This window comes from Heterodontus francisci, chromosome 8 (assembly GCF_036365525.1).
Source record: "Heterodontus francisci isolate sHetFra1 chromosome 8, sHetFra1.hap1, whole genome shotgun sequence".
Lineage (NCBI taxonomy): Eukaryota > Metazoa > Chordata > Chondrichthyes > Heterodontiformes > Heterodontidae > Heterodontus > Heterodontus francisci.
Window position 1 is genome coordinate 68,608,120 of NC_090378.1, and position 72,089 is coordinate 68,680,208.

At 43.2% G+C, this 72,089-nt stretch overlaps 1 protein-coding gene across 2 annotated transcripts; it reads right to left on the reverse strand.

Moving 5' to 3' along the window:
- Positions 1 to 3,948: 3,948 nt before the first annotated feature.
- On the reverse strand, positions 3,949 to 40,201 carry dynlt5 (dynein light chain Tctex-type family member 5). 2 transcript variants are annotated; one of them, XM_068036450.1, is made up of 5 exons: positions 40,129 to 40,201; positions 35,361 to 35,485; positions 10,206 to 10,297; positions 8,503 to 8,627; positions 3,949 to 6,073 (listed from the first exon to the last, which is right to left on the reverse strand). In XM_068036450.1, exons 2-5 carry the CDS (start codon positions 35,471 to 35,473, stop codon positions 5,870 to 5,872), a joined length of 534 nt encoding a protein of 177 aa, XP_067892551.1. In that variant the 5' UTR covers positions 35,474 to 35,485; positions 40,129 to 40,201; the 3' UTR covers positions 3,949 to 5,869. The 2 variants fall into 2 exon arrangements, with proteins under 2 accessions (XP_067892551.1, XP_067892550.1); XM_068036449.1 differs by lacking the exon at positions 40,129 to 40,201 and adding an exon at positions 35,890 to 36,023.
- Between the last annotated feature and the right edge of the window lie 31,888 nt (positions 40,202 to 72,089).

Here is a 72,089-nt window from a genome sequence, read left to right on the forward strand (position 1 = left end):
ACATCTATTGCAGGAATCCTACCCATAATTAGACAGCTAGAGGAGCGAGGCGTGCTGGTTAAAACACACAGTACCTCAAACAGCCCTGTGTGGCCAGTACGGAAGCCAAACGGGACCTGGCGGCTTACTGTCGACTATAGAAAAGCAAACCAGTGTATTCATCAAAAGGCCCCTCTTGTAGCTGACCCCTGTACGGTATTTAATGCCCTGAAGCCAGAACACAAATGGTTCTCTGTTATCGATATGGCCAACGGATTTTGGTCGGTGTCACTGGCACCCGAAGTCCAACCGTGGTTCGCCTTTACTGTACAACAGCAACAGTACACCTGGACTCGCCTGCCACAGGGTTTCCACAACAGCCCCATGGTATTTCATATGGCCCTACAAAACCATTTGAGGGAGTTACCTTCCATGTACTCCACGGTCATTCAGTACGTGGACAACTTCCTGTTAGCCTCTGAGACAGAAGAACAGCACGAACAAGATCTGCGTACCCTGCTGGACCACCTTCATCAGAGAGGACACAAAGCCAGTATCGACAAAGCGCAGATAGCAGGAGAGGTCGTGTACCTGGGACAAAAGATTTCGAAAGGAAAAAGAGAACTCACCCAGGACAGGACCGCCGCCATTCGAGCTGCCAAACTGCCCACCACTATCCAGGAGCTTAGGTCCTTTTTGGGTTTGTGCAACTTCAACAGAAACTGGATCGACTCCTGCACACAGCTGGCTCAACCATTAACTGATCTCTTGAAGGGAAAGTGGGTCTCTAAAGAATCAGTTACCCTAACCAAAGAACAACAAGAAGCTTTCGAAAACTTAAAGAGGGCTGTGTGCTCAGCGGCAGCCCTGGGAATCCCCGACAACAGGAAACCGTTTACCCTGTTTATACACGAAAAAGAGGGATATATGACTGCCATACTGACACAGGAGCACGGGGACAAACAGAGACCTATTGGATACTATTCGAAAAGACTAGACACTGTCGCCCTAGGATGGGGCAGTTGTTTAAGAGCCATGAAAGCTACATGTCAAGCAGTAATGGCTACTGCAGGTCTGGTATTAGATCAAAAGTTAATCGTTAAGTGTCCGCACACAGTCCACACTTTGCTATCCATAAACAGAGTATCCCACGTGACAGCAGCCAGATGGACCCGATGGACAACAGTCCTAGAGGCTCCCAATCTCCACATCGTCCAGGCCAGCCTGGTAAATCCGGCGACTATGCTCCCGTGGCCTGAAGAGAAGGAGGAAGAAGAACATGAAGTTGTGGAAGTGGGATGCCTGCCTTCAGGGACATTGGCCCAACAAGCCGAACTGCGAGCCCTGTCGGAAGCATGTCGAATAGCAGAGGGGAAGACAGCTAATATTTACACAGACTCACGGTATGCTTTTGGAGTCGCTCACGAATTTGGTCAGCTGTGGCGCAAAAGAGGATTTCTCACTGCTGCTGGTACACCTATTCGAAAAGGGAAAGAGGTCCAAGACTTACTGGAGGTGATGCAATTGCCACAAAAGGTATCCATTTTGAAATGTAAAGCCCATACGAAAGACAACACCATAGAGGCAAAGGGAAATGCCCTAGCCGACAAGGCAGCCGCTTCGCAGGGTGATCCCCTGGACGCACGGACGCAAATATGTAAACTGAATGCGTCCCATCTGGCACGAGACCTACAAGTGATGCAGAGCGAATGTTCCAAAGAGGAAAAATGGACCTGGATAGAAGCAGGGATGAAGATATGTGACGATGGCATATGGAGGCAAAGGGACACTGAGAAACCCGTCGCACCACAGGCGCTGATGCCCTTTTTAGCAGAACAAATTCACTCCTGGGGACACTTGTCCCCGCAACGGTTCCAGAAAAGCTGGTGGGGTCGAGGGTTCAAAAAACACGCACAGCTGGTGGCTGACCGCTGTGTGGTCTGTCAGAAAAACAATCCAGGACCCACTACGATAATGCCTCAACTGAAAGCCCCTGCTCCAGCCGGCCCATTCCAGTGCTTATAAGTTGACTATATCACTCTTCCACCTTGTCAGGGGTACACTGGCATTTTAGTCATCGTCGATAAATTTTCTAGATGGGTAGAGGCCGTCCCAGCTAGAAGAGCCACGGCCAATCACACCGCTAATGTCCTGTGTAAGGATTACATCCCCACATGGGGAGTACCGATCAGTATTGACTCTGACCAAGAAACTCATTTCACAGGCGCGGTCTGTCAGGAAGTCAGTCGACTACTGAACATTACATGGGATTTTCACTATCCTCATCATCCCCAGTCATCAGGCCAAGTGGAACAAATGAATCAGACGCTAAAGCAGCGACTATCCAAGTATCACCAGGAAGGAATAAAGTGGCCTCAGGCATTGCCGATAGTTCTGTGTAGTAGCAGAGCGACCCCGAACAGAACTACAGGCTTGAGCCCGTTTGAAGTAATAACAGGAAGACCCATGTCTTTACCAGGAACAATTGATCTACGTAAAGCTGATTGTCACTTGATGAGGGACGCCTTACTAGAATATTGCCAGAACTTAACAAATGCTGTCAGTTCTGCTTCCTCGCAGGTATCGGCAGCTTGGGGTGACCCACCAGGAGGAGGGTACGACATCGTCCCGGGAGTCTGGATCTACGTGAAGAAAATACACAAAGAACCTTTGGGCGCCAAGTGGGAGGGGCCTTTCCAAGTACTACTGACCACCCAGTCAGCAGTTAAAGTCGAAAGAAAGAAAGCCTGGATACACGCCTCTCACGTAAAACGAGCAACCCGTGATTGAACACCGAATTATTAATTGCTGATATGTTTAGAATTTGTATTATCTTCTTTGCATGTATTTTAAGTAGTTGCTCACTTTTGACTTGTAACTGTTGTTGTAAACAAGTAACTGAAGCCCCTGCAAAACTTATGCCTTTACAGAGCTCCCGCGGGCCCTTCTTGTGGCACAAGCAGGCAATGTATTGAGTGTGATCCCTCCGGGTGTTGAATGCTGTTTCTAGACAAGTAGAGACCATTAAAGGCACCTAGGAGGGATCAAGGGAATGATTCTTAAAAGTGTTTGAAGAATCAAAGGGGGGACTGTGGGGACAGAATAATATGGGGACATTTAAGGTGAAATAATTAATCAATCATGTACTACTAACAAACTAACCTCGGAGCTGCAGAGACAGCTCATCAGAATTGACTTCATAGTTTCAGGGCTGCACAGACAGCTTATCAGTAGAAGTAGACTAACAAGCAAAAACTAACAGGACAGCTGCAAGCTGCTTCATAGTAGCCTATTGTATATCAATCAACCTAACGGTCCAAGGAGATAGGGGGGATGAGAAACTGCTAGAGGGGAAGGTGACAAGGCAGTACCCCAATCAGGCCATGACACCAAGAAACTGCAGAATTTGTAACCCAATTGGGAACATAAAGGGGGTGTCACTGATTTGTATGAAGAACTATAAGAAAGGCTGGATTTCCCTGCTCAGGTGGGAGAGGAGAGAAGAGCCCAGGTGTTGTTGTTGTTTGCTTTACTGATGATGTAACCAAGAAGTACTGCAATAAAGTTTCTTAAAGCTACAGTCAGACTTCGTCTCTCTTTGTGTAAGTAATGGGATCCAACAGGAATATTTAGAGACTTTTTGAAAAAGTAGTTTGCCCATCTCCTGTCTCCTCACAGCACCATGTCCTGCCCAAGAAAATTGACAACTGCTCCTAATTTCCCTTTGAAGCTGCCTGATAAAAGCAAGGACAGTAGTATAAGAAGGGGTTACTCAGCTACTAGTCACAACAACTTGTCTTAATTCAGACCCTCAACAGTTGTGGGACCAGTCATACAGCATACATGGAAGAGTTCTACCAATCTCAACCACTTTCCTCTTTCTTCGAAAAACCTTTGGAATGAAACAATTAATCTTCTCAAAATATGTACCTAGAAATCAACAGAGAAAAATAATATTTTATTGCCTGAGATTCTGACAGCACTTCATGATGTGCAATTTATGTGCTCAACACGAAGAATATTAAAATAAAACCATATTTTCAGCTAAAAATCCAGACTTCAATATTTCGACTTGATTTTTCATATTCGTTACAGTACAAACAGGGCAATTAGAGATGGACAATAAATGCTGATCTTGCCAGCAACACTCATATCCCATGAATGAATAAAAACATTTTTCCTCTCTTTTACATCCATTGTTAATAAATGAGGCATGTTAGGGTTGGCATGATATAGAAAAGAGGGAATGGTAGGAAAACATTTGGAAGCTATTTAAAAAGTTTTCTTGATGGCTCAGTAGGGAAATGCATTGTGGAACTGAATCCAGGAAGGCCCTGCGTTCCATCCCTTGTCTGTGCTTAGTTAGCTGACCTCAGCCAGAGCAGCAGGGAATATAGTAATGGTCTCAGCCAAGGAAGAAAACAAAGTCAGGCCTCACAATCCTGAATGACCCTGTTGGGAAAAGTGTACTTGTGAAACTCAGGTAAGCAAATAATTGGGCTCAGCTTTAATGCCACCAAACCTGGTCACCTTGGCAAGGTACTGGAGGAAGGTCAGTACCCAAGGAACTGCATTCAAGTAACATATAGCGCCATCAGAAGATATGGAAGAAAATAGAAAAATAAAAGGGCTTCTAAATAGTCCTCTCTGTTTCTGTAAAGGATTGAAAAGGCAAGCTTGATACTCAATTTCTTCTACAGCCATTCCATTATTATCTTCAATGGCTTAATCAGGTAATTACATGCAACGAAAGCTTAGAAACACATTAATGCCTGTTTAGACACACTGCTGAAATCTTTCTAAATGCACATTTTAAATTCTTGTTGAACTAGTTCAAGGATTTATTGCCCTTTTGAATTATTAAGGCATAAAAAAAATTAATTTGAGGCTGACATCACACATTATATTTAGCATGGGGTTTTCAAAGTTCTTCTGCAGATAGGTGGATCTTATAGTATCACTTGCACGAACATTTCTCTCAAGACTCACAATTCCAACCAATGCCTTTCTTGATAGATGCTTTCAGAAAAGCCCTTCATCAGTGTGTTAGCAATCAGATCTGTGCCTGTGATCCCTTACACTATGAACTCTTGATTTTAATCATACTGCCAAATTCAGGTCAGGCATGTCCACACAAGAAAAGAAAAAAAAATCAAATAAGGGGCCAACAGTTGTGGGATGAAGTCCCACTCCTGGATTTGAACATAAAAATCAAGGCTAAAACTCCAGTGAAGTATAGAGGGAGTGCTACACTGTTGGATGTACCATCTTTCAGATGAGACATTCAAATGAGGCCCTACCTGCCCTCTCAGATGGATGTAAAAGAACCCATAGCACTATTTTGAAGAAGAGCAGAGGAGTTTTCCCTGGTGTTTTGGCCAATATTTATCCCTCAAACAACATCACAAGGAACAAGTTATCTGGTCATTATCACATTGCTGTTGTGCGAGTTTGCTGTGCACAGGTTTGTTGCTGAATTTCCTACAACAGTGGCTACATTTCAATAAAAAGAACTTCATTGGTCATGAAAGGTGCTATATAAATGCAAGTCTTTCTTTACTAATTAGGATTGTTTGGTTGCTTTTATGGAAGCTGGGATAACCCTGCCTCCCAATGATTTCCTCTTGCCTTCCTTTGCTAGCAAGAAAAGAGAACAAGACTAAATCCCAGCTCGGTTAACAGCATAGAGAGAGAGAGAGGACAAGAACGTAGCAAGTCTGCTGAGGCCTACCAATGAGGAGCAGTCAGATTACAAATTGCCGCAGACCATGTTGAGCACCACTGATATCAAATAGCAGAAACAATTTTTTTCCCCTTAAATGACCTTGGAATATAAGCTTTATATTCAGTACTATTTTTACAATTTTGCACTATATTGTACAGGTACACTTCACTCAAAGTACACTGCAAAAACATTAGCAACAGCAAAGAGAGATCGGTTACAGAAAGAAAAAGAAGAAAACGTGTCCGTGTTGGAGTTCCAGAGACAACGGCTGCCGATGCGGATGCTCTGTTCATTCAGCTGTCCAATATGGATTAAAACAATTATCTTGTATCGTGGAATCATGAGATCCTTTACTCGAGCTTTTATAACCTAAAAATGATAAGTATTAATTTACAATAATTCATTAAATATACACACCACCTGCTGCCCTCCACAGGTAATAATCCCCTTCCCAGCAATAGAGGATCAGCCTGTCCCATGGTGGGCATATTATCAATTCCTATAAACTCCAATTCCATATGTACACATATTTTTATTAAGGATATGTGAGCCCAATGGTCTATCCTCCCTCCCATCATGCATCTTCCAAACCAAGGTAGCACATGACATATCTTTCTCCAAGGTTTTTCCAGTGCTGCTATTAAGTGGAGTGCCAGAAGATTTTAATTTTCAATGAGATTAGTCCCGTTGTGGCTCTTGATTTTGACTACTATCCTACGGAGCAACACACGGGTTCTGTTTGGCTCTTCCCCTAAAGACACAGACCGAGATCTCCAGAAATCAGACAAATGAAATATTAAACCCATTTATTACTCTTCTGTAAAAGTTCTGATGAAAGGTCACAGACTTGAAACATTAACTCTGTTTCTCTCACCACAGATGCGGCTAGACCTGCTGAGCATTTCCAGCACTTTCTGTTTTTGTTACTACTCTTCCATGATGCTTCAACATACTAAACATTCCCATCAATAAAGCCTTCTTGTTCCTTTAAACTCCAAAATATGCTGTTTCTTATTGTGTTGAAATCAAGACTCATCATTGCTCTTCCCACTCCCAATTCTTTCTTTTCTGGAACTCAAAGCTGTGCAACTCCTGAGTTTTCCTTTTCCAATACATGGAAAAGGCTTTCAAAACCCGAGTTTTCTATAATGTAACCACGGATGATGAATTATTCTCTCTTATCTTTCTCGACCATAGTGGTGTCATTTGCCATGGGCCTATGCCCCCATTCTAGTCAACTCAATTTATAAAAGCTGAACAATTTTGAACCAGTAAACATTAAAGGTGTTCTATGAGAAACATTAATATTCTGCTCCTCTTCTGCCTGTTCAGTGGCTTTGAGAAAGCAGGACAGGGGAGGAAGGGGGTTAATTATTTCAATAAATTACAGTTTTAATACTTCACTGATAGAAATAATAAATTGTTTCAAATTTTCTGAATCTCAATATATTTTAATACAGAAATATGGGAACATTGGACCAAAATCTCATCATTGGAGGTCATCTTAATTTTTCCTGGATTTTTTTTTTCTCTCAACTCCAGCAAAAACTTACTATAGCTCTATTGCATCTCCTAGAAGACAATGTATGTTAATTTTCTCCCAGGCATGTAAAGATCCTCTAGCAACAAATGATGCTCACTTTGGATAATCAGAAGGAACAAATCCATTTTCTGATTTTCTCTTCCCATGGGAAGATGCAATGACGTGCAGCTCCACCAGCCCCACCCCACCCTTCCCCCTGCAGGAAGAGATATCAAATGCCACTTTGTCAATTTAATGCCAATTGGTGCTGAAGTTTGGGCAATGTTGTACTGTTGGTTGAAACTATTCCAAATTCATTTTACCGGGGACCCTTACAGGAGACTTTCATCTCATCTGTGTGGGCTGGATTGAAATCTAGGTCTCAGATGTGAACAGATGGTGCACAAACTGAGCCACCGAGCTCCTCCAACATAAAATTTTTTTAAAAAACTTCCGTTTTAGTTGCAGAAAATTGCCTATGTACAGTCATGAAAGAATGGGCATTCAGAGTCTGAGTGATTTGAAGCTGCAGAGAACCATCCATAGGATATTGGAAATATTGACAAAAAAAACTGAAAGCCCTTTGAGCCCGAAAAGATGAAAAACAACATTATTAAGGTAGTGTATTTCTGGTTCCAGTTACTAGTATAGTTTGTATATGAGCTTTTAGGGTTTATTACCAAAGTTTAAAATGATTCATTTTGATTACTGACAAGGGAGAATAGCTGGAACACAAGAACCATTAGCAACAGAAAGTGATCTTTAAGTTCAATAAATCTGTTCATTTTTCACAGATCAATTCTGCCTACCTTCCTTCTCATCATATATTTTCATTTAGTTGCATCCTGAACCCATCCATAAGATTTACTTTTATTTTCCCCAGGACCTTGATCCATAATTTATTATTGTTTTACTCATGGCTTTCTAATTTTGATACTTTATCCACACTATGCATAAATATTTGTAACTTTTCCTCAACGTAAAGACTTCTCATACTCAGAAACATCTTTGTTGTTTGCCTCAGTTTCCATTCAAGAACAATAATATCCAGCCTGTAATATAGTAAGCAGAAACCGCAGTTATCCAGATGGTGTCTGACTAATACAGAACATGCACTTCCATACTTTCACAAGCAAGCAAATGCAATTTTTCTAATGTAATAGTATATCATGCTTCACAGTGATGTCTGTTTTCTCGACATTTGGCAAAGATGGAGGATGGAGAAAAGTGAGGGGGAGAAGTTAGGCAGAGAAGCGGAGCTTTAAATTCCACTTACTTCAGAGATGGTCTTAGTCATCTGCCTGCAGAGTTCAGGCTCATATTTCTCCTCCTGCAAGTAGCTTGTCAGGACATCTTTGAGAATATTGTTCACAGTGGCCCCTGGGAAAAGCTTTGTAGGATCTGGAAACAGGTATAATCACTTTAATGTAATGAACAAACTAGATTTGTAACTAACATTAAGAATATTGTTGATTTTAAAGTATAAAGATGAAGAAAGGTCCAGGGAACAAAAACTTGTTCAAAGCATCCCTACATCATCTATGTGAAATAAAAGTTATAACAAAACTACAAAAGTACTATCTGATCTCCCATGTAGAATTTGGGACAGAACTCAGATCTGTTTTTTCTTCAGTTACATCCTTACCAATGTTAAATACCAAGGCAATCTGAGAATTCCAGGCTATCAACATTGCGAGAACCAATCCAGGCAGGGGTGTGGCGAAAGAGAAGAGTTAATAAATTTAAAGGTGAGTATCCCTAAATAGATTACAGTCATTAAAAAACAAAGATTCCTTTAAGTCTAAAAAGGTGTTAAAAATAAAATCTACCCAATTTACTTAAAAGTGCAAAGCCTTTTCAGGGAGTTGAACAGATCTTAATATATGAAGTCACATGAAAACATAGCAAGCTGTGTTTTTCAATTTAGCAAAGGCTAGAACCAAATGTCATCAATTGTGGATTATATTTCTGAAACAAGCAGAAGGAGAAATTAGACTTTCTTTTCAAATTTTTCTGGAGTACTTGAAACCTATGGTTTTCCTCATGCTGTGTCAAGGTGCCACAGTAAAATTCCTCCACCTCTCTATTGAGGCAGGTACCTTATTTGCACTGGGAAATGAGTGGCAACCAGAATTTTGGACAGTTGTCAGTAGGTGGGCAGAAGCTCCACTTTGCACCCATGCTCCCTCCAGGAAACTTGGGGCCAAGATCACTGCATGAACAGGACAACTCTCTTAGCTAAGCCAATGTGGAAAAAGAAAATGTCAAGGCTAACAATGGCGCATAGCTTCATAGAATTGTAGGAGATGGATTTATGCTTATACTTACAAATATAGAATTTTAATAAATTTTAATATAGTGCCTTTAACAACCAGGTGCAGCTGAAGGTATCTGAAACAAGGACAGATGGCTCAGAAAATAATTGTTGGGAGTTAAAAGGTATTAATACATTTCCCATATTTCATGCATTCTTCAAGAACTCTGGCTCAAAAGTTAACTCCACACTTAAACTTCAAAGAGAGTGCTCCTGTTGGCAACAGTCCCTTAGAGAGAATTTTCTGACCAAAGAAGCAAAATCACCAGACCTTTTGGTCGATATTCTATTTGGACATGGAGGCCGGACTTAACTGTCATGAACTTTTGTGGTTATATGTGGTGTATGAACTTATACAGGACTGGCAGGGCGACTACTTTTAACGTGTAAAAATTTTGAATTAGAATTACTGAATTACTGTTGAAGAAATTCTATGCAGTTTGGTTCGACAGTCATCACTCAATCTTTGCCACAATGCATAACTAACAGTTGGTAGATGTCACAATCTCGTAGGAATGAGTTGAAATTATGAAATCCTATTTAACATACATACACCCATTATGAAACAGCATGGTTTCCATCAAATCTGTCCAGTTTTTAAACACTTACTGCTTTTTGTATGATTATTTATGAAAAGCTCAAAAAGTTGACAAGCCTCAACTCACGTAACTGATACGTGTTTTCCATTTGTAGTGCGGGACGTGGAATGTCATCATGATGGCCTGGATCATCCATATAGGACACTGTACTCATGGAACTGCATAAATAAAGATAATGAGTGGGAAGGAAGGAAATGTTATTATAAAAAAGATTTAAGTTAACTTTTCCAGTTTAAATTATGCTGCTCAAAATCAAACCATGAACGTATTTTGAATTCTTTGGCCAATATAACAAAAATCATTACGAGGTCAAGAATGCACTACAGGCACTCAGGCTCTGGTGTAGAGGCAATGAAAGCTCAGAACTGAAGGTGCTAGAATCTTGCACGCAAACTGTACACAGGGCTCATTTACACACTGGTCGCTCAGCGCCCATTGCAAATGCAAGCTGCAAGGGCCGTGTAGAAGTAGTACATTTTTTCCGCCGGGTAGTCTGACCCTTCCATTAGGGCTGTCCAGGTCACTTCTTCCTCTGGGCTTTGGTTTTAGAAGGTGCATGTGCCGTGGGTGCTGCTTCTGCCATTGTCCTCCCCATACCCATTCCTTAAGAAAACATGCAGTCAAAGCACTAGCATGAATAATCTCATCCCTGCAAACTTGGCACTAACCCAGTACATCACGAGAAATGCAAGGAGAATAATAAATATTCAACTGAACAGATCATTACCATGGAAGGAGAGCTTATTTATTTACTGAGAAGCAATGGTCTCAGCACTGTTGTTTCAGAATTGCTTAATTGGCCCCATGTATCTGGAAATACTGTACTTCAGATCAGAGGTGGAAGCATGCAAAGTAATTGTGATGGGCACAGGCTCCCTACTGCAACAGGAAGTATTTCTGTATTCGATCATGGTCATGTGAAACTGGTGTTACGACCAGGTGAGAAAGGGGTCTAGGGGTTCCTTCTCAGCCTTTGCCTGGTTCGACTGTAACAGGGTTTAATTTTTAAAACACCGTGTTTTTAGTTCCCCCTCAGTGAATCCTTGTTCATTGCTCTCCAATTGTAAGGCAGAGAAATCAACCAGACAGGTTTTCTTAGGTTTAAACAAGAACGGTGTAAGTTTATTAACCTTAAAACTCTAATTCGGTAAAAACTACTACAAATACGTGACACAACTACGCTAGCATGCATACGCGACAAACACACAGAAAAGGGGTAAGAATAAAGGGGAAACTTTGAAGCAATAGTTGGGGTTCAATGTGGAGTCTTTGATTACAGTTAAATCTTGCCATTTTGTTGGCGCCCAGTGCACGCATTCAAACTTGTTTCGATGCTGGACTCTTCTCTCGAGATTTAAGTAGCTTCAGTGGATTTGGAAATTTGTGAGAGAGAGAGGGGGCCAGGAGAGAGACCTTCCTTCTCTGTTGTCTTCAAAGCAGTCTCTGTCTTCAAACTGTCCTGTGAGCACAATTCAAAAATCCTGGACCAGCAGATTAGTCATGTGACTAGTTGTTTTTTTAAACAAACTCTCCTGCATTTTTGTGGATTCCTTTCATCTTCGCAGACACCCGCAGTGGGGGTGGTGGCGAACGGAATGCTGGTTTGTCCCACATTCAATGTCTGGTGATCAAAATCCATTTGGGTTAATTGGATCAGGTCGCAGTTCAATTGTCTTTTCCTAGGCAACTGTCTCTTAAAATGCAAATTTTTCCAGCCACTGTTGATCTCTTTAAACAAGTCATCTCTTCAGTCCAGCAACAGTTTAAAATTCATGTTTCATATTACAAAATTAATATGCCTCATTCGTGGCAGGTGGGATCTTCATGGAACTCCAGCGGAATCAAATGTGATTTTTTTGAAGCACATTTCATGAAAAGGGACTAGGGAGAGGAGTAGGTACAGGAAAACACACTTGCATCTCTCTCATTCATTCAGAAATCCTAAAAATTGTTACATCCTGTCTTTTCTTGGTAGCAGTGCTGCTTTAAACTGTCCTTTTTGGCATCCCAATAAACATGTGATTTTTGGGGAAGTTTTTCAGTTTGCATATTTCCATGACTGTCTAGGGTGTCTTTGTTCCTGTTGAAGTCTGCAGGGGGAGGGTTAGATTTAATTATCCCTCAGTTAGAATTCAGCTCAGGAGAGTCAGAAGTGGGTGGATCCATTCTGAACTCACTTTCAGTGCTTTGATGAGTTATGCAAGGGCTTTTCACCTTAGCGGATGTTTGGTTTCCTTTTCTCTTGACTGTGGGGGGAGGGGAATTCCTTGATAATCATCCCTTTGTCCTCTGGGCCACTCCTGCTTGCAGGTATTGCCCAGATTCTACTGCACTCCCCTGTGGCACTTCCAACTGGGTGAGGCATCACCCTCACAGTTTCTCTGCCCTCTTGAAGACTTTCTTTGTCACTGCAGCTTCCTGTAATTGCTGTTAGCAACTCTGGTGGGGTGTTTCTAGTGTCTGCATTTACATAGGAGGATGTGGGGTCGAACGTTTCAAACATTTTGGGGTTGGCTGACCGGAGCAATAGGGGTTTCCATTTGGGAATCCTCCAGGAAATCTTTTCACCTGCCCTCTTTGTCCCTTTCTCCCCTTTCCTCTCAAACTTTTTGCCAGCCTTGTGCCTGCCTGTCCCCTTTTGTTCTTGGCAGGGGTCCCTTACAATTCACCATCCCTCTGCTGGAGGGTCCTCCAAACACCGATACAGGACTTATGGGTGCAGATTTCACTGTTGGTTGGGGTTTCCCCTCAACCTGGCACATGTGGCATCTCCTACAATGCTCCACCACATCTTTGTGGTGTTTTGGTCAGTCAAACCGCTGTCTATGTGGGCATTGGTTTTTCATATACTGACATGTACAGCCACTGTAATCTCATGGGCCATTCTTAATATTTTGTTCTGGTACCTCTGCAGCACCACTCACTGGTGAACCACTGTCCACTCCTTGCTCTCAGGTCACAAGGAGAATTCCACATCCTCATCAGTATCTCATTCTTTAAATAGTAGCAATCAGAAACTCCCTCTGCTTCAATTTCAGACTGGGCAGACTGTGATAACTCTCTCAGTACTGGGTCAGCTTGCTGAGCCTCAGCAAAGGAAGATTCATTTAATTCATTCACTGTGTCTTCCAACTTTCCAAAGAAAGTCTCAGATAGACAGACCTCATTGTTATCTGCCTGCAGTGCCAATTCAGTCTCCTCTGGGGTAGCAGGTTTGATCATGGCCCCATTCACTACACATTCAGGGAAACTGCAGGGGACCGTCTCCTGCCACTGCCCTGTCTTTTTAACCACCTGCGGTCTCTCTTTCACTACTGGGGAAGCCAGAATCTCCGCCCCCACCAGATCATTACCTATGAGCAAACTAGGGACAATCCCTACAGTCACCGCTCCCAAAACTAGGTCACACTCCGGGTGCACCCAGTGTACAGGTACAGGCATGCACTGCCCTCCAATATCATTCACCACCATTCTAGCATTTACTGCACTCTCTGGGCAGGGGGGGGTGGGGGGTGGAGAGAAAGGTCAGGCCTTTTCTCAGTAAAAGGGATCTAGTGGCCCTTGTTTCCCTGAGGATTACTATTGGCTTGCTTGCCCCATTTGGCGGGTATGGGTTACTCTCCCTTCAGACACAAAATATTGATAACCTTCAAGAACCCTTTTAAATTTTCCTGGACTCGCAGTAGTCTGCTTTCTGGATCTTACAACTGCTGCAGTTAAAGCCACAACTTGTTCTGCTGTGCTTTCCAGCAGGGTTCCTTCTCCTTCACCGAGTGGGTGTGCCCTGATTAACCATGCAGGCTTTCCCCGTAGTTTCCAGCAGTCAGCTCTTAGATGACCTGCTTTATTACAATGGAAGCACACAGGTCTCGGGGTCTCACGCATAGAACCTTCCTTTTTGGCTGGAGGAGGGCCCCCTGCTTTTCCTTCTCTCACAGGACTGCTTGGGCTTCTATCATCTTCCTACCCTTTGTCCTTTTCAGATTTGTGGGAGTGACTAGGAAAGGTTTTCCCCTGGGGAACCGACTTATAGATAAGAGCAAACTTATCTACCAGAACTGCGGCTTGTCGGGCTCTATGAACTTTTTATTCCTCTACATGTGTCTTTATGGAGAGTGGGAGAGAGATTTTTTAAATTCCTCGAGCAAAATTACCTGAGAATTTCATAGCTGGGCTGTACTTTAACAGCCCTTAGCCACAGGTCAAAAGCCAGCTGCTTATTTCTCTCAAACTCCAGATGAGTTTGATTAGCTTGCTTTTTGAAGGTTCTAAACATTTGGCGATAGGCTTCCGGTACAAACTCATATGCCCCGGTGATAGCATTTTTTGTCAGTTCATAATTGGATGAACTCTCATCTGGCAACAAGTAATAAACCTCATGGGCTTTTCCTGTTAGCTTGCGTTGTAGCAGGAGAGTCCAAGCCTCAGCTGGCCACTTTAACTGCGTTGTAAGTTTTTCAAAAGATACATAAACTTCTTCCATGCATCCCTCATTGAATTTTGGAATTAATTGGGAAAATTTTAACAATTCTGTACCCAGCCCTGAATTACGATCCTTCATATTGGCCATGCTTTCACTAGGGTTACTCTGTCACCACCCCCACCGCCCCCCGCATTTATCTCAAGCCGCCTCAGTACTCTCTCTTCCTCTCTCTCCTTTCTTGCTTTCTCTCTTTTCTTTTTCTTCATGTTCCTTCTGAAAGGTTATTTCTTTCTCTCTCGTCTCTCTTTTTCTCTCTCCTGTTTCTCTCTTTCCCTGTCCTCTAATTCAAGTTTTCTCTGTTTCAATTGTTTCTTTGCTAGCCTACCCTGTCGGAGTCTATTTCTAACCCTGTTTCTGCTTCTTTAGATTCAAGGGAAAAATGGTTGGCCACTAGTCTTAGGAGTTCAGACTTTCTAGCCTTCTCATGGACAGTGATCCCACACTGCTCAGCCATTTTACTCACTCTTCCATAGACAGTGCTTTTAACTTATCCCAAATTACTTCATCCCGAGTTGGGGAGTTACTGACTTCAGTCACAGACATGTTAGTATTCAAGCACACACAACCACAAGAAAACCTGTATTGAAATATTTTCTCTTTTTGATTGGGATCAATTTGAATTTCCACTTCCAATTTCTCATTTGTCTGTGGGTCAAATCTGGTTGCCAGCCCCCAAATTTGTGTTCTGATCAGGTGAGAAAGGGGTCTAGGGTTTCCCTCTTAGCCTTTGCCTGGTTCGACCATAACAGGGTTTAATTTTTAAAACACTGTTTTTAGCTCTCCCTCAGTGAATCCTTGTTCACTGCTCCCCAATTGCAAGGCAAAGAAATCAACCAGACAGGTTTTCTTAGATTTAAACAAGAAAGGTGTAAGTTTATTAACCTTAGAACTCTAATTTGGATAAAACTGCTACGAATACACAACACGACCATGCTAGCATGCATACGCAATAAACACACACATAGAAAGAGACAGAAAAGGGGTAAGAAAAAGAGGGAAAAGTTTGAAGCAATAGCTGGGGTTCATTTACTGTCCTTTGAGTTCGATGTAGAGTCTTTGATTGCAGTTAATCCTTGCCGTTTCGTTGGGGCCCAGTGCACGTTTTCAAACTTGTTTTGATGTAGGAGTCTTGTCTCTTGAGGTTTAAGTGGCTTCAGTTGGCAATTTGAGAGAGGGGGCCAGGGAGAGAGACCTTCCTTCTCTGTTGTCTTCAAAGCAGTCTCTGTACTCAAGCTGTCTTGTGAGCACAATTCAAAAGCCCTGGGCCAGCAGGCTAGTCTTGTGACCAGTTTTTTTTTTTAACCAAACTCTCCTGCATTTTTGTGGATTCCTTTCATCTTAGCAGCCACCTACAGTGGTGATGGTGGAGGGGGGGGGGGGGGGGGCAGGGATGGAATGCTGGTATGTTCCACATTCAATGTCTGGTGATCAAAATTCATTTGGGTTAATTGGATCAGGCAGCAGTTCCATTGTCTTTTCCTAGGAAACTGTCACTTAGAATGTAAATTTTCTAGCCACTGCTGATCTCTTTAAACAAGTCATCTCTTCAGTCCAGCAACAATTTCAAATTGTTTCATATGACAAAATTAATGGGCCTCATTCGTGGCAGGTGGGATCTTCATGACACTGGAGAGAGGTCAAGGTACTGGAAATTCAATAGCGTTTCTTTTGTTTTGACCTGAGGGACTACGTGTGAGCAGAAATACACACAAACAATGTTCCCTCTAAGGTCTGCATGTATGCAACCAAGCAGCAATCGTGAAGGTACCATGCAGGCTGCTTACATGATGTCCCTTTTAAGATACTGCATGCGTACATCTGCAAAAATTTTATTGGAATAAGCAGGCTGCACACAAAGAAAATTTACAGGGATCGTAGCACACAAGATGAAACGAAGGGAGCTGCAAAAGAAACACCTCCCCTCTGTTTACATCACTGCCTATAAAGCTGCTTTCTGTAATTACAACCATTAAATGGGCATCATGCAGATGGAAATTCCAAAAAGTTGTTTCATGCCTTATCCAGTAAACATCTCGCCAGCAATTTTTAATTTTTATGCCAGGTCTTTTGTTGAACTGTGTGGTCCCTTTAAGATTGACGTGCAGCTGTACATGTGCAGAGCTTAAAAGTGAAAGTTTGTTGTTTGAAGCCTGTTTATTGCACTGTGCAACCATGCATTTGCACAGCTTAGAGAGAACATTGCTCTCCAGACAAAGATAGAGCAACTATCTGCATCTACATCTATTTGGATGATTGAAATAACAGAGCTGAAGTTCCACTGCGCTGGGAATATTACTGGATGACAACTATGGGACCCAGTTATGCTGGATTTCCATTCTATCTCGAGAGTTTAGAAAATTCCATTTGAAGTGCGGTTGGACACCTCTTGCATCTGCCACTTTCAATGCAAGAGGTGGGCCAAGTGGGGTCACTTCATCCATTAGAATATTCTCCAGTTCCACCTCCATTTCCCCCACCACAATGTACCTGTGCGTACTTGATGCATTCTAGTGGAAGTGGGAGACTGAAATGTGTAAAGGTTAGTTTCCCTGTGGCAATCAATTGAAAAATGTTGGGAAAGTGGCAAATTCAAAATGAGAGTTTTTAAAAAAAACCTTAACATTTTTGGCTGCAATCACTAGCGCTCCTACTCTGTAAAATGGTGGTGGATTTAAGGCAGATGGCCTCAAAAAATGGTATTTCCAGCTACCTAAATAAGCCAATTAACTTGACCTTAGGGTATGGAATGGGGTTCTGGAGTGTATCTATGGGCTGGGCAGAGGTTCACAGACCTGTTACACCAACAGCCAACCACAGGAACGTCTAGCCAATTCATATTGTAATTATCGGCCTGTTGAGAAAGAACTGGGGATCCTTCAAAAAGGAGCCGGCCTCCACGTGAAAGGAACTGCTAGCCATGTCTTGGCAGCAGCCTTAGTTCATCTGCATTTCCATGTAATTGTGGTGAGATGGAACTCCATAGGCACAGGACACTGTGCTTATATAAAAGGTTGACAGAGGATTCCATTTAAAGATCCTGAAAAGGGACTGATTCAAGAGTTTTGTTATTTTCAAGACCAATAGGAAATTGTGTGCAAATTTGGCATTATTCTGCTACATTTATGTTTGCTGCTTTATAAATCTATTTCCTTTAATTAGTAGTCTAACCCGAACCAAATGGTCTCACAGGCTATATTTTTCCATCTGTCAAAGAGGATGGGAGTATATGGTGGATGGCTCCAGCCAAAAAGATAACAGTGAATTCAGCAACATGCTATCCCATGCACTCTATATGCAAGGCTAGAAGTTTCAGATCATGCAAGATGCAGGTTGCCTACAAATGCTGCCTTTTGCAGTGAACACCATCAAAGCGTTGAGGTAGAGACTGAATGGGTATGTTACAGAATAGCAATTACAAGATTTTAAAGAATTGGCTAAGAATGAGAGCATTGGATGGGTATGATGGTGTTATTTTTTTTTTTATTTAGAGATACCGCGCTGAAACAGGCCCTTCGGCGAGTCTGTGCCGACCAACAACCACCCATTTATACTAATCCTACATTAACCCCATATTCCCTACCACATCCCCACCATTCTCCGACCACCTACCTACACTAGGGGCAATTTACAATGGCCAATTTACCTATCAACCTGCAAGTCTTTGGCTGTGGGAGGAAACCGGAGCACCCGGCAGAAACCCGGTCACAGTGAGAACTTGCAAACTCCGCATAGGCAGTATCTTGTATTACCTGATTTAGGCATGTGTGGGGTGGGTGGATGAAGCGGATAGAAGATCAGACAGATTATTTGTCTATTTCAATCATGCTGTTCTGGAAAATGCCAAGCAGAAGGAATGTGCAAAAATAAGTGATCTTCCAGCAAATGATTTCTGAGCAATACTGGCAGATAACTGACAGCAAATTGTTTCTCGCTTCCAGATAGCATGCACTAAAACCACAGTTTGGGGGTCTGATATTTAACCAAACTAGACTGGATAATAAACCAGCAAAGTGTTGAAATTGAAATTAAAATATTGAATCAAAGAGCTTTGAAATGACTAGTAAAGGATATTTGTCTTAAATGACAGATGGGAAGGCTGATCGAAAATAGATGACAAGTCAAGGGCTCAAGATAATCATAAAAAGTATCAAGTGCAAACAATCATCAGGCATCAGGAACACTTTAGTATAAAAATGTAGTTTGTAAATGTTGTTAACCCAAACCAGATCCATCCAGTTCAAGTTTATGGCTATATCACCCTGACCAATGCCAGGCACATCATTTAATAATAGTGACTGTTAAATCCAAGAAGCATTGCAAAGCCAGAGAGATACAATTCAATAGTGCGACCACTTACAACCAGAAAAAAGCTCGCAAAATCTATTTAAATATCCTGTACCAACAAAAATACAATCGAATCAAGAAAGTGAACTGTTTTCAGTGAGATCACCCATAGAAAATGGTGTTATTGATTAAAAACAACATAACAACACGTTACATATTAAATTCATCCCTGGTTGAGAATGCCACAGTTACTGCTTGGGAGGTGAAACCATGGAAAAATTCTGTGAACAACTTTTACTAAAATGGGGGAGGACTAATATCAATTTAACAAAATGATAAACAGTCTAGTCTTTTTATTTAGTATTTTAAAAAGTAATTTATTTCCAGTGCCCTTGTGTTTTTCCCATGTCTATGGCTGAGAGGGTTGGCTAGCACTGAAACTACTTGAAGGCACTTGTCAATCCCACTCTGAAATTGACTAAAAATTTCTCTTTCGTGCTGCATGAAAAAGCAGTGGGCATTCATTTGAGCATTAACACATGATGAGGACTGAGATTGACAATTAGGAATAGGGGACCAAGATAAATGTTAACCCCAATTCAATCACTCCATGGCACTTTTATTGGTGCTTCAATGTGCTTTGTCAGCATGCTGACCCTACTTTTCAGTGAAAAGTGACAATTTTGCGAAGTTGTTACGCATGTCTATTTCTCCACAAAGGGAGAAAAAAAAAAACATAAGAACCATGAATTTTAGGCTATCCCATGCTTCCCAACACCTGTTTATTGAGCATCTTTGACAGGATTCATGGAATGCCCTCAATAGTCAAAAATATTTTTTTTTCTTTTAGGAGGAAGAGAAGGAAGACAAAATCTAACTTTACTTTCCACCCAGGGAAAAACATAATTAATATTTCATGTTAGTTTGTGATGAAATCATAAATGGAGTCAAAGATTTGTGAATTGGAGTCTATTGGAACAGAGTTCTATTTATTCCAATCTTCAATCTTGTACGAAATTCTTCAAAAATATACTGATTCACTATCTTGAGTCTTCCTCAATTTAGGACTGTGAGATTCATTTAGCAATTGGCGATTCTTACACGATGTTCCTGTATTCCGAGGTAATGGTGCGAAAGGTAGATCATTGAAATAGACATGCTAGGCTCAGTGAAATATCCTCCCAGATCAAAATTGCAAGATTCTACTGATTGCAATGGTTCAGGAAGCATCTACAAATTGTGTTCATTTTCTCAGGCGCACAGACTTGTGAGCACATTTTATCTCATCAAAAAATCTTTAGTAAGAAACTGATTAGCATATACAAATATAACTATTAAATCATTCACCATAGTTATTTTCAGTAATTTTAAAATCAAGTTACTCACAGGTGGAAAACTGGACCATTATTAAAAATGCTATTTTGATGCTAAATGTAATCACCTCTAAGTCTGCCAAATGATGTTTCACCTCCCGAAGGACGTGGATGAGCTTTCCGGACGTCGATGGTGGGCACTGAGGAAATGGCTTATTACCTGCACCAGATTCCACCCCCCCTCCCCCCCCCTTTACCCCCCTTCCACCCCCCTCCCCTTCCCTGCTCCACCCTCTCAGCTCACCCCCTCACAACCCCGTCCCAGCCCGCCCCCCCCTCGCACCATCTTCACCCCGCACCCCCTTCCCCTGCACCCCCCCCTCCTCCCTCTACCCCTCCCCCTTGCATCCCCTCCTCCCACCGGCACCATCCTACACCTGTGTAGGGGCCCCAACAACCCCACTGCCTTGTGGGCGTCTCGGGAGAGACCAAGGCTAAGGGAGTAAACCCTAACAGAAAATCCGGAGCGGAACCCCGTAGGCGGTCATGTGTCACCTTTGGCATGTTTCCGGCAGTTCCTGCAGCCATACTGGTGCCAAACGTCGTGTCCTGCACTCCTTTGGACCCCACCAGAAAGGCCGAGAGGGGGGTTTTGACGACTGGGCAACTCTCAACCTCCATAAATTTGCCCAGGCATGCGCCATGGAGAGGTCACTCCATAGTTGCCTCACAGCGACTGAAACAACACGGAAGGCAGCAGTTACGGGTTATAAGTCCAGATAAATTGGCGTAGAAACTGGGCGCCACGGGTTGCCTTTGTCGGTGGGAGAGGTCATTGCACCTCACTGGACAGCTACCGCCCGCCTCAAACCGGGCAGCCCCCGGTCAATAAGGTTCTGTCCCGCCACAGTCTGCCTGCTTCAATGGGTGCTTGGAGCTCAGGGTCATTGCCCGAAAGGTGGACTGATACACCGCACCAAACAACATGAAAAAAGGAAAGAAGGTACCAGCCCTTCGCTTTGCAAGCTGGAACGTCAGAACTATGTGTCCTGGCCTGTCGGAAGACCTTACACAAATCAACGATTCTCGGAAGACCGCCATCATTAACAACGAGCTCAGTAGACTCAATGTGGACATTGCAGCACTTCAGGAGACTCGCCTCCCCGCGAGTGGCTCTCTAGCAGAGCAAGACTACACCTTCTTCTGGCAGGGCAGGGATCCTGAAGAACCAAGACAGCATGGAGTGGGCTTCGCCATCAGAAACTCCTTGCTCAGCATGATAGAGCCTCCCTCAAATGGCTCGGAACGCATACTGTCCATCCGACTGCTCACCACCTCTGGTCCAGTACACCTACTCAGCATCTATGCTCCAACACTCTGTTCCGCACCTGAAGCTAAAGACCAGTTCTATGAACAACTCCATAACATCATTAGCAGCATCCCCAACACCGAACACCTATTCCTGCTGGGGGACTTTAATGCCAGGGTTGGGGCCGACCATGACTCATGGCCCTCCTGCCTTGGGCGCTATGGCGTTGGAAGGATGAATGAGAACGGGCAGAGACTGCTTGAGTTGTGTACCTATCATAACCTCTGCATCACCAACTCGTTCTTTCACACTAAACCCTGTCACCAGGTTTCATGGAGGCACCCAAGATCACGTCGTTGGCACCAGCTAGACCTCATTGTCACAAGGCGAGCCGCCTTAAACAGTGTTCAAATCACACGCAGCTTCCACAGTGCGGACTGCGACACCGACCACTCCCTGGTGTGCAGCAAGGTTAGACTCAGACCAAAGAAGTTGCATCATTCCAAGCAGAAGGGCCACCCGCGCATCAACACGAGCAGAATTTCTCACCCACAGCTGTTACAAAAATTTCTAAATTCACTTGTAACAGCCCTTCAAAACACTCCCACAGGGGATGCTGAGACCAAGTGGGCCCACATCAGAGACGCCATCTATGAGTCAGCTTTGACCACCTACGGCAAAAGTGCGAAGAGAAATGCAGACTGGTTTCAATCTCATAATGAAGAGCTGGAACCTGTCATAGCCGCTAAGCGCATTGCACTTTTGAACTACAAGAAAGCCCCCAGCGATTTAACATCCGCAGCACTTAAAGCAGCCAGAAGTACTGCACAAAGAACAGCTAGGCGTTGCGCAAACGACTACTGGCAACACCTATGCAGTCATATTCAGCTGGCCTCAGACACCGGAAACATCAGAGGAATGTATGATGGCATGAAGAGAGCTCTTGGGCCAACCATCAAGAAGATCACCCCCCTCAAATCTAAATCGGGGGACATAATCACTGACCAACGCAAACAGATGGACCGCTGGGTTGAGCACTACCTAGAACTGTACTCCAGGGAGAATGCTGTCACTGAGACTGCCCTCAATGCAGCCCAGCCTCTACCAGTCATGGATGAGCTGGACATACAGCCAACCAAATCGGAACTCAGTGATGCCATTGATTCCCTAACCAGCGGAAAAGCCCCTGGGAAGGACAGCATTACCCCTGAAATAATCAAGAGTGCCAAGCCTGCTATACTCTCAGCACTACATGAACTGCTATGCCTGTGCTGGGACGAGGGAGCAGTACCCCAGGACATGCGCGATGCCAACATCATCACCCTCTATAAAAACAAAGGTGACTGCAACAACTACCGTGGAATCTCCCTGCTCAGCATAGTGGGGAAAGTCTTTGCTCGAGTCGCTCTGAACAGGCTCCAGAAGCTGGCCGAGCGCGTCTACCCTGAGGCACAGTGTGGCTTTCGTGCAGAGAGATCGACTATTGACATGCTGTTCTCCCTTCGTCAGATACAGGAGAAATGCCGTGAACATCAGATGCCCCTCTACATTGCTTTCATTGATCTCACCAAAGCCTTTGACCTCGTCAGCAGACGTGGTCTCTTCAGACTACTAGAAAAGATCGGATGTCCACCAAAGCTACTAAGTATCATCACCTCATTCCATGACAATATGAAAGGCACAATTCAACATGGTGGCTCCTCATCAGAGCCCTTTCCTATCCTGAGTGGTGTGAAACAGGGCTGTGTTCTCGCACCCACACTTTTTGGGATTTTCTTCTCCCTGCTGCTTTCACATGCGTTCAAATCCTCTGAAGAAGGAATTTTCCTCCACACAAGATCAGGGGGCAGGTTGTTCAACCTTGCCCGTCTAAGAGCGAAGTCCAAAGTACGGAAAGTCCTCATCAGAGAACTCCTCTTTGCTGACGATGCTGCTTTAACATCTCACACTGAAGAATGCCTGCAGAGTCTCATCGACAGGTTTGCGTCTGCCTGCAATGAATTTGGCCTAACCATCAGCCTCAAGAAAACGAACATCATGGGGCAGGATGTCAGAAATGCTCCATCCATCAATATTGGCGACCACGCTCTGGAAGTGGTTCTAGAGTTCACCTACCTAGGCTCAACTATCACCAGTAACCTGTCTCTAGATGCAGAAATCAACAAGCGCATGGGTAAGGCTTCCACTGCTATGTCCAGACTGGCCAAGAGAGTGTGGGAAAATGGCGCACTGACACGGAACACAAAAGTCCGAGTGTATCAGGCCTGTGTCCTCAGTACCTTGCTCTACGGCAGCGAGGCCTGGACAACGTATGCCAGCCAAGAGCGACGTCTCAATTCATTCCATCTTCGCTGCCTTCGGAGAATACTTGGCATCAGGTGGCAGGACTATATCTCCAACACAGAAGTCCTTGAAGCGGCCAACATCCCCAGCTTATACACACTACTGAGTCAGCGGCGCTTGAGATGGCTTGGCCATGTGAGCCGCATGGAAGATGGCAGGATCCCCAAAGACACATTGTACAGCGAGCTCGCCACTGGTATCAGACCCACCGGCCGTCCATGTCTCCGTTATAAAGACGTCTGCAAACGCGACATGAAATCGTGTGACATTGATCACAAGTCGTGGGAGTCAGTTGCCAGCATTCGCCAGAGCTGGCGGGCAGCCATAAAGACAGGGCTAAATTGTGGCGAGTCGAAGAGACTTAGTAGTTGGCAGGAAAAAAGACAGAGGCGCAAGGGGAGAGCCAACTGTGCAACAGCCCCAACAAACAAATTTCTCTGCAGCACCTGTGGAAGAGCCTGTTACTCCAGAATTGGCCTTTATAGCCACTCCAGGCGCTGCTTCACAAACCACTGACCACCTCCAGGCGCGTATCCATTGTCTCTCGAGATAAGGAGGCCCAAAAGAAAGAATATTTTGATGCTAAACCCATTTTCAGTTCAATTAATAAAACCATACCAGATTACACTCTTAAGCACATTAAAGAATACTTTTTAATGGAAAAAAATAGAAACAATTACATTCTATTACGCTGCTCGATTGTACAGGTTGATTCAAGATTTAAAGCACATTTTGGCACAATTTTCCTATTGCATGCAAAGCAGAAACTCTAATGCCAGACATTCATTTTTTTGTATAAACTTTCTTTGCACACTGGTTACTAGTTGATACCTTTTCAGGCCTTGGGGAGAGGGGAGTCTGATCTCTTGCAGTGATTCTTGAAATTTGTATCCTTGCTCATTTTTTTAAACCATTGAGGCAATTTTCTTGTATTTTTTTTTAATTCTTTGCAGCTTCTGAAATGGTGCCCATGCATTTCACCAGCACTTCACCAATCACTTGTTCAGTGATGCTCAGTTTGGGTTCCACCAGGGCCACTCAGTTCCTGACCTCATTACAGTCTTGGTTCAAACATGGACAAAAGAGCTGAACTCCAGAGGTGAGGTGAGAGTGACTGCCCTTGACATCAAAGCAGCATTTGACTGAGCATGGCACCAAGGAGCCCGAGCAAAACTTGAGTCAATGGGAATCGGGGGAAAACTCTCTGCTGATTGGAGTCATACGTAGCCGAAAGGAAGGTGATTGTGGTTGTTGGTGGTCAATCATCTCAGTCCCAGGACAACACTGCAGGAGGTCAAACCATCTTCAGCTGCTTCATTAATGACCTTCCTTAAATCATAAGGTCAGAAGTGGGGATGTTCACTCATGATTGTGCAATGTTCAGCACCAAACAAGAGAGAATCTAACCATCTTCCCTTGACATTCAATGGCATTACCATCGCTGAATCCCCACTGCAAACATCCTGGGGGTCACCATTGACCAGAAACTGAACTGAACCAGCCACATAAATGCAGTGGCTATAAGTGCAGGTCAGAAGCTAGGAAATCTGCGGTGAGTAACTCCATCTCCTGTCTCCCCAGTGCCTGTCCACCATCTACAAGGCACAAGTCAGGAGTGCGATGGAATACTCTGCACTTGCCTGGATGGGTGCAGCTCCAACAACACTCAAGAAGCTCAACACCATCCAGGACAAAGCAGCCCGCTTGATTGGCACCCCATCCACCACCTTCAACGTTCAGTCCCTCCACCACTGACACACAGTGGCAGCAATGTGTACCATCTACAAGATGCACTGCAGCAACTCACCAAGGCTCCTTCCCCAGCACCTTCCAAACCCCCTAGAAGGACAAGGGCAGCAGATGCATGGGAACACCACCACCTGCAAGTTCCCTCCAAGCCACACACCATCCTGACTTGGAACTATATCACTGTTACTTCACTGTCGCTGGGTCAAAATCCTGGAACTCCCTTCCTAAGAGCACTGTTGGTGTACCAACACCCCAAGGACTGCAGCAGTTCAAGAACGCAGCTCACCACCACCTTCTCAAGGGCAATTCGGGATGGGCAATAAATGCTGGCCTCGCCAGCGACACCCACATCCCCTAAACGAACAAAAAAAAACTTATTGGGAAAATAATGGACTACAGCATTTCAAAAAAGAATCAGCTTGCCACTCTACCAAAGTAACAGCAGGGAAACATCAACGGGTTATTTACAGCCTGAGTATATCTTATGAAGATGAAAAGGCAAGGATCTCACAAGCTTTTGGTAACGAGCTTCTCAATGTACAAGAGAGATGTTATGCAACCACAGTCCTGGGACACATCTGAGGCAGAAAGATCTGCGCAAGCGTTCAGGCCTTCTCCTGGAAAGATGCTTTAGATGTCACCAGTAGCCAGATGGATTTTGGTGGGGTAGGGGGAGAGGGTAAGGAGTTTGAGAAAAACATTCCAGTGAATGGGACTTAGATGTCTGAAGGCATAGCTGGTAGAGGTTAAAGAGGGGGAGAAGCCATGGAAGGCTAGAAGTGTTACATTTGAGGAACTGGGGGACAAAAGCCGAATGTATGTCATTGGGAATGTTATGGAGAAAGGGAAGCCAGCAGGACACCATTTGGAATAATCGAGTTTAGATGTGACAAAAAAATGTCAGGGTTTCAGCAGCTATTAGGCTGAGGCAGGGTTGGAAGTGGGCAATGTTAGAGGTGGAAGTAGATGGTTTTTTGTCATGGAAAAGAAATGCGATCCGAACAGGATGCTGAAGTTGTGAACAGTTTGGTTCAATCCGAGATGGTGGCCAGGGTGCGTGATAAAGACACTGATTTTCACTGAAGTTCGGTGAGGAGGGAGGGAGGAGCTCCTTTCATTTCCTACCTGTCCTCAGTGTACTTAATAAACTCTCTATTGTGACAGAAACTACACCGGCCAAATGGAAACATATTAATTTCGTCGTATGGAACACTATTTGAACTTTTACTGGACATTGAACATAACTTGTTTAAAAAGACCACAGAGCTGAACAGCTGAAAACATGGCTGCACATTTGCATTCTGAGAGACAATTGCATAGAGAGGCAATGGGAGTGCTCCCTTGTTCAATTAGAGAGATGGGTTTTGTCAGTAGTGATGATAAAAAGACATTGAGAGCCATTGTCTGTGTAAGAGCCAGCACTCCACCACCAACACCACCCCCCCCCCACCCCACCCGACCCCCACTGAGTATGACTGGAGAACTGTTGAAATCAACAAACCTTGCAGGCGATGCTGATTCAAACAGAGAGCTGGTCACATGACTAACCTGCTGGCCAACCTGGAAGCTGTTTGAATTGTACCTCACAGAAAGGTTTGGGGCAGACCGCAACTGAAGTTCAAGAAGAAAGCACCACTCCCTCCCTGTCTCTCTCTCTCAGGCAAAGTTCCAGGGACTCATGAAAGCAGCTTAAGCCTCAAGACAGAGGACTTCTTCAGCCTCTGGTACCAGCAAAACAACTTTGAAAGTGTGCAAATGGACTCCAACGAGAATTGCAAGACTTAACTTCAATCAAAGACTTTACAGCAAAACTAAAAACAGTAACTGAATTCCATCGGCTACTCCAAACCCTCCCCCTTTAATTCTTTCTCCTCCTCTGTATCTATTTGCGTGTGTGCGCTTATCTTGTATGCATGCTAGCGTGGCTGCGTCGTGTAATTTTAGTCATTTTAACTGAGTTAGAATGCTAAGGCTAATAAACTTACCTCTTTCGTGTTTAAACCTAAGAAAGCCTGCCTGGTTGGTTCATTTACAATTACAATTAGAGAGCAGTAGGTAAGGACCCACTGAGGTGAAGCTAAAAACACTGCGTTTTAAAAGTTAAACCCAGTTATGGCCACACCCACACCAGGAAAAGGGCAAGAGGGGAGCCTGAGACCCCTTACTCACCAGGTCGCAACACTATCTTGATTAAGAAGCCAGGTTTTGTATCTTGTGGGTCAAAAGCTAGTCAACATCCCACCTAAACACACAAAAATCTTACAAATGTCAGGCAGTAGCAGCAATGAATAAACTGCTGGCTGTCCATATGGTGTCACCTCTTCTTCCCTCCAACTACCATGATTAGCAAATCAGAGCACAGCAACCCATTTAATGGACTGGCTATTGAAAGCCAAACAAGTGAAGTGAAGCAAAGAGGAAGGGTGAGGGTTGGCCCTGTTGCATGGAGTGAGTCATCTTGTGGGATAAAAATTGACTTTCTGGTGCAGAACTTATCTGCAAATGCTGTGTCAAATGTACACCTTTCATCTGGAGCATTGCTCAGGTACCCCAGAAACATTAAGAGGAGGTTCCTTCATTTTCTAGTCCCCATAAGCAGCTTAGTGCACAGGAGGAGCTTTGGGGTTGTAATTTGTCCTACACTCCACCAGATATTTGTTCCTTTGAAGTCAATGGAACTGAATTTCTGGAAAAGTGTACAACAGGTTACTGATTTGCTGTTGTCTGTTTTCCACTGCCAACGAAGAGTAATGTCACCACCACCACCCCCCGCCCCCACCCACCCTTGTTTCTGAGCATCACAAGTGCTTCAGTGATGCATTATAACATGGTATGTGAACTCGGCACTGAGCAAAGTTCAGGCTTTAGTGTCTCAAGGTGGGAAGTTGATGGCCATGTGTTCCTAAACTGAACATGTTGTTACACTTTCTTTCTCACCCACCTTTTTCTAGCATATATTTACTATGGTGCTCCTTTGTGACTCAGAACACGTGTCTAGCCAAAACCCAATCTTTGGACAACAAAATCACCAACTGAAGATAGAGCCCACGGTGATACCCAAATGCAAAAAGCTAAGCAATAGTTAAAGACTGTTTCTAAAAAACACAGAATCATCAGATCAGTCATGAATGGGAGAAAACTGGCTCTGGAATCTAAATCGGAAGAATAAAGTTGAACCCATGAGTCTCTGGATTACAGTTCAATATATTATTGCTGTAGTTACAAAGCCAGTGCAAGAAGAAATCCTTCAGCAATGCCATTGAAGGTCCACTCCTTTTGGAGAACGTGAAGGTTATTTGAGTTTAAAATCAGATTATTGATGCAATTTTACATTCATGTAAAAGTGTTGTGTGTGTGTGTCTGCGTGCCTGTGTCTTGGCATGTCAGTACTTCACACTGGGCTCTTAAAAAATACACAATTTACTTCCCACATCCGAGAGTATGGACAGATTGGCAAACAGCCTTTAAATTTCTGCTAGCTAGGTTTTCAGATCTCAGCCAAACACACTGATCAATAAAATAACAGAAAATACGGGAAAAATTCAGCAGGTCTGGCAGCATCTGTGGACAGAGAGAGAGCGAGATAGAGGAGAAAAAGTGTTAACATTTCAGGTCGATGACCTTTCATCCAGCTCTTGGCTTGGCTAGCAGGGAAAGATGGAGAAAGGGCACATGGCAGTGGGATTCTTCTCAAGACACTCCCACATCTCATCCTTTGCCACCATACCCACACCCAGCTCCCCAGACAGAGCCACCTCTTGCTTCAATGATCGAGTCTGTCCTTGCACAGGTGCAGGTAGGGCCCTCACAGACTCCAAAGCCCAGAAGGCATCTGCCACGGTAATTTTATCCATCAGAGCAGGGGAACACACAGCCTGTCTCCGGGTCAGCTGAAGTCACAGTGGTTGCACCACATAGGAGCAAGAGGAAGCGGATGAGAAAGATTTAATAGTTGCACATGGTGAATCACTTGGGTGTGTATGTCAATGTTAATGGCATTATACTGATGTTTATTTCAATATTTCATTTGAACTCCTCGTTCTCTTGGCCTCTACTTTGTTGCATCTCCCATTTACCCTGGACAGTAACCTCCAAGTGAATGGAATGATCAACTTTTATGAGGAGGAAAGGATGTGAATGTAATGGTTGGCTTGTTGACTGTTGGAATGAGGTGAATCTTGGGGGGTTGTGGGGAGGCAGATGGCGTCCCGCACACACATTAAGTAAAACATGCCTGGATGAGTCCGTTGTGGGACTGTCTGGCAGCCAGGTGTGCAACTACAGGCACCATAGCCACATCTGGCTCCTTCTCTTCCTCGGAAGAGGATGCCGGCTGTTCTGCACCATCTTCTTCCTGCAGCTCCAATCCTCTATGCAGCGCAACGTTGTGAAGGGCACAGCAGACCACAACCATTCTGGAGATCCACGATGGGGCATACTGAAGGCTGCCTCCAGATCTGTCAAGGCACCTGAAGTGTATCTTGGGCAATCCAATGGCTTGTTCTATTATTGCTCTTGTGGCTCATATTGTATCTTTAGTCTGGTTCACTGGTAGGATTCCTTACAGGAGTCATTGGGCAGGTCTGCAGAGGGTAGCCCTAGTCTCCCAGGAGCTGGCCGCTGAGGCTGGTGTGGAGGAGAGAAAACCTACTGGAGATATGATTGCCAAGAATGAATGAATCATGGCAGCACCCTGGATATCTAACACAGACATGCATGATCACTTTCCGGTGGTCACAAACTAACTGGACCTTGAAAGAACGGAATTGATGAAGACTCAATTGCATTCAATGACTCCCTGCACCGACAGGAACACAGCCACTGGCCTCATCTGCAGCAATGTGCACATAACTGGTGGCCTTGGAAAACAAGGCATCAGTGACCTGGGAGATGCACTGATGGGCAACAGATTGGGAGATCCAGGAGATGTCAGCACAGATCCCTGGAAGGAGCCAGTGGTGAAGAAATTCAGAGCTGTGGTGACCTTGATGGCCACAAGCAATGCGTGCCCATCTGTTCCTCTTGGAAGGAGATCTTGTTCCAGGAAGCTACAGATGTCTGCAGTGACCTGCTGCTAAAGTCTGAGCCTCATGAGCTGCTGTTGATTAAACTCACCCTCTGTCTGTAGACGCTGTGCTGGGCTATCGTCTCCTTTGAGCTGCAGCTGTCGGTCCATCCCTCTGCCCTTTGGAGTGGCATGAGGCTGCAGAGAAGGCAGCTGCTGTTGGTACTGTTGCTGCTGCTGGTGTGGTTCCCAGTGCTGCTGGTGTGCCAGCTCATCAGAGGCCCATGTTACAGCTGCATAAATTGCTCCCATGCTGTAGTGAAGGCTGACAGCAAGAAGGTTGAGATGAAGGTGAGTAAACTCCAAGGCACTTGAAAATAACTCAAAAAAGTTGAAAGTGACACGCAAAGTAGTGATTTCAGGCTCTCAGAACTAATGCTGCAAGCACAAGGCTTTCACTGTGGCCGACGACTAGTTTAGCGATTTCAGTCTTAAAAGTATTTCCCAGCACGCCAATTTCATTAACCAATCACTCCCTGCTGTGCACTCGCCTCGGTGATCCTGGCGAGATGGAGAGAGCTCCGAGAACCCATGCACTGACTGTTAAAGCCAAGTAGGGTTAAATTCAAAGTTATTTACCTGTTTGAATATTGTAATGAATTTGCTGGTGCCCCGCTTGTCTGCAAACTCGCCATGGGCGGGATCATGTTGGGTTCCCAACACCCCATCACTTTTTGGGGATTTAACCCAATGTCTGCACCTAAGCCTGCTTCTCCTCTGCCCAGAATCACACATTGAACTCCCAAGTAGCAAATAGTTATATTCTTCAAATTCTACTTTAATTTCATCATACGCCTAAAAATAAATTGTAAAAAAAAAATTCAGATAAACTAGGGTAGTGGTAACCAGTGTAAAAAAGAACTGATTTTGCTACACTGACTTTTTATTTTAAAAAAAGAGTGCCATCGTAATAAACTATTCTAACATTTGTAGGGTTCACTGGGATTACTTTAGGAGTTATTTAATTTCCACAAATTTTCTGATAGGGATGAAACTGTCATAAGGATCCACTAATCCACAAAGATAGGTATTGCATTTGAAGTTTACACATGGTCAATGTAGTTCTTTTTAAACTTCGATCTCAGTAAAGTTCAAAATTGGATGTGTGAAATTTTTGTACTACAATATGCTGAACATTGTAGTTAGAGACTTCGTCCTACCAAACTTGGGTTGTGTCTGGGGAAGTATTTCAAGCTGTATACACTACAGTTAAGTTGGGGCGGCGCAGTGGTTAGCACTGCAGCCTCACAGCTCTAGGGACCCGGGTTCGATTCTGGGTACTGCCTGTGCAGAGTTTGCAAGTTCTCGCTGTGACCGTGTGGGTTTTTGCCGGGTGCTCTGGTTTCCTCCCACAGCCAAAGACTTGCAGGTTGATAGGTAAATTGGCCATTGTAATTTGCCCCTTGTGTAGGTAGATGATAGGGAATATGGGATTACTGCAGGGTTAGTATAAATGGGTGGTTGTTGGTCGGCACAGACTCGGTGGGCCGAAGGGCCTGTTTCAGTGCTGTATCTCTAAATAAATAAATTGCCATAAATATATGTCATAGTGCATTCAGTAGTCAGATTGAATGTTGGGAAAGGGCTAATGCAAATTAAACGGTGGAGGCTTATACAAAGAAAACATTCCTTACAAGGGATAGAACAAAAATTAGTCCATTGTATTCCAAAATGTTTCCCAAAGATCTGATCAAAATCAAAGAAGGAGCTCAAAGTACAGATTTTTGTTTAATGCCTGCAAATGCCATAAAAGGTACACTTTACATCTAAAAGTAAAATAGAAGCTCCACCCCCACCATAGCACAGTAGGTAAATACTCATGTGGAACTGTGCTGTGCCTGGTTGTACCAGAACTGATTCCTGATCTATGCTGTTACATCAGCTCAACTGACATTCCTACCCCATCACTAATTTTCAAACTCGCAGAACTATCTTTCACTCACAATTTTCAAAAAAATCTTTGTAAAAAATCTGTGCCAAAGGACGAAAGGGATGATAGGAAATTATAGGCCAAATAATCTCGCCTTCATGATGGCTCATATTTACTCTTAGCCTTCCTAATCCCCCTTTTTGCTTCCCCTCAATACTGTTTACATTTCTTATAGTTTTCTTCTGTATTATCTTCCCTTCAGTATTTATCATTTGCCTTTAAAAAACATTTCTAATTTATTTATCCATGGAACACAATCCATTGATATATTCCCTTTAATCTTACTCAAATGGTTTAACCTGTACCTTATCAATCTGATATTTAACTACCGAGCACTACTGGCACAGTACTTGATCTAACATTTTTCACAACCAATTAATCTGGGTTAGGCCCCATAACCTCAATTAAATTAGATAATAGGCAGTCCCAAATCTCTAACTTTGACTTCTTGTTTTCTTCATCTGGTTTCAACATGAATCTATTTATGTTATGGTTACCTTCAGGCGGATCACTTACTGCACTGTTACCATAAACCATACCGAACACTGTGTCTTCACCTTTTGGACATGCAGCATAGTGATTAAGGAAGTAGTCCCGGATATGTTCTAGGAATCCACTTACCCATCCCACATTACCCATCATTTTGACCAGAAATAATGGTCACATCCCAATCATTCTTTTAAAAAATTGCATTTATATAGTGCCTTTCATGACCTTAAAAAAACCCAAAGAACTAATGAGCTACTTTTGAAGTGTGGTCATTATTGCAAAATAGGGAAATGCAGCTGTCAATGTGCGCACAGCAAGATCCCACAAATAGCAATGAGATAAATGACCAGAAAATCTGGTTTTGTTGATTGAGGGATAAATGTTTACCAGAACATTGAGAGAACTTGCCTGCGCTTCTTCAAACAGTGCCAGGGGATCTTTCTTATGTCTACCTGACGGGGAAAGACAGTGCCTCAGACAGTATGCAACTCCTTTATTACTGTGTTGTAGTGTCATTCGAGATTGTGTACTCAAGTCTCAGATGTGGATTTGAGGATATAATGTAGGATATTTAAAGTCCCATAAATTTTGTCATTAATCCTGAACCCTCTTTGAATTGCTTTCAAATCTCATGTTCAATGTCTTTCCCACAGTTTGGTGGTCTACAGTGTACTCCTAATATAATAGATTGTTTCTTACTTCTTAACTAACCCAGATAACCTCTATCTTAGGACTATCATCATTAAAATCTTTCCTTTCTATACTTTCATCTTTTTATTCCCTCTTCTCTGTCTCTTGAAAATTTTATAGCTAGAGCTACTTAGATCCCAGTCTCGCCCACAGTTGATACTGAGTTACTGTCATGGCTGTGTCATCATGTCACCTGGGGGTACTCAGTCAGTTGAGGAACAAAAATTGTTTGCAAAATGGTTTTCTAAATTTTTGAGTAAATTGATTTCCTCAGCTTTTTTCCCATATTGGCAAATGTACAGAATCTTGTAGTTATGGAGCTCCAATCTGTTGCAGTTGAAAACACTTTGAACATTTTTGTGCAGTTACTTGATTTGGTCAAGTTCTGCTTTGCTTTATTGATAGATTTTGATTGCACTTCGTAGCCACTCAGCTGTAAATTGATGAATATGAAATGAGAGAATTAAGTAGTATGATGCCAAAATTGGACCAAATGAACAACTGCGATGTTGAAGCCTGACACAGAAAATGCATGTGATTGCACTATTTTTATATTATTGATAAAGCAAGAATGCAGTCATTGTTCCTTAGCCTTATTTTTTCACATAGTAAGCACCCTCTGAGATACCTGAAAAATCCCAAAAGTTCTACCTTTTGCCACCTCATCCCAATGCATTCACAACCAAAGACCACTGTCTCACATCAACCCTTTTCTCTATTTCTAAGCTCCAACTCACCACTCCCTGTAATCCTGGAGCCCCTAATCAGTATCGCCTAGCCAAAGAATCTGATACTCTGACAGCCCATACTTTCCATTTTACTGCTTGAATATCCATCATCATCCTTCCAACACTCCAAACCATCCAATCCCCAATGCTCAGCGTGACTATATGACTCCTGCCCAACTGCTGCGACATTTTCCTATCATTTTGCTGTGTATCCTGGGCTTTATGAGTAAGTAAGAATTAAAAAACGACAACATAACTAAACAAATCTAATAACTGAACACTGATAATTGTGTAATTCAAACCCCAAAATAGAAAAAAATTGTGGGAGTATTAATAAATTTGATTTATTCAATCAGTAACATTATCAAGGTCACTGATTTACCTTGTATAAAACAGCTCATCCTCCTATTCACCATTAGCAGCACCATGGGAGATTGGCTTCCATTAGCACAATGGTCCATCTACTTTCCTGTGCCCTTCCTGTCTGTCACACTCCAAGTGTTACATTGAAATTTCTGTGTCACACTTCAAAGAAAAATATAAAAGTAACAAAGGAATTCTCTAGGAACGGTACAAAGGTATCCAGTGTTTATTTAACAGGAATTAGATAGTCTTAACAGAACACACAGGTATACGTTTGCACAATAATAAAATCTGAACAGTTTGATGACTTTCCTGGTGACAGATTTCAGGATAATTTATTGTCAAATGTTGACGGCATGCTATTTGCCAAGGTGTATGATCCAAGGGAGTCCTAAATAAGGGTGGGGAAAAAGGGAGAAAATACCTTAAAAAGTCACTACTCAGCATCAACAAATGTTTTAAACAGATGACTCACTCCTTTTGCTTTCTCACGTTTTCCTTTGTTTTAACATCATAGCTGCTCAGCGATGAGAAGCTGCCTGTCTTTTTCAGTAAGCGAGCTGCTTTGTCTTTTGCAATGTCAGACATGATAATGTTCACCTACAAGCACAAAGACATGCTAAGTATTACATATCAAAGAAAATTAATTGTTTTGAGACAGACAACAGTTCAGAAGCCCAAAAATTGTGCTGAAACTACGTTGCTAAATTTAGCCCAATTAAAGCGGTCAAAATAAATAGGGTGACAAAACATATAGTAAGAGCTACAAAAAGGAAATATGAAAAGAAACTTGCACAAATTTTTTTATAATTATATTAGGCAAAAAAGGGTGATCAGGAGCATTGTGAGTCCCTTGAAACCTGATAATGATGATATTGTCAATAAAAATAAGAGATGAAGGACATGTTGAATAATTACTTTGCATCAGTATTTACAGCAGAAGAGGAGATCAGCATGCCAGAAATTCTAAGAAAACTAAGATTGAATCAGGGACAGGAACTCACCAAAATTAATGTAAGCAAAATAACAGTCATGAAGAAAATAATGGAACTGTAGCATGGCAAATCTCCAGAATAGGATGGTTTCCATCCCAGGTTTAAAAGGAAGTAGATGAGAATATTGTAGCTGCCTTAACTGTAATCTTTCAAAGTTCTTAAGACTGGGGAACTGTTCCTTTAGATTGAAAAATTGTGCATGTTACTCCACTATTTAAGGAAGGGGACAGAGGGAAACTAGGGAATTAAAGACCAGTTAGCCTAACAATTATTGTCAGGAAAATACTGAGGTCTATCATTAAGGAGAGCATGACTGAACACCTTGAAAATTTTCAGATGATCACAGAGAACTAGCATGGATTTTTAAAGCGCAAGTCATGCCTGATGAACCCAATTGAATGTTTTGAAGTGGTAACTAAAGCTAACTAAAGTAACTAAAGTAAACAGGGGAATGTCTATGGATATTTGTTATGATCTCCGTGGAGACCACCAACAAACCAAAAGAATCGAATCCACTAACTGACCCCAATTTAGGAAACACAAAACAGACAAAATTTCACTTTTATACATTGTACTTTAACACTCAAACCAAAACATAAATTAAAACACAAACTGTTAACTCATGGTCCATATATATTTTAAAGGTTACATGTTAATTAGCAGATGCATCAAAGATAGTCTTATGGGTTCTCTGAACAGTTGTATCAGCAAGGTGGCATCGAACAGTCCCACAGAACAACAAAATCAGGATCTTTCTCAGATGGCTTTTCAAATTCTGTCCTCCAGGTTGTAGATACAGAAGTAATGAGTTTCTGTTACTGGCAAGCAATGCAATTTTCCCTTCAACTGTTTGGTTGTGTTGCCTTGGTCTTGGCCTTGCCCACTACCGTCCTGATGGCGTGGTTCCACTTTTCAGCCACTGAAGATAACTGCCTTAAGCCATCCACCAATGGTCATCCCTCAGTCCAGACCCCTCTGCCTGCAATCAAACTGCTTCAACCAGCTGCTTTGCAGTCTGAATTCTATTCCAAGCAGCCTCTCTAGAAGCCCAAAATTTCCAGCTCTCAGTCTGTCTATTTAAAACAATCTGGCTGATTTTTCCATCCACTGCAGAGTTCTTCACAACTCCTGAAAAGCCGCCTTTTTGAAAAAAACACATACAGCCTTATATCTGGCTCCCACCTTCTCCAAAAGCCTTCTGCTCAAACTGAAACCTAAGCCACCTGTCACATATCCTTGGTAAAAAAAGACACAAATGTTTGTTTTTTTCTCAGTCACAGGCCTGTTTGTTTGTCTAACCTGGGCTTGACTCCCCAAAAACCTAAATGCCTCCACATTCAATTTCAAATCAGGGACTGTCTCAAAAAAACAAACACAAACTGTATAGAACTCAGTCTGCACACAAAGACCGCATTACAATGTTATTTATATGGGCTTCCAGAGGGCTTTTGATAAAGTCCCTCATGAGGAAGTTAAAGTTCATGGATTTGAAGACAATAATTGACCTGGTTAGGAAACTGGTTGAGTGCCAGGAGACAGAGAATAGGGATAAATGGGCAAGTACTCTAATAAGCTGGATGTGACTAGTGATGTCCCTCAAGGTTCTGTATTGGGGCTTCAACTATTTAATATATTCATTCACAACTTCGGTGATAGGGTAGAAACCCCCGATCCAAATTTGCCAATGACACAAAGGTAGGCAGCATTGTAAGCAATGAAGATGGAAGCATACAATTGCAAAGAGATATTGATAGATTAAGTGGATGGGCAAAACTGCGGCAATTGGATTTCAACAAAGGCAAATGTGGGGTCACAAGGATGGAATAGGGTACTTTCTAAATAGTGAAAAGGTAGAAACAGTGAAGCTCCAAAGAGACTTGGAGGTCCAGGTACATAGATCATTAAAATGTCATGAAGAACTGAAAATAATGAAAAGAGCTAATGGAATACTGTCCTTTCTATCTAGAGGACTAGAATACAACAGGGTATAAGTCATGTTACAGCTATAGAAAATCCTGGTTAGATCACACCTAGAATACTGTGAGCAGTTCTGGCCACCACACTTCAGGGAGCATATACTGGCCTTGGCAGCATAGATTTACCAGAATTAAACCTGGATTCCAAGGGTTAAATTATAAGTAGAGATTACATAAACTAGGTTTTGTTACATAAACTAGGGTTGTATTCCCTGGAATTTAGAAGGTTAAGAGGTGATTTGATGGAAGTTTTCAAGATATTAAGGGGGACTAATAGTTTCTCTGTATCTAAACTATTTTCACTGGTTGGGGAGACTGGGACCAGGGGGCATAATCTAAAAATTAGAGCCAGATCTTTCAGGAGTGAAGTTAGCAAACACTTCTACACACAAAAGATGGTAAAAGTTTGTAACTCTCTTCCACAAACAGCAATTGATCCTAAATCAATTATTAATGTTAAATCTGAGACGGATAGATTTTTATTAACCAAAGGTATTAAAGGATATGGGACAAAGGCAGGTATATGGAGTTAGATCATAGATCAGCCATGATCTCACTAAACAGCTGAACAGGCTCAAGGAGCTAAAAGGCCTACTCCTGTTCCAATATTCCTAAACCACAATCACCAACTGTTGATGCTGGCAGCAACCCACAAGTAAATTTGCTGTATTTGCTAAACCTGGTTGCTGAGCAGACCCAGTTAGCTTCAATAAATCTGGCAAGTTTACTCTTGTGAATGGAGTTGGCTGCACAAGATCCACATGGCAGCTGTAGTTCTCCTGTACCTTGTCCAACTTTAATAATTGTACACTTTCTAGAAGTGGGCCACTGTATGGCAATTCGAAACAGTAACCTTATCTGATTTCCCATCTCCTCCCACCCAGGGATGTTGAGGCAAATTGTGGAGCCTAGTGTTATCCTGGCTGATATTAACTAATTCAGCACGAATGAGAAAGCAAACCTGAGATTCTGCTGATTCATGTACTATATCATTGCAGGTGTCATTGGAGAGGAATTTTCAATGTGAATTATCTCCCTACTTCTTGAATGTACCAAAGCTACAACCTTCCATACCTGATCAGAGAAAACCAACTTTGACCTACAATTTCTCAAAAGCCCATAATTTTGTGCTACAAATTAGCAGAGTTCCTTAATTGATATCAAACCCAAAATATCCATAGTGCAGCAGTCCGAGACTACATAGAGATTCGAAAAATAAGAAAACTTAAGGGGAGAAAAAAAATCTTGATATGGCCGCCAAATAGTGATTTTTATATAGAAGCAAACAGTTTATATAAAACAAAGTTCAATGTGTAATTGGACAATTCTTACATATTTTCTGTTATTGACTTTGCATCAATTCTCCAGTTTCTCGCTGTATTGAGTACAACTCAGAATCCTTGGATGAGACAAGGCACAAATCCATTACAACAGACCGATTTTCTGGGTCAGTCAGAAATATCAACCAATAGGTAAGCAGGGTTAGATTTTTCCCAGAATCAAATGCACCCTTAGGTGGTTCATAGTCAATGTTTCAGCTTGAGAGTAAGTCTCAAGGTCCAGCAATGGATTCTTGTGATTGAAAAGGCAACAACATAAACAGGGCTCAACAGTTCCTTTTCTCATATGAGATAATTTCCTCCTGCCTCCACTAAAAAAAGGTGTCATCAAGGAAGCACAAGAAATGTAACAAGAAATCAAACCAATGATCCAATGATACAAGTTACAACCGCGTAAAACGTTCGGAAAACAATATAAAATGGGTTGCCAAATTCTAAAGAGATGGCGCTTCTTTAAAAGAGGGATTACATTTATTTAAACATGTGCTATCAAATTTAAACATTAGTAAGAATAATGTAAATAGCACGGCCGTGTTTTGAAACTTTTAAATTAACAAATTACAAAGCTTCTAAGTGGTTAAGATTCACTCAGGAGCAATGGTTGAGTTAACCATTACAAATGTTGGGACCGTCAACTTTAGCCAGTGGTAAGTAGAGCAGCGCAAAAAGGACAGGTTGCAAAGATACATAAAATGAAACTGTGGGCTGAATGTAACTCTGGCCGTGCACATTTCTGATTAAAATTAATTGTAGTTCCATCGCGTTAAACTTATGCTCAATTTCTACAATTACTTCGCGTCCAGTTTTTCCGCTCTTGTTGCTAGGGGCAGGTATATGACATTATTATTTAAGCTGTCGCCAGTTTTAGTTCCCCTAAAAAGGAAAACTATTAGATTTAAACGTAACTTTTGTCACCAGAAGAATTAACTTACAAAAGATTACGAATAACCTGAAACAACTGTTTATTTGTCCAACACTTTCCCTGGCAACGCGTTGGGATCTCAATTACCGGAAACAAAAGCTAACCAACCAGACTCTCATTATTCAACCAATCCCGGCCCCTCTAAATCGAGGTTAGTGTGGAAAAACCAATAGAGTTTGCACCCTCCCCACCTAGTCTCACTATTTAACCAATCCTGGCCGTTTTAAACTGGTCTATTCCTCCACATTAACCAATGCGATTCTCACTGTTTTAACCTTTCTTCAATCCTGGTCTCCGCCTATTGAATTTATATGGCAGGTCCTCAGCATCTAAACTAGCCTCATAGATTGCAAACTGACATCAAGATTAGAAAGACAGTGTAGGTAGAAGGGGGGTTTCAATACCACACCTAGAGTACAGGAGCGGGAGATTTACGCTAGAATTAGCTGATTTAGATGTTCGTTTTCCTAAAGCCAATGTAAAAAGCCTGTTCAGGTATCGATCTGGTTTGTGGGGTTGCTTGCCTCATCCAATGCCTACATTCGCTTTCGATCGATTGCCCTTCATATCACCGATCTATAAGGCTGCTGAACGGGTAAGATCAAGGAAGTTTACAAACAGAACGTGATCATTAACCCACCAACTGGTTCCTTCTATTACAGACTTTGTTGAACCTATTTCATCTCCTGTGAATAAGTTCTGTAAAATTTCTCACGAACTTTTGGAGTTCAAATGAATAAATACTACAGAACATCTAGAAAACCTTAACAATACTCGATTTTTACTAGTTACCGTTAGTGACATTAAACTTCAGCAGCAAGGGCAATTAGGGATGGGCAAAAATTTTTGGTCTTGCCAGCAATGCCTACATTCCATGGAAGAATTAAAAAAAAACCCTCAGGAATCCTTTTATTTATACAATCAGAAATCTTACATATAGCACATATTATATGCTTCCTTTAACATTTTTGTGTACTAATTCTGTGTCACTCTTAAAACAAAGAACAGTACAGCACAGGAACAGGCCATTCGGCCCTCCAAGCCTGTGCCGATCTTGATGCCTGTCTAAACTAAAACCTTCTGCACTTCCGGGGTCCATATCCGTCTATTCCCATCCTATTCGTGTATTTGTTAAGATGCCTCTTAAACGTCGCTATCGTACCTGCTTCCACCACCTCCCCCGGCAGCAAGTTCCAGGCACTCGCCACCCTCTGTGTAAAGAACTTGCCTCGCACATCCCCTCTAAACTTTGCCCCTCGCACCTTAAACCTATGTCCCCTAGTAACTGACTCTTCCACCCTGGGAAAAAGCTTCTGACTATCCACTCTGTCCATGCCACTCATAACTTTGTAAACCTCTATCATGTATCCCCTCCACCTCCATCGTTCCAGTGAAAACAATCCGAGTTTATCCAACCTCTCCTCATAGCTAATACTCTCCAGACCAGGAAACATCCTGATAAACCTCTTCTGTACCCTCTCCAAAGCCTCCACATCCTTCTGGTAGTGTGGCGACCAGAATTGCATGCAATATTCCAAGTGTGGCTTAACTAAGGTTCTGTACAGCTGCAGCATGACTTGCCAATTTTTATACCCTATTCCCCGACCGATGAAGGCAAGCATGCCGTATGCCTTCTTGACTACCTTATCCACCTGCGTTGCCACTTTCAGTGACCTGTTGACCTGTACGCCCAGATCTCTCTGCCTGTCAATATTCCTAAGGGTTCTGCCATTTACTGTATACTTCCCATCTGTATGAGATCTTCCAAAATGCATTACCTCACATTTGTCCGGATTAAACTCCATCTGCCATTTCTCTGCCCAAGTCTCCAACCAATCTATATCCTGCTGTATCCTCTGACAATCCTCATCACTGTCCGCAACTCCACCAACCTTTGTGTCGTCCGCAAACTTACTAATCAGACCAGCTACATTTTCCTCCAAATCATTTATATATACTACAAACAGCAAAGGTCCCAGCACTGATCCCTGCGGAACACCACAGTCACTCTTAATCATAGATAAACTTATTCTAACGCACCTGCTCCTTCCCCCATGATTGACCTCCAATCCTGAATTCACTTTCTCACCTTTAGCAATAATCTACCTACCAGTAAGTGCCTTGCGACGTTTTACAACGTACAAGCTGTTGTATATAAAAAAAATAATTAGACTGTCCTAAGCTATGCCTGAATGTAGAAAAGGTTAACATTTTTAAACTGACAATTAGGATTATTGACACTTTCTACCACTTGCACTTTGGCTCCAATTCAGATAGTTGCAGGGCAATTTTAAAATTCAGTGTTTCAGCTTCTGTCCAACAATGCATGGATCTTACAATCTACAAATTCATAATTGAACTTTCAACCTGAACAAAACCACAGTTGTTATCTGCAGTCTTACCTGTAACTGTTCTGATCATTCATTATAAGAAATTACACCTTCTATCCTCAAAAAATAAATTTGTATTCTATTTTACAGGGTGTAATGTTCCTGTCCTTAGAAAACAATTCATCCTCTGATTAACTCTGAACATTGTTATGGTACATATGAAACATAACATGTACTAGTAATATATTGAAGGGCTGATTTTGGGAGGCTCTGCCAGTGGTAAGGAGGCCTTGCAACTTTGGACAACTAAACATTGGTTTCAAGTTATTTATAATTTCTTGTAAATTACCCGGTAGCAAAACTTACATTTAAGTCCAATAGTTTCCTTTTTGGGGGAACTAATACTGCAGACAGTTTAAATATTAGTAATTGATTTCATATACCTGCCCTTGGCAACAAGGGTGGAAAAACTGGAAATGAAATAATTGTATAATTGAGCAGAAGCCAGTAAATGCAGGTTCAATAATCTGCAAAGTGCTTTGGCTACACTTGTTACTAGTCAGTGATTGGATTCATAGCCCCTTCCACATGTACCTGAAAATGTCAGAGGAGACTGTTTCTACTACCTCCATTTCACAAGGCAGGCTGCTGCAGAGCTCTTACCCCCACCCCCACTCACTCCCACATATTGCCTTTGTTATTTCCCCCTACCCCACTAACCTTGCTTCATCAGAAAAACTCAAATTGATTTTGATTACCTGTGTTGCACATCACAGGGGATCAAGCGTCATTATTAATAAAAACAGAAAATATGGGAAATACTCAGCCGATCAGACAGAATCTTTGGGGGAAAAAAACAAAATTAATGTTTCAGGTTGATGATCTTTCATCAGAACCGAAAAAGTTAGAGATGTAACTGGTTTCAAGTAAGTAGAGAGGGAGGGGAAATGGGAGGGGAGGTAAGAACAAAATGGAAGGTCTATGAAAGGATGGAAGGCAGGAGATATTAATGACAAAAGGGATGTTGATGCAAGGCAAAAGGAGATGATAATGGGTACTGCCTGTGTGGAGTTTGCAAGTTCTCCCTGTGTCTGCGTGGGTTTTCTCCGGGTACTCCAGTTTCCTCCCACTAGCCAAAAGACTTGCAGGTTGGTAGGTAAATTGGCCATTATAAATATACCCTAGTATAGGTAGGTGGTATGGAAATATAGGGACAAGTGGGGATGTGGTAGGAATATGGGATTAGTGTAGGATTAGTATAAATGGGTGGTTGATGGTCGGCACAGACTCGGTGGGCCGAAGGGCCTGTTTCAGTGCTGTATCTCTAAACTAAAGTAAAGAAGCAAAAGATAGGTCTCGAGTAAGTGGAAATGGGAAATAGCAGAATCATCACCAACAGCTGCCGTCTGTAAAAATGGGGGTAGAGGTTATGTTCTGAAATTGTTGAACTCAGCATTGTGTCCGGAGTACATAATTGAAAAATGAGGTGCTGTTCTGCGAGCTTCTTTAGAGCAGTGTAAGAGGCTAAGGTTATAGTGGGACTGGGGCGGAGAATTAAAATGGCAAGTGACTGGAAATTCAGGGTCACGGTTGTGGACTGAATGAAGGTGTTCCACCAGTAGTCACCCAATTTGAATTTGGTCTCCCCATTGTATAGGAGACTGCATAGTAAGCATGCATATGATAAATTGAAAAAAGTACAAGTGTACTGCTGTTGCACCTGGAAGGAGGAAGACTATTAAAATTGATGCATGGATGGTATCCAAGGGAATCTTAAGGAATGTATACATTTCATTAAAAATTCCTATGGACATTCTCATGTTACAATGTCAGCATGTACTCGTTTACTTATAACTATTCCCTATGGTGTCAGTTGGTGGGACTCAAATAAGATTTCCAATGTTAATATTACCAGTAATCTGTAAATCTTCCCTATAACAGCAGAAATCATTTTGTGTTTAGTATGTAATTGCAGGCTCTGGTCACTGGGTGGTAATGTGCACAAGTTTCTCAGCCTTTCAACTGGATCTGCCAATTCCAACTACCATTTCTTTTTTATTTATTTCTGCAAGTAAATTTGATTTAAATATCGCTTATGTTTTTCAATTTGTTAAATCTCATTTGCTAATTTTAATCCTTTTAAGCCACTTCTCTCTAATCTTTCTGCAATGTTCTCCCTCCTCAGCCTCGAACCTGATTTCTTCCCCTGTTACCACTGTTCCTATGTTATCCCATCGCTGCCCACAGCCTCTCCTGGTCTTGCTTCCCTTTGGAACAGTACTAATGTCAGTCAGAGTGGAGCGTTCGGTCTCCTAGGTAACCTGAGATAAACGGAACTGCAATTCTTATTCCTTAAAACATAAAGATTTGAAGGCATCGTTTCTAATGCTGGGTTCGCAATGAGTGAACCAATCAATGATGAGAGGCCTGTCCCTGCAACTGCACTGATTGAACGGCTGCCAATGACTGACCTTGCCCGCCACTCCCCTGTTTGGGCTAATTGAATAACCTGCTAAAAAAAAGGCCTATTGTGGATCTACTGTGAATGAGTCATTTATGAGAAGCCAGTCAAGCCTCTCCCTTTGCTGGCTAGACAAGTCTCTTGTTCCATTAATGGCCCATTAGGCACTCCTCATTACCTAAACTTCTTGACATGCTCCAATCATAAACAAGAATCTTAAACTTAAATAAAGCCAATTATGTAGGCATGAGGGGAGAACTGGCTGAAGTAAATTGGGTAAATAAACGAAAAGGTATGGCAGTAAATGAACAGTGGGAAACATTTAAAGAAACAATTCAAAATGTTCAACAAAAATACATTCCTTTGAAAAACAGAAACTCAGCAAGAGAGATCCATCCGTGGCTCACTCAGGAAGTTGAGGATAGTATTAGATTAAAAGAAAAGGTTTACAATGTTGCAAAAAAGAGTAGCAAGTCGGAGGATTGGGAGTGTTTGAGAAACCATCAAAAGGCCACCAAAAAGTTGATTAAATAAGGAAAAAATAGAATTCGAGAGTAAACTAGCCAGTAATATAAAAACAGATTGTAAGGGCTTTTATAGGAAGAGAGTAGCTAAAGTAAACATTGGTCCCTTAGAAGCAGAGACAGGAGAAATTATCATGGGAAATGAGGAAATGGCAGAGGCATTGAACAAATATTTTGTCTGTCTTCACAGTAGAAGACACAGGTTCCATACCAGAAATACAGTAACCTAGGGGATAAAAGCATGAGGAAATTAAGGAAATACATATCAGCAGAGAAAAAGTATTGGAGAAACTTAAGGAACTAAAATCTGACCAATCACCAGGACCTGGTGGCGTACACCCTAGGGTTCTAAAAGAGAAAGCTGCAGAGATAGTGGATGCGCTAACAATGATTTTTCAAAATTCCTTAGATTTGAGAATGATCCCATCAGATTGGAAGTTGGCAAATGCCACACCGCTTTTCAAGAAAGGAAGGAGAGAGAAAACGGAACTTCAGGCCAGTTAGCCTAACATCAGTCATTGGGAAAATGCTGGAATCTATTATTAAGGAAGTCTTAACAATGCACTTAGAAAAGCACAGTATGATTAGAACAAGTCAACATGGTTTTACTAAAGGGAAATCCTGTTTGACAAATTTATTAGAGTTTTTGAGGATGTAACTAGAAGTGTAGATAAAGGGGAACCAGTAGATGCAGTATACCTGGATTTCTAAAAGGCATTCGATAAGGTGCCACAAAAAGGTTAGTAGGCAAGATAAGGGCTCATGGAATTCGGGGTAATATATTAGCATGGATAGATTATTGGTTAATGGACAGGAAGCAATGAATGGGCATAAACGGGACATTTTCAAGTTGGCCGGCAGTGAATAGCAGAGTGCCGGAAGGATCAGTGCTGGGACCTCAGCTATTTACAATCTACATTAATGACTTAGATTTTGCTGCAGATACAAAGGTAGGTCGAAAGATAAGCTGTGGGGAGGACACAGAGTGGCTGCAAAGAGATATAGACAGGTTATGTGAGTGGGTAACAAGATGACAGATGGAGTATAATGTAGGGAAGTGTGAAGTTATTCACTTTGGTCATAAGAATAGAAAAGCAGAATATTTTTTAAAAGATGTGAAACTTGTAAGTTTCAATGTTCAAAGAGACTTGGGTGTGCTTGTACAAGGAATGCAGAAAGTTAGTATACAGGTACAGCAAGCAATTAGGAAGCCAAATGGCATGTTGGCCTTTATCGCAAGGGGATTGGAGTAAAGGAATAAGGAAGTGTTGCTACAATTGTCCAGGGTTTTGGTGAAATCACATCTAGAGTACTGTGTGAAGTTTTGGTCTCCACATTTAAGAAAGGATATACTTGCATTGGAGACAGTACAGTGAATGTACACTAAATTGGGCCCTGGGATGAGGGGGTTGTCCTATGATCAGAGGCTAAGTAAATTGGGCCTGTATTCTCTGGAGTTTAGAAGAATAAGAGGTGATTTAATTGAAAAATATAAGATTCTAAAGGGGCTGGATAGGGTAGACACTGAGAGATTATTTCTGCTGGTCTGGGAATCTAAAACACGGGGGCACAGTCTCAGGATAAGTGGCTGATCATTTAGGACCGACATGAGGAGAAATTACTTCACTCAAAGGGTTGTGAATCTTTGGAATTCTCCACCCCAGAGGGTTGTGGATGCTCCATCATTGAAGACATTTAAGGCTGGGATAAACAGATTTTTGGTCTCTTGGGGAATCAAGGGATATGGCGAGCAGGTGGGAAAGTGGAGTTGAATCCTAAGATCAGTCATGATCATTTTGAATGGCAGAGTAGGCTCGATGGGCCATATGGTCTACTCCTGCTCCTAATTCTTGTGCTGTTGTGAATTTCCTTCTTCCTCTGCTTCCATCTCCTGCCTCGGGGTTGCTTTAGATTATTTTCATGACCCACTCTGCCTTCTTCCCCAATCCTTGGCCCCACTCCAAATTCTGCCATATTCCAATCTCCTATCTGTTGTTTTTCTACCCTGCCCATGTTTTAAATGAAGACGCATTCTTCCGTTTCGCTCCTTCCAAGCCTGCTGACTCCATTGCCTATTTTTGTTGGTTGTGCTCCATCCTCACATCTGATGGTTGTGATTCCCTGCTAGGGACTCAGATTTTTCCACCCTTAAGCTTAGCCCATTTCCCTATTCTCAGCAGCCAATAATGCCCTACTTGAATTTTCTGCTCTGCCAGCCGCCTCTACTTCCTGGTCCCAGCCTTAATCTTTCCTGCTTCCCAGCAGTTTGCCTTTGGCCACTTGCTCACCTTCGTTTTCCAATCTCAATCTTCACTCCAGCATTTAGCCTGCTCATCTGCCGTGAAACCCTCACTCTTGCCTTCGTTACCTTTAGACATGACTATTCCAACGCACTGCTGGTTGGTCTCTCACATTCTACCCTCTGTAAACTTGAGGTAAAACTCTGCTGCCCATGTTTTAACTCGCACCAAGTCCTGTTCCCCTGTACTCGCTGACCTACATTGGCTCCTGGTGAAGCAATGTCTTGATTCTAAAATTCTCATCCTTCTTTTCAAATCCCTGCGTGGCCTTGCCCTTCCCTATCTCTGTAAACCCTCCAAGATATTTGCGGTTCTTTAATTCTGACCTCTTGTGCATCCACGATTTTAATTGCTCCACCATTGGTGGCCACGCCTTCAGTTGCCTCGACCCCAAGATCTGGAATACCCTCTCCATCTCACTTTCCTCCTTTAAGACACTCCTTGAAACCTACCTCTTTGACCAAGCTTTTGGTCATCTGCCCTAATATTTCCTTTTGTGGCTAGGTGTCACACTTTGTTTTATAATACTCCTATAAAATGACTTGGGATGTTTTATTACATTAAAGGCACTGTAAAAACATAAGTTGTTGTTGCTGTCTAAATGGCCAACTCCTTATTGTGAGAATACGACCTCTAATTCCAGACTCTGGCCAGAGGAAACAGTCTCTCAGCATCTATTCTACTAAGCCCTCTAAAAATGTTATATATTTCGATGAGATCACCTCTCATTCTTTGAAACTCCAGAGAATATAGGCCCAAGCTACTCAATTTCTCCTCACAGGACAGCCCTTTCATCCCAGGAATCAATCTGGTGAACGTTCACCTGCTCTGAGACGAGTATGTCCATCCTCAGGCAAGGACACCAAAACTGTACACAATACTCCAGGTGTGATCTCACCAAAGTCCTCTATAATTGCAGCATGACTTCCTTACTCTTATATTTTAACCACCCCCCCCCCCCCCAACCCCATGCATTAAAGGCTAACATAACATTTGCCTTCCTAATTGCTTGCTGTACCCGCATGCTAACTTCCTGTGATTTGTGTATAAGGACACCCAAATCCCTCTGAATCCCAACATTTACTAGTCCCTCACCATCTAAAAAATTCTGCTTTTCCATTCTTGCTACCAAAGTGGATAATTCACACTTTCCCAGATTAGACTCTATTGTCACACTCACGCAAGGAGAAATTACGAGCTGTAAAATAAACTGATGAATTGACCCCAAAACGGATATCTCTTTCTGCAAAACGAGATGGAGTAAGAGGTCAGGTGACCTCTCCTGTAACTGCTAATATACACATGGTAACTGCTGGAGCCCTGAAACAATCGTCATGTCAGGTCAAGTGTTGAAGAAAGCGTTAGAAATATAAGTGGCCCATTCAATGTTAATGGCTACCTCTTCAAGAAGTTGGGCTAACAACAACTATACAGTAAATGGAAAAGTCCTGGGGAAAATTGATGTACAGAGAGATTTGGGTGTTCAGGTCCATTGTTCCCTGAAGGTGGCAACGCAGGTCAATAGAGTGGTCAAGAAGGCATACGGCATGCTTTCCTTCATCGGACGGGGTATTGAGTACAAGAGTTGGCAGGTCATGTTACAGTTGTATAGGACTTTGGTTCGGCCACATTTGGAATACTGCGTGCAGTTCTGGTCGCCACATTACCAAAAGGATGTGGATGCTTTGGAGAGGGTGCAGAGGAGGTTCACCAGGATGTTGCCTGGTATGGAGGGCGCTAGCTATGAAGAGAGGTTGAGTAGATTAGGATTATTTTCATTAGAAAGACGGAGGTTGAGGGGGGACCTGATTGAGGTGTACAAAATCATGAGAGGTATAGACAGGTTGGATAGCAAGAAGCTTTTTCCCAGAGTGGGGGATTCAATTACAAGGGGACACGAGTTCAAAGTGAAAGGGGAAAAGTTTAGGGGGGATATGCGTGGAAAGTTCTTTACGAAGAGGGTGGTGGGTGCCTGGAACGCATTGCCAGCGGAGGTGGTAGATGCGGGCACGATAGCGTCTTTTAAGATGTATCTAGACAGATACATGAATGGGCAGGAAGTAAAGAGATACAGACCCTTAGAAAATAGGCGACAGGTTTAGATAGAGGATTTGGATCGGCGTAGGCTTGGAGGGCCGAAGGGCCTGTTCCTGTGCTGTAATTTTCTTTGTTCTTTGTTCTTTGTTCTATGACTGTGCAGACATGGAGACTGCAGACTCAAACTCAGGATAATGGGTGTGAAAAAACACCACTTTATCAAGATGGCAAAGTTATGAGCAACATCCAAACCCATTGTCTAACAATGATCACACCATCAAACACCATTTATGAAAACACAATGGGAGGTAAACTTGGGTTGCCTGACAGAAACCAAGTCTCTGATGGATTTTTTAGTAAGAGACATTTTCTGCGCAAAAGCAGGAAAAGAAAACCAAAAGGAAGAGAGACCTTGAAACTCCCCGCCTGAGAAATTGTAACAGGATTCAACTGTGACTGAGATTTAACCAAAGAAGTCTGCAGCAAAGCATCCATCCACCTGAAACTTTCCAAAGTTTGAGGTCAGTGAACTCGGAAAAAGGAAAACAGGCCTGCAGTGCTTTTAAAATCTTCCTTCCAGGAAATCAAGCAAGGTTTCACAATGAACTCTTTTTAAAAACACCAGACCTAAGTGTATGCTATCTTTTAATCTCTATCTTTTCTTTTGTGTGTGCATGTGTGTGTGAGTGGGTGAAGTTGTGATTATTTTTGGGTATTGTTTAATGAACATTTATCTTTCTTTAAACCTATCAGAAAACCCGCCGTTTGTCTGTTTATTGACCATTAAAATGCTCAAGAGTTAAAAGACAATTTTAATAAAAACACACTGTCTTTGATCAGTTGGGAGGTGAAAGGTGGAAATCATCCCTACTATTTCCCACCTACCTATAACACTATCTACAACCTTCTTGCACACTCGCTTAACTGGTCTATATCCCTTTGCAGCCTCTTTACATCCTCTTCGCAGCTTACTTTGCCACCTTGCTTTGTATCGTCAGAAAACTTAGATACATTACACCCGCCCCCCTCACCTATGTTGTTGATACTGTAAATAGCTGAGGCTCAAGCACTAAGTCTTGTTGTACTCCAGAAATTACACCATGCCATCCTGAAAATGACCCATTTATTTCTACTTTCAGTTTTCTGTTCGTTAACCAATCCTCAATTCATGCAAATATATTAACTTGGGCGGCACAGTGGTGCAGTGGTTAGCACCACAGCCTCACAGCTCCAGCGACCCGGGTTCAATTCTGGGTACTGCCTGTGTGGAATTTGCAAGTTCTCCCTGTGTCTGCATGGGTTTCCTCTGGGTGCTCCGGTTTCCTCCCACATGCCAAAGACTTGCAGGTTGATAGGTTAATTGGCCATTATAAATTGCCACTGGTATAGGTAGGTGGTAGGGAAATATAGGGACAGGTGGGGATGTGGTAGGGATATGGAAGTAGTGTAGGATTAGTATAAATGGGTGGTTGATGGTCGGCACAGACTCGGTGGGCCGAAGGACCTGTTTCAGTGCTGTATCTCTAAACTAAACTAAACTTATGAGCCCTAATCTTGTGTAACAAGCTATTGTTTGGCACCTTATTGAATGCCTTTCAAAATCCAAGTATAATACATTTACTGGTTCCTTCTTATCCACCCTACTGGTTACATCCTTAAAAAACTAATAGGTTTGTCAAACATGATTTCCCTTTTATAAAACCGTCTGCCTTATCATATTATGGTTTTCCAATTGTCCTGTTACCACATGTTTAATAATAGATTCTTGCACTTTCTCTTTTTGCTGATGTCAGAGCTAAATGTCCTATAGTTCCCTGTTTTCTGTCTCCACCCTTTCTTGAATAGTGTGGTTACATTTGCTACCATCCAATCCACAGGGAAGGTTCGAGAATCTAGGGAATTCTGGAAACTTGAAAGCAATGCATCCACTATCTCCGCAGCCACCTCTTTTAAAATCCTGGGATGTAGGCCATTAGTTCCAGAATATTTGTCGGCTTTTAGTCCCATTAATTTATCCAGTAGTTTTTCTTTGCTAATATTAATTACTTTAAATTACTCACTCTCATTAGACTCTTGGTTTTCCACACTTTCTGCTATGCTCTTTGCATCTTCTACTGTGCAGACAGACTCCAAGTATTTGTTTAATGTCTCTGCTATTTCCTTATTTCCCATTATACCCATGTTTTCGTTTGCTAATATCTTCCTTCCTACGTACCTGTAAAAGCTCTCACAATCTGTTTAATATTTCTTGTTGGTTTACTCTCATTCTGTTTTCTCCCTCTTTATCACTTTCTTTGTCACCCTTTTGCTGATTTTTAAAACTCTTCCAATCAGGCTTACTCTTTTTTTGTCAATGTTGTAAGCAGGGGTCGGCAACATGTCCGTATATGGACACCAGTGTCCACGGTAAAAAACTTTGAGCTCTGTAACTGGTAATTTCAGGGATGAGAAATTTCCCATTGGGCTTCTTCTTTCTGACCAGACTGGCTTTTAAAAAAAATTGTAACCGTCAGTTTCACAGCTGACAGTGCTGAGAGCAGGAATAGCACTTCTGAACTTCGGATAGCTTTGTGGTTTCCCGGCAGGTTCTGACTTTTTTTTAAAAGCCCACTGGAAAACCACAAAACTGTCCAAAATTCAGAAGCGCTGTTCCTGCTCTCAGCACCTGTCAGCTGTGAAACTGACAGTTACGATTTTTAAAAAAGTTGTCCAACCACAAAGCTGCTCTGCTGCCAGTTCCTGCTTCAGCAACAATCAAAGAGAGAGAGAGAGCAAAGGACAGCGAGAGAGGGAAAGCGAAGAACAGAGAGGGTGTGGGGGACAGAGAGAGAGAGTGGGGGACAGAGAAAGAAAGAGCAGGTTATTTTAAAACACAAGTTTAAAGGCTGATGTTATGTAAACTCATTTTAAAATGGCAAATGTTAGTTAGGGAATGACTCGATTTCTACGCTTTGGCACACATTACTTTCACTTAGGACATAAGCTCAGTGATGTGTTGAAGGTGACTGGACTTTTACTTCTATGTAAATGCCACAGTTCCGCTGCTATCCATTTGGAATCATATTGTTCCAAAACATGTGTTGAGGGGAAAACAGCAAGAAAATCTAAGGAATCTCTAGAAGTCAGCACTGTAAGTTCCTCATGAATACAAGAGTATGGTGTATTAGGGCAGAATGGTATTTGGCAAAAACAGGATGCTGCTGACCAATGCACAATAGTTAGTAAATACAATGTAACAAATAGCTTTAATAAACCTTAATCTATGTATAAACTGTCTACAATTCCTTAACAAAATCTATGCTGCACTTGCAGTTTTAAAAACTGCTGGGGAAGACATAGTAAACATTTATTATGTTTCAATGACCATGTTAGAAACAGTCATTAACTGATTTTTTTGTTGTTGCTGCAAATAGGATTAAAGGACAAGTTTTACCAGTATATCAAAGATCATTAACTGCAATGTGCATCATTTACTATGCAATTTAAGGGCAGATAACCTGAATGGCCAATGTCATTTGAAGGTTGTCTGTACCATATAATTACATTACGTTAAAAGTGCACCTTTGATAACAGGTAAGAGTTTTGGCTTGGGATAAATATATGCAGTAAAAACTGCTAATCTTTTTGCAGAAAAGCTTTTTGTTAATAATTATCTTGTCAGAGCTGAATTAGAATTGAGAGTGATAGACTGAGATATAATCATACATGAATTTAAGAGAATCGCTTTATTGCAGGAACTGAAGGGTGCTCTTTATTTGTAATTGTGTTTATCTAATGTTGTCACAAGCTTTGGTGAGCAAATGACATTTTGTTCGTGAGAGATTCTGTTATTTCTGTATTTTAGAATCCAGGACCTAGTTTAACAGTCTGCCAAGATGAATAAATTAGTCTTGGCTACCTACCGTTAATCTCTCTGTCCCTTCCTGTCCCACTCTGCTTTCCTTTTTTACATGAAGATAGTGCAGCTAAACACGTGGCTGAACAGCTGGTGTAGAAGGGAGGGTTTCAGATATCTGGACCATTGGGATCTCTTCAGGGACAGATGGGACCTGTACAAGAAGGACGGGTTGCATCTAAACTGGAGGGGCACAAATATCCTGGCTGCGCGGTTTGCTAGCATCACTTGGGAGGGTTTAAACCAGTGTGGCAGGGGGGTGGGAACCAGAGCAGTAGGACAGCAAGTGAAATAAATAAGGGGGACTAGTAAATAAGGCCAATAAGACTAAGAGGAAGAGCAGGCAGGGAGATGTTGCAGAGCACAGCGGGACTGGTGGTCTGAAGTGCATTTGTTTCAATGCGAGAAGTATAACAGGTAAGGCAGATGAACTTAGAGCTTGGATTAGTACTTGGAACTATGATGTTGTTGCTATTACAGAGACTTGGTTGAGGGAAGGACAGGATTGGCAGCTAAATGTTCCAGGATTTAGAAGCTTCAGGTGGGGTAGAGGGGGATGTAAAAGGGGTGGGGGAGTTGCATTACTTGTTAAGGAGAATATCACAGCTGTACTGCGGGAGGACACCTCGGAGGGGTCGTGCAGCGAGGCAATATGGGTGGAGCTCAGGAATAGGAAGGGTGCAGTCACGATGTTACGGGTTTTCTACAGGCCTCCCAACAGCCAGCAGGAGGCAGTGGAGCAGATATGTAGACAGATTTTGGAAAGATGTAAAGGTAACAGGGTTGTAGTGGTGGGTGATTTTAACTTCCCCTATATTGACTGGGACTCATTTAGTGCTAAGGGCTTGGATGGGGCAGAATTTGTAAGGAGCATCCAGGAGGGCTTCTTGAAACAATATGTAGATAGTCCAACTAGGGATGGGGCCATACTGGACCTGGTATTGGGGAATGAGCCCAGCCAGGTGGTCGAAGTTTCAGTAGGGGAGCATTTTGGGAACAGTGACCATAATTCCATAAGTTTTAAGGTACTTGTGGATAAGGAAAAGAGTAGTCCTCGGGTGAAGGTGCTAAATTGGGGGAAGGCTAATTATAACAATATTAGGCAGGAACTGAAGAATTTAGATTGGGGGCGGCTGTTTGAGGGTAAATCAACATCTGACATGTGGGAGTCTTTCCAACATCAGTTGATTAGAATCCAGGACTGGCATGTTCCTGTGAGGAAGAAGAATAAGTTTGGCAAGTTTCGGGAACCTTGGATAACGCGGGATATTGTGAGCCTAGTCAAAAAGAAAAAAGAAGCATTCGTAAGGGCTGGAAGGCCAGGAACAGACGAATCCCTTGAGGAATATAAAGACAGTAGGAAGGAACTTAAGCAAGGAGTCAGGAGGGCTAAAAGGGGTCATGAAAAGTCATTGGCAGACAGGATTAAGGATAATCCCAAGGCTTTTTATATGCATATAAAGAGCAAGAGGGTAACTAGGGAAAGGGTTGGCCCACTCAAGGACAGAGAAGGGAATCTATCTGTGGAGCCAGAGGAAATGGGCGAGATATTAAATGAGTACTTTGCATCAGTATTTACCAAAGAGAAGGACTTGGTGGATGATGATCCTAGGGAAGGGAGTGTAGATAGTCTCAGTCATCTCATTATCAAAAAGGAGGAGGTGTTGGGTGTCTTGCAAAGCATTAAGGTAGATAGGTCCCCAGGGCCTGATGGGATCTACCCCAGAATACTGAGGGAGGCAAGGGAAGAAATTGCTGAGGCCTTGACAGAAATCTTTGCATCCTCACTGGCCACAGGTGAGGTCCCAGAGGACTGGGGAATAGCCAATGTTTTTCCTTTGTTTAAGAAGGGTAGCAAGGATAATCCAGGAAATTATAGGCCGGTGAGCCTTACGTCAGTGGTAGGGAAATTATTAGAGAGGATTCTTCGGGACAGGATTTACTCCCATTTGGAAACAAACGGGCTTATTAGCGAGGGGCTGCATGGTTTTGTGAAGGAGAGGTCGTGTCTCACTAATTTGATTGAGTTTTTTGAGGAAGTGGCAAAGATGATTGATGAAGGAAGGGCAGTGGATGTTATCTATATGGACTTCAGAAAGCCTTTGACAAGGTCCCTCATGGCAGACTGGTACAAAAGGTGAAGTCACACGGGATCAGAGGTGAGCTGGCAAGATGGATACAGAACTGGCTCAGTCATAGAAGACAGAGGGTAGCAATGGAATGGTGCTTTTCTGAATGGAGGGATGTGACTAGTGGTGTTCCGCAGGGATCTGTGCTGGGACCTTTGCTGTTTGTAGTATATATAAATTATTTGGAGGAAAATGTAGCTGGTCTGATTAGTACGTTTGCGGACGATACAAAGGTTGGTGGAGTTGCGGATAGTGATGACGATTGTCAAAGGATACAGCAGGATATAGATTGGTTGGAGACTTGGGCGGAGAAATGGCAGATGGAGTTTAATCCAGACAAATGTGAGGTAATGCATTTTGGAAGGTCTAATGCAGGTAGGAAGTATACAGTAAATGGCAGAACCCTTAGGAGTATTGACAGGCAGAGAGATCTGGGCGTACAGGTCCACAGGTCACTGAAAGTGGCAACGCAGGTGGATAAGGTAGTCAAGAAGGCATACGGCATGCTTGCCTTCATCGGTCGGGGCATTGAGTGTAATAATTGGCAAGTCATGCTGCAGCTGTACAGAACTTTAGTTAGGCCACACTTGGAATATTGCGTGCAATTCTGGTCGCCACACTACCAGAAAGACGTGGAGGCTTTGGAGAGGGTACAGAAGAGGTTTACCAGGATGTTGCCTGGTCTGGAGGGCATTAGTTATGAGGCAGGTTGGATAAACACGGATTGTTTTCACTGGAACGACGGAGGTGGAGGGGCGACGTGATAGAGGTTTACAAAGTTATGAGTGGCATGGACAGAGTGGATAGTCAGAAGCTTTTTCCCAGGGTGGAAGAGTCAGTTACTAGGGGACATAGGTTTAAGGTGAGAGGGGCAAAGTTTAGAGGGGATGTGCGAGGCAAGTTCTTTACACAGAGGGTGGTGAGTGCCTGCAACTTGCTGTCGGGGGAGGTGGTGGAAGCAGGTACAATAGCGACGTTTAAGCGGCATCTTAACAAATACATGAATAGGATGGGGATAGAGGGATACGGTCCCAGGAAGTGCAGAAGGTTTTAGTTTAGGCAGGCATCAAGATCGGCGCAGGCTTGGAGGGCCGAATGGCCTGTTCCTGTGCTGTATTGTTCTTTGTTCTTTGTTGTTCTTTGACTCTTGTGAAGTATTATCTGCTCCATCCTATAAAATTCTCCTGATGTGGAGATCACTGCTTTTTTGCTGGCTGCCCTGTCTTCAGACACATATTACGAGCAGTTAGAGAAGTTGCACAAACATTAATGGGTTACATTGTCTTGTGCCAACAGCAGTGTGAGAAATGATCCATCTTCCTATTGCCGATTTTTCTACTGCCTCACCTCAATAACCACAAAACCAATCCTCTCCTTGAGTTTCATGGTTTATTGGATGAATTTGCACGACTGACAGTGTGACTCCACAGAGGTTATCCAATATGGTCCATCTACCACAACATGACATGGTGTAGCTAGCTTGATTCTGTTAACAAAAGTAATTCATATTGGCATTGCACACTATTTTGCTTGCTAGCTAGCTAATATAGTTGTGCTGCTCTCCGTTGATGTTTGCATGCTTAGCTACTTTATTTATAGGGAGAAATTTATTTTAAATTGTACTGTGTTTTGATAGCATTAGATTCGCTATACACGTCATATCCAGATTAATTGGCCCCATGTCCGCGGCTGAATCAATCATTTTGTCAAATGTCCGTGGTGCAACATGTCAGTGCCTATCCCTGGTTGTAAGCCTTTTCTTTTAACCTAATACTATGCTATATTGTTATATTATACTAAAATGATTTAGGATTGCTAATGTTCATGTGTATGTATACATGTATATCCATAAAACCACATCAAACATTACTGCACTACTGTCTGTGTACCAAACATACATTCTATCATTCCACCACACGTGTGGAGATGTGTAAAATATAAGAAATGCAAGCTCCAGTATCTGTGTTAAAAGGTGTGATTATTTCAGAGCTCTGGGAACCACAAGACATAATATGGTGGCAGCAAGGTGTTTGTGAGTCGATCTCAAACCCTATGAGCGATGCAAATGCTGAATTAGCTCCAAAATAACCTGAGATGGCTGCTGCCGCAGCATTGAATGCACAGTTCCAGTCCATGATGAATTGGGAGGCAGACGACTTCATGGAGGCATTTGAAAAGTTTAAGCAAAAGTACAAATTGACATTTGGTAGTTTTCTGAAAGGCACTATTGAAGAGGAAAAGGTCAGCTAATCCTTTTGTGGACAGGTGAGAAAGGATTAGATCTTGTCAGTTAGCTGGAAAATGAGAGAGGTGACAAATCAGGACAAGATTTTTGCGAAATTCAGCAAACATCTTCAGCAAAAATCAAACTGTTATGAATTTCAGAGCTGGAGACAGGAACCAGGTGAGCCTGTTGAGAATTTCAGAATGAGATTGAAAAACCTAGCCAGCAAGTGTAAGTTCAAGGTCATGGACGAAAGCTGGTAAATCAGATTATTTGGGGCTCTGCACACCCTGATCACAAAATGTTCTGATTGGAAAGGACAAGCTCACAATAACGCAGGATGTAGACACTGCCAGAGCACATGAAGCCATGACTAGACAGATGAAGATTCTGACTACCCAAACAGCTAGCCTTCAGTTAAGTCAAGAGAAAGGCTGCAGAGTTCATACAGTGAAACAGCAACAAAAGAATGTACACCAAACAGAGAGAAAGATGTGCAGATGTGGATGACTACATGAGTTCACAGACAGAAAGAAATGTCCCACATATGGATCAAACTGCAGAGCTTGTGGAAAGCCTAATCGGATGTGCAGGACAAAGAAATTAGACAGTAAAGGAATTACCACAGGCAGAGCAACAGGGTAAATGAGGAATAAAAGAAACTAAAGCATTCATATCCTGCAAGATGCCAGGGATTTTGAGGACACAAGAGATATAGGAACCGTAGATCTACATGAAATGTCTGGATGCGAAAGTTCCCAGAGAAAAGAAATTTACACAACCATATGGATCAGAAAGAAGGTGAGAAGTGTTCCCACAATCATAAACCTGAAGCTGAAGCTTGATACTGGAGCACAGAGTAACATCATCCCGTTCAGACTATCCCAGTAAATCTTTCCTGAAAATTTGAAAGAGAATGGTTACCCAAAGAAAGATGTTCTGAAACTGAGCAACGTCAGGCTGATGACATATGGTTTAACAGAGATTTGACAGCTTGGAACAACCCAAATCAGAGGGATGCACAAAGGAAAAATTGTTAACTGTGTAAAATATGTCACTGAAACAGATGATCCAGCTATCCTGGGGTTGAGTAGTTGCGAAGAGCTGCAGCTGACTTTCGTAAACCATGAGACAAAAGAGGTATCGATGAAGGTTGAAGGTAGCACACCCGTTGAAAAGGACTCTTTAATCAGACGCAATGAAGATCTGGTCCAAATATATCCAGGGTGTTTTGATGAGACATTTGGATGCTCTGAAGATTTTGAGAATCACATCACCATTGACCCAGAGAGGAAACCAATGATTCATCCCCATGTGAAGTACGAAAAGAACTAAAAGGAAAGCTTGGAAAAGAATTCAGAGATAGAAGAAAATAAAGTGATTGCCAAAGACTGCAGATTGGATAATTTGCATTGCGGTGAGAGGGAAGCCAAATGGACAGCTACGAATTTATTTGGATCCCAAAGCTCTTAATCAAGCAATAAAGAGGAATTACTACCTTACTGCAACACCAGCACTAGCAGGGAAAAAAAAGTTTTCAGCAAGCTTGATGCCAGAAATGGCGACTGAAATGTAAAGCTTGATGAGAAATCTTCGCTGTTGACAATATTCAACACACCATTTAGACTGTACAATTTCCTGTGTCAACCTTTTGGTCTTAAAGTGAGCCAGGATGTGTTCCAGCAAAAAACAGACGAGATATTCCGAGGATGTAAAGGAACAGTTGGCATAGCTGATGATATCCAGACATAAGGTGTATTTGGAAAAGATCATGACTACCATCTACATGAAGCCATGGAGAGAACCAGAAAAGTTGGGATCAAGCTAAACGCATTGTAAAGGTGACAAAAAGCCAGTTCTTTGGAATGGTCTATACACTTAATGGAGTCAAGCCGAATCCTGAAAAAGTCACAGCTATCTCTGAGATGGAAACTCTGAGAGACAAGAGCTGAGAAGTTTTCTAAGCTTGATCCAGTGCATGAGCTCTTTCACACCTCACATGTCAGAGCACACAGCAAACTTACGAGAGCTGATGAGAGAATATGTTGAGTACCAGTGGTCAGAGTCACATGAGAGGAGTTTCAGGAAACTCAAAGAAGTAATATGCAAGGGGACACGTCTGTCATACTTCAACAGAGTGAAACCTATCACTCTGCAAGTACATGCTTCTCCAAAAGGACTGGGAGTGACCCTGGTACGAGAAGGAAAGCTGATAGCATTTTCACCCAAAGCTCGAACATCAGCTGAGATCAGATATGCCAACATAGAAAGAGAGCTTTTGACAGTGGTGTATGGATGTGAGAAATTCATAGTGGAGAGGGATCATCATCCACTAGAACAGATCTACAAGAAAAATTTATATAGTGAACCAGCAAGATTACAGAGGTTACTCTTGAGGCTTCAGAATTACAATTTCACTCTGAAAATACAAGCCAGGAAGAGAAATACTGCTAGCGGTTACCCTAACTCATCTGTCAGCACAAGAGAAACACAATAAAAGATCGAGATGTAAAGATACATCACCTAATGAACGTGACACCACTGAAATTGAGTCAAATCTGAAATGAGACCAGTAATGACGAAGAGTTACAGATGCTTTCTCAGTAAGTGATTCAAGGATGGCCGGATAGGATGCAGCAAACACAACCAGCAATACAGCAATATTGGTTAATTAGAGATGACATCTCACTAGAAGACAGTGTTCTCCTGGCCAGATCCAGAATCATCATACCCAAAGTGATGCAGAGAGAACTTCTCCAGACAGAAGATACATGAAGGCCACATGGGAATGGAGAAGTGTAAGCTTTGAACCAGATCAGCTGTGTACTGGATCTTCTTTGGCCTCCTTATCTCGAGAGACAATGGATAAGCGCCTGGAGGTGGTCAGTGGTTTGTGAAGCAGCGCCTGGAGTGGCTATAAAGGCCAATTCTAGAGTGATAGGCTCTTCCACAGGTGCTGCAGAAGAATTTGTTTGTCGGGGTTGTTACACAGTTGGCTCTCCCCTTGCGCTTCTGTCTTTTTTCCTGCCAACTGCTAAGTCTTTTCGACTCGCCACACTTTAGCCCCCCCTTTATGGCTGCCCGCCAGCTCTGGCGAACGCTGGCAACTGACTCCCACGACTTGTGATCAATGTCACAGGACTTCATGTCGAGTTTGCAGACGTCTTTAAAGCGGAGACATGGACGGCCGGTGGGTCTGATACCAGTGGCGAGCTCGCTGTACAATGTGTCTTTGGGGATCCTGCCATCTTCCATGCGGCTCACATGGCCAAGCCATCTCAAGCGCCGTTGACTCAGTAGTGTGTATAAGCTGGGGCTGTTGGCCGTCTTGAGGACTTCTGTGTTGGAGAAACAGTTCTGCCACCTGATGCCAAGTATTCTCCGGAGGCAGCGAAGATGGAATGAATTGAGACGTCGCTCTTGATTGACATACGTTGTCCAGGCCTCGCTGCCATAGAGCAAGGTACTGAGGACACAGGCTTGATACACTCGGACTTTTGTGTTCCGTGTCAGTGCGCCATTTTCCCACACTCTCTTGGCCAGTCTGGACATAGCACTGGAAGCCTTTCCCATGCGCTTGTTGATTTCTGCATCTAGGGACAGGTTACTGGTGATAGTTGAGCCTAGATAGGAGAACTCTTGAACCACTTCCAGAGCGTGGTCGCCAATATTGATGGTGGAGCATTTCTGACGTCCTGTCCCATGATGTTCGTTTTCTTGAGGCTGATGGTTAGGCCAAATTCGTTGCAGGCAGCCGCAAACCTGTCGATGAGACTCTGCAGACACTCTTCAGTGTGAGATGTTAAAGCATCATCGTCAGCAAAGAGGAAGTTCCCTGATGAGGACTTTCCGTACTTTGGACTTCGCTCTTAGACAGGCAAGGTTGAACAACCTGCCCCCTGATCTTGTGTGGAGGAAAATTCCTTCTTCTGAGGACTTGAACGCATGTGAGAGCAGCAGGGAGAAAAGAAATCCCAAGAAGTGTGGGTGCGAGAACACAGCCCTGTTTCACGCCACTCAGGATTGGAAAGGGGTCTGATGAGGTGCCGCTATGCTGAATTGTGCTTTTCGTCTTGTCATGGAATGAGGTGATGATCCGTAGTAGCTTTGGTGGACATCCAATCTTTTCTAGTAGTCTGAACAGACCACGTCTGCTGACGAGGTCAAAGGCTTTTGTGAGATCAATGAAAGCAACGTTGAGGGGCATCTCTTGTTCGCGGCATTTCTCCTGTATCTGACGAAGGGAGAACAGCATATCAATGGTTGATCTCTCTGCTCGAAAGCCACACTGTGCCTCAGGGTAGATGCGCTCGGCCAGCTTCTGGAGCCTGTTTAAAGCGACTCGAGCAAAGACTTTCCCCACTATGCTGAGCAGGGAGATTCCACGGTAGTTGTTGCAGTCACCGCGGTCACCTTTGTTTTTATGGAGGGTGATGATATTGGCATCGCGCATGTCCTGAGGTACTGCTCCCTCGTCCCAGCACAGGAAAAGCAGTTCATGTAGTGCTGAGAGTATAGCAGGCTTGGCACTCTTGATTATTTCAGGGGTAATGCTGTCCTTCCCAGGGGCTTTTCCGCTGGCTAGAGAATCAATGGCATCACCGAGTTCCGATTTTGTTGGCTGTACGTCCAGCTCATCCATGACTGGCAGAGGCTGGGCTGCATTGAGGGCAGTCTCAGTGACAACATTCTCCCTGGAGTACAGTTCTAGGTAGTGCTCAACCCAGCGGTCCATTTGCTTGCGTTGGTCAGTGATTATGTCCCCTGATTTAGATTTGAGGGGGGCGATCTTCTTGATGGTTGGCCCAAAAGCTCTCTTAATGCCATCATACATTCCTCTGATGTTTCCGGTGTCTGAGGCCAGCTGAATATGACTGCATAGGTGTTGCCAGTAGTCATTTGCGCAGCGCCTGTCTGTTCTTTGTGCAGTGCTTCTGGCTGCTTTAAGTGCTACGGATGTTAACTCGCTGGGGGCTTTCTTGTAGTTCAACAGTGCAATGCGCTTAGCGGCTATGACAGGTTCCAGCTCTTCAGTATGAGATTGAAACCAGTCTGCATTCCTCTTCGCACGTTTGCCGTAGGTGGTCAAAGCTGACTCATGGATGGCGTCTCTGATGTGGGCCCACTTGGTCTCAGCATCCCCTGTGGGAGTATTTTGAAGGGCTGTTACAAGTGAGTTTAGAAATCTTTGTAACAGCTGTGGATGAGAAATTCTGCTCGTGTTGATGCGTGGGTGGCCCTTCTGCTTGGAATGATGCAACTTCTTTGGTCTGAGTCTAACCTTGCTGCACACCAGGGAGTGATCGGTGTCGCAGTCCGCGCTGTGGAAGCTGCGTGTGATTTGAACACTGTTTAAGGAGGCTCGCCTTGTGACGATGAGGTCTAGCTGGTGCGAACGACGCGATCTTGGGTGCCTCCATGAAACCTGATGACAGGGTTTAGTGTGAAAGAACGAGTTGGTGATGCAGAGGTTATGATAGGTACACAACTCAAGCAATCTCTGCCCATTCTCATTCATCCTTCCAACGCCATAGCGCCCAAGGCAGGAGGGCCATGAGTCATGGTCGGCCCCAACCCTGGCATTAAAGTCCCCCAGCAGGAACAGGTGTTCGGTGTTGGGGATGCTACGAATGATATTGTGGAGTTCCTCGCAGAACTGGTCTTTCGCTTCAGGTGGGGAGCAGAGTGTTGGAGCATAGATGCTGAGTAGGTGTACTGGACCAGAGGTGGTGAGCAGTCGGATGGACAGTATGCGTTCCGAGCCATTTGAGGGAGGCTCTGTCATGCTGAGCAAGGAGTTTCTGATGGCGAAGCCCACTCCATGCTGTCTTGGTTCTTCAGGATCCCTGCCCTGCCAGAAGAAGGTGTAGTCTTGCTCTGCTAGAGATCCACTCGCGGGGAGGCGTGTCTCCTGAAGTGCTGCAATGTCTACATTGAGTCTGCTGAGCTCGTTGTTAATGATGGCGGTCTTCCGAGAATTGTTGATTTGTGTAAGGTCTTCCGACAGGCCAGGACACATAGTTCTGACGTTCCAGTTTGCAAAGCGAAGGGCTGGTACCTTCTTTCCTTTTTTCGTGCTGTTTGGTGCGGTGTTGCAGTCCACTTTTTGGGCAGTTACCCTGAGCTCCAAGCACCCATTGAAGCAGGTGGACTGTGGCGGGACAGAACCTTATTGACCGGGGGCTGCCCGATTTGAGGCGGGCAGTAGCTTTCCAGTGAGGTGCGATGACCTCTCCCACCAACAAAGGCAACCCGTGGCGCCCAATCTCTACGCCAATTTAGCTGGACTTATAACCCGTAACTGCTGCCTTCCGTGTTGTTTCAGTCGCTGTGAGGCGACTATGGAGTGACCTCTCCATGGCGCATGCCTGGGCGAATGTATGGAGGTTGAGAGTTGCCCAAGCGTCAAAACCCCCCACTCGGCCTTTCTGGTGAGGTCCAAAAGAGTGCAGAGCACGACGTTTGGCATCAGTATGGCTGCAGGAACTGCCGGAAACATGCCAAAGGTGACACACGACCTCCTATGGGATTCCGCTCCGGATTTTCTGTTAGGGTTTACTCCCTTAGCCTTGGTCTCTCCTGAGACGCCCACAAGGCAGTGGGGTTGTTAGGGCCCCGACACAGGTGTAGGAGGATGCTGGTGGGAGGAGGGGGTGCGAGGCGGAGGGGTGGAAGGAAGGGGATGCGAGGGGGAGCTGGGAAGGGGGCTGTAAGGGGGTGGGGGGGTGCAGGGGAAGGGGGTGCAGGGGGAAGATGGTGCAAGGGGGGGGCTGGGAAGGGGTTGTGAGGGGGGAGGGTGGTGCGGGGGGTGTGAGCTGTGAGAGTGGAGCTGGGAAGGGGAAAGGGGGCGGTTGGAAGGGGAAGGGGGGGAAAGGGGATGCAGGTAATAAGCCATTTCCTCAGTTCCCACCATCGACGCCTGGAAAGCTCATTCGCGTCCTTCGGGAGGTGAGCGACATCCTCGGGCGCCGGTACCTGCATTGCCGACAGTGCGCTGCAGATGCTCTCCGAGCCAACTCCCGCGGGCGCTTTGAAGTTGCTGCCGATGAGCCGTTCGTGGCTATTTGCGGGTTCGGGGCTTCCCCTCTGTGATACTTATTTCCCTCGGGTCCCGCTGCTCCTTCTTCTCTACAGTGGACTTACCGCATGCTGTGGCCGCGGACACTCCGGACGGTGTAGACAGCAGGATCGGAGATCAAAGTATCACCAGCTGTACTTTGCAGTTTGAGTAAACCTTCCAAGATGGCTCTTGGGTTGTAAGTTCCCTAGGAAGCCCCCTTGCTGCTCAACTCTATCCATGGCCATCTGCTCCCATTCTTAGTGTTTTCTCCCCCAATCTACCCTCTTCAACTGTTTAAACTCCCCTGGCTCTTTAATCAGTTCATTTTAGCCCTAACTACAAGCGAACAGCTAGTTTAGGTTACCTGGGCCCACTGCCCTCCCCCAGCCATACCTGCTCTTTGTTTTCTCAATGAAATTGTGTACTGGATAGGCACCTACAAAGACATTGAAAGAATGGTATTATTATACCTAGTAAAGACATATCATATTCCTAACTTTTAAGATACTAACTTTATTCAATGTGGACTCTTTGAAATTAACTTTTCTTTTAAAAGGTGAACAGTGTGCTGCAAAGATGGCCCCCAAAGGTCAGATGACATGGCCTGTGTTTTCAAAAACTGCCTCACTGTCTTAAAAGGACAAAAGGATGTATTCCAGACTAAGAGGTGTCAACTACATCCAACCTGAAGCCATCAAGAGACATTCCTGAATTGAATGGGTTTCTTCTGAGACAAAGAAGGTGATTGTCTTAACCTTCCTACACCACCACCCCCACCCAGGATGAATGCCTTACAACAATAAACCAGGATGTGGCTAATCAACCTATGACCCCACCATATTTGGAAAAGAAACTGAGAAGTCACATGGTAGGGCAGCCATGTTTGTCTCCCTTTTAATCTTTAAATGCTGACTGAAAAGGAAGCAGCAGCGGAGAAGCAGTCTTTCCAGTTCAACCAGCAAGTCACCAAGCCAAAAGACTTGCAGGTTGATAGGTAAATTGGCCATTATAAATTGTAACTAGTATAGGTAGGTGGTAGGGAAATATAGGGACAGGTGGGGATGTTTGGTAGGAATATGGGATTAGTGTAGGATTAGTATAAATGGGTGGTTGATGTTCGGCACAGACTCGGTGGGCCGAAGGGCCTGTTTCAGTGCTGTATCTCTAATCTAATCTAAAAAAAACATCAGCCTGTTCTCTCTTCAACTACATCCTGAACATCAAAAGCTATCTTATATTCCAGAACAAGGCTGACAGAGAGACAGAAAGAGAAACCAGTTCTAGCTAACATTTGAACCTGCACAGATCTTGGGAGTGGAGCAGTGATCCTAAGTTAAAACTTTTGTATTCTTAAAAAAAAAATTTTAAAGTGCTGTAATTGGTGTGTATTTATGTTATCCTGTAGTTTTAAGTTTTTGAAACACAACACGGGTGGCACAGTGGTGCAGTGGTTAGCACCGCAGCCTCGCAGCTCCAGCCACTCGGATTCGATTCTGGGTACTGCCTGTGCAGAGTTTGCAAGTTCTCTCGGTGACCGCGTGGGTTTTCACCGGGTGCTCCCACAGCCAAAGACTTGCAGGTTGATAGGTAAATTGGCCATTATAAATTGCCCCTAGTATCGGTAGGTGGTGGGGGAATTGGCGGAAGGTAGGGATGTGGTAGGAATATGGGATTAATGTAGGATTAGTATAAATGGGTGGTTGACTCGGTGGGCCGAAGGGCCCGTTTCAGTGCTGTAGCTCTAAATAAATAAAACAGTGAAAGTCAACTGCAGCAGAGAACAGAGAGTGCCTACTCAGCCTGTGAAAACTGAACTAAGAAATCAGCACCACCTTCAAACTGAAGTGAACTGCCAGAAGTCTTCAGCAACCCAGCAAATACCAGACAACCAGCAAACAGGCCTGCGACTTGAAAACTCATGTTCCTAGAGGATCCCATGTGGGACTTTTTCTGGAACAACACTTTTACACCTTGAACTCTTAGCACCTCTTAACCCCCTTCCCTTCTAAATATCTTCTCTTGAGTGTGCATGAGAGAGTGAATGCCTACGTGGGTGGTGTTTTGAACATTTTGGGTGAATACTCTTTAATAAATATTTAATTTTCTGTTTTAAACCGATGAGAAAACCTGTTGCGATTTGTTTATTTGGTGAACAAAACACGGGGATGAAACATGAATAACACAAAAGCACTGTCAGTGGTCAGTTAAAGGGTGAACAGTGGAAACCGGACACACCATCATCCACTTGATCGTAACAGTATCTACATGCAGTGTATGCCAGCAGTATAGAAATACACAGCTGTTGTGGGGAAAATAACCACTCTCGAGTCCATGGATTAAAGTAAATAAATGTTTATTTCAAGCACGGTGCAAGGGAGAAGCTCTCTGGTCAGCCAAATAGCTTTTCAATTAAATATAATTTAAAACTCACATTTATAGGGTACAATCACCATTACTCATTTGTCACACTACACTTGACACATTCCAAGTCTGCAGCTTGATCAATAAACTGGATTGTATTGCCCCACTAATCATTCTTCTGCCATCTCCTCCCCAGCCTTGAAACTGGCATCTCCCAGTTCAAGGCATCCTGCCCCTACTGCAATCGCACTCTTATCTCTCTGATTAGTGAAGCAAGGACAGCATGTTTACACAGATGTGAAGGTAATTAGGCTCTGGGTTGTACAACTTTCCCATGACCATTTCCACACATCCCATCAACAACTGCAGTGTTTTCCATATTCCTTCTAAGACTGTTAATGCATCCTAATACTAATTACCTTACCAATGTTGTCCTATTGATCCCACTTCAGTCCCTCCTTTTGGACCCCTGGTCAGGCGCACCACCTGACCCAGGCGGTTCATTCCCGACATCCTCCACTCACCAATGCTGCAGGGATTCTACTGGAGTTCATTGGGCTTTGGATCTTCTGATGGCTTCACCAAAGTCCTAATGACCTGGGCTGGGTTTGGAACCATCACTCTTTCGATAGCAAAATCCTCATAAATGTTTCTGAGTTTAATATTCCCTGGGAGAGGGGTTTCAACTGTGGCGGATACCTGGGTGTACCCTTTGTTGGCCAACATCACCATCAGCACCACTTGGGATACCATCAGCCTCTGGTTGCAACAAATATAGACACCAACTAACAGGACCGCAATGGACACAACAGCTGCAGTGATCCTTCCCACTTCCCACCAGTTATACTGCATTCTTGCCATCTTGGCTCTATTGCAGGCTGAATCCTCCAATTTCCTAGCCACTCCTTTGGCTAGGTTCACCTGCACCTTGCCCCTCGCTATTGCTTGATGGCTTTGCTCCATAAATCTCCTAGTGATGGCTAGGGCCCTTTGCACCACTTCCCGGCCTATTTTTTCCAGGACATTGTCAATGTTCAGCGCACCATCCCACCATAGGCTGAATACATACGTGCGAGGGAGGACCCTGCCTGTAAGGTAGAAATCCCCCACCATAAAGGAGTCAGTGATCTGTAGGCAGAAGATGTGGTTATTACCACAGTCCAATCCTCCCAATAAGAACCTTGTCCGGTCCGTCAAAAAGCACCACTGTGTTGGGGAGGATTGGACTGCCTTAAAGTCTTTTACAAGATGGCTGATCGATACCATGGCAGAGGCATTACTGATGGGTCTCAGAGTATTACAAGAGCAGATGATGTGATGCTGCGACTCAGTACAACATTCTCATGTTGTCATCAATAGGGTACCATTTAAACCTGGAGCTATATACCCCCAGGATACTACTTGATACATCAACTCATCCCTCACCACCCCCAGGGGATACGAATTTATAACCCTCTGAATAAGTACCATCTACATGTTCTTGAGGCACAATCATCAGGAACTTGATTGTATTCTCCACTCCCCCCATTATAAGTCATGTAACTACCAGTTCCTGTCTTTTCTCGTGCAAATTAATAAGGCCTAATCTTTTCACAGCCTGATGGATATGTCAGGGGGCCGTACCAAATCTTATATCTTCAATATCTGAAACAATGTTATCTACCAAGTCCTGAGCCAACATGTCACAGGCTCTTCCCTTTGAGTTCTCAAACAAATGGAGGCAGATTAGTCCATCCCACCGTGATGTTCAGTCTGGTGCTGGACACCCTTGAAGTGCTCCCTCCTTTCAGTAGTTGTGCGTACTGTCCTGAATGCAGGCAAGTACTTCTGTTGATATTTATGTTGGGTGCCTCCCATGTGGCCACGGTTTCCTGGAGGGAGATCACCTTTGCTACTACCCACCGAGCTGCCATTGCTCTAGTGGTTTATCTGAAACAAAATAATTAAGAAATCTGCTGCTGCCCCTCCTGATGGCAGAAACAGAATGTGAATCGTGTAGTTTGACTCAAGACCACTGGGAGTGGTGTCATCCCGTGCGCCATTCCTGGAAAGTAAAATACCAATCCCATCACTTTAAGATTTTTCCCTTTTCAATCTGTCTGTTCAGGATATACCTATACTCAAACCTCTGAGCTGACACACAGTGATGTTGTTTTCATATTTTGTCCAATATTTATTGTTGTCCAAACAGAAGCCACCAAGATCGCGTGTGTGGTTTTATTATTTACTCTTTAAATTTCAGGTTAGAATACCAACTCAAGTTAATTTAATTCATCACCTTCGATTCATTGTAGATGTCTGATCAAATTCCTGAAGCTGTCAGCAATCTTGTTGCAATAAATTTTGAAAGTTGTATGGCTTAAACTGCTAGCGGAAAGGGTTTAACTTTCTGCCATTCTGGAAGGGGGTGGGGCGAATGTTCTCAGATGGATTAGTGATGATGTCATCACCCCTTTTCCTACAAAGACAGAACAAACCACGAGCTATGGAATAATCTGAACACATACTTTTCAAACAAATGAGAAATTTTCCAATTAGCAGTATCCAACATTAAAAATTACCTTGTTCTCACATGCGTGAATTTATATCTGGATTAGAATTCCCACGTTTATCAAAATACAGTCGGGTTGTGATTCTTGGCCAGAAATCTCAATTTGAATCTTATAACTTAAACATTTAGTTTGTTTACACCTTTCTTTTGATCCAACTCATATTCCTCATTGTGATTTTTTAAAATAATGTGCTGACACCCCTTTTGCACAACCACCCCCAAGGGAAGAAAGATTATTAAAATTTACACACATACTTTATCCACACAACGTCTGCAACACTCATTCAACTTAACAACTTAAGATGAAAGAAAGAAAGGAAATAAAGTGCATCAATGGTCTTAGTCCTTCATTTAAATCTGCTAAACTTCAAACAGCAGCCTCTCACAGGCATGGGAGAAGGAAAGGGTGGTCTTCGAGTTTTTCACCCACAGGAGCAATTGAATTGACAATGCTGAGTATCATGACCTATTGTTCCCCCTTAAAGGAACCCTTCTCTCTCTACCTTTGGCAAAACAAAGTGTGTACTTTAACAGCTTCTCATCCATTTTATACAGCTATCAAAACTTTAGACCATCATGCAGGACCAGGCCACTGAGGGTTAATAAGCCATTAGCTCGGTGTCACCGATAGACAAGGAAATCACAGTACACGAATATTGTGCAAAAACAGAAACTTATGCACACACAAGTTTTCTTCCTTTTTTTATCTTTTCCAACAGCATTTTAATTTACTGTGGCGCTTCCAACTTAATTCCTCCTAACCCTTCTCTGACTCCTGTCTATGTCTGCTCAAGAGTCAAACTCAAGGGGTCTAGAGTCAGTCAGTATAAAAGTGAGCCATCTTACAGTGCTGACTTTGTTTGCACTGGAGTGCTGACTTGGGTTGCATTAGAGTGCTACAGTGGAAGTTTGGTAAGTGAGGAAGTTCGGTAAGGAGGGAGCGAGGAGCTCCTTTCATTTCCTACCTGTCCTCAGTGAGGGGAGCCAAGAGCTTCCAAAGAGCACAGCTGACTGGGAGAAGACTCGGAGGGCGGAGCTCCGGACCGGTAAGTATAAAAAACTTACCTCTGGGAAAAAAAACTGAAAGTGACGTCACAGGAAAGCTGTGACCTGATTGGCTGGTAGGGAATTTCTTTATTGAATTTGAAAATAAAACATTGATAAAAATTGATTAAAACCCTAATTAACAAGTAGAGTAACTAAACCAGAGGGAGGAGATTACTGTATTTAGTTAGCATTTAATATTTATAGTAGGAATCTAGCACTAGGGACCATATAGTTATTATAACAATTTAGTAAGGATTTAATAAGTATTTATTTATCTTAAATTAATTCATTAATTAGTGCTAGAAATGTCAGTTAGAGGGGTGAAGTGCTTCACCTGTGAGATGTGGGAGGTCCGTGACGCTTCCAGCGTTCCGGACGACGACATCTGCAGGAAGTGTACCCAGTTGCAGCTCCTCATAGACCACATGGATCGGTTGCAGCGGCAACTGGTTGCACTTAGGAGCATGCAGGTGGCAGAAAGCGTCATAGACAGGAGTTTTAGAGAAGTGGTTACACCCAAGGTGCAGGCAGATAGATGGGTGACCGCTAGAAGGGACAGGCAGTCAGTGCAGGAATCCCCTGTGGCTATCCCCCTCTCTAACAAGTATACCATTTTGGATACTGTTGGGGACGATGGCCGATCAGGGGAAAACAGCAGCAGCCAGAGCAGTGGCACCACGGCTCGCACTGTTGTTCAGCAGGGAGGGACAAAGCGCAGAAGAGCAATAGTTATAGGGGACTCTATAGTCAGGGGCACAGACTGGCGCTTCTGTCGACGTGAAAGAGACTCCAGGATGGTATGTTGCCTCCCTGGTGCCAGGGTCAAGAATGTCTCTGAACGGACAAGGGGCATTCTGAAGGGGGAGGGTGAACAGCCAGAGGTTGTGGTACACATCGGTAACAACGACATAGGCAGGAAGAGTGACGAGGTCCTGCAGGGGGAGTTTAGGGAGTTAGGTAGAAAGTTAAAAGACAGGACCTCTAGGGTTGTAATCTCGGGATTACTCCCTGTGCCACGTGCCAGTGAGGCTAGAAATGGGAAGATCGTGCAG

Bases quoted from the DNA above. Each gene is read 5' to 3' on its own strand.
- dynlt5 (XM_068036449.1), bottom strand. From the start codon at position 35,919: ATGACTGTTATTTTGCTTACATTAATTTTG. The intron at 8,628-10,205 runs GTGAGTTGAGGC...ACCTGTTTCCAG, and splicing joins GGAAAACACGTATCAGTTAC to ATCCTACAAAGCTTTTCCCA. The intron at 6,074-8,502 runs GTAAGTGGAATT...TATCATTTTTAG, and splicing joins TGACTAAGACCATCTCTGAA to GTTATAAAAGCTCGAGTAAA.